General features: G+C 33.0%; 6 protein-coding genes across 7 annotated transcripts; 2 read left to right on the forward strand and 4 right to left on the reverse strand.

Moving 5' to 3' along the window:
• Positions 1-3,201: 3,201 nt before the first annotated feature.
• LOC106674341 (ribonuclease P protein subunit p40-like) lies at positions 3,202-8,765 on the reverse strand. Its single transcript, XM_014406984.2, has 7 exons — positions 8,500-8,765; positions 8,295-8,439; positions 4,876-5,046; positions 4,670-4,792; positions 4,314-4,497; positions 4,106-4,246; positions 3,202-4,048 (listed from the first exon to the last, which is right to left on the reverse strand). The coding sequence occupies exons 1-7, from the start codon at positions 8,617-8,619 to the stop codon at positions 3,859-3,861; spliced, it is 1,074 nt and encodes a 357-aa protein (XP_014262470.2). The 5' UTR covers positions 8,620-8,765; the 3' UTR covers positions 3,202-3,858.
• A 3,417-nt stretch (positions 8,766-12,182) lies between these two features.
• Positions 12,183-15,549, reverse strand: LOC106660957 (testicular acid phosphatase homolog). Its single transcript, XM_014384033.2, has 6 exons — positions 15,367-15,549; positions 14,427-14,765; positions 12,988-13,173; positions 12,783-12,906; positions 12,487-12,704; positions 12,183-12,423 (listed from the first exon to the last, which is right to left on the reverse strand). The coding sequence occupies exons 1-6, from the start codon at positions 15,475-15,477 to the stop codon at positions 12,271-12,273; spliced, it is 1,131 nt and encodes a 376-aa protein (XP_014239519.1). The 5' UTR covers positions 15,478-15,549; the 3' UTR covers positions 12,183-12,270.
• Positions 15,550-18,934: 3,385 nt separating this feature from the next.
• LOC106660847 (transmembrane GTPase Marf) lies at positions 18,935-32,738 on the reverse strand. Of its 2 annotated transcripts, XM_014383835.2 has the most exons (16): positions 32,399-32,736; positions 27,646-27,871; positions 27,439-27,568; positions 27,219-27,381; positions 27,033-27,159; positions 26,852-26,955; positions 25,586-25,693; positions 24,766-24,919; positions 24,573-24,711; positions 23,297-23,474; positions 23,021-23,228; positions 20,446-20,669; positions 20,207-20,386; positions 19,953-20,149; positions 19,697-19,890; positions 18,935-19,388 (listed from the first exon to the last, which is right to left on the reverse strand). In XM_014383835.2, the coding sequence occupies exons 2-16, from the start codon at positions 27,833-27,835 to the stop codon at positions 19,384-19,386; spliced, it is 2,301 nt and encodes a 766-aa protein (XP_014239321.1). In that variant the 5' UTR covers positions 27,836-27,871; positions 32,399-32,736; the 3' UTR covers positions 18,935-19,383. The 2 variants fall into 2 exon arrangements, with proteins under 2 accessions (XP_014239321.1, XP_014239319.1); XM_014383833.2 differs by lacking the exon at positions 18,935-19,388 and having other exon boundaries at positions 19,538-19,890; positions 32,399-32,738.
• Positions 29,637-39,292, forward strand: LOC106674348. Its single transcript, XM_014406992.2, has 3 exons — positions 29,637-29,831; positions 38,378-38,455; positions 38,517-39,292. Exons 2-3 carry the CDS (start codon positions 38,402-38,404, stop codon positions 39,231-39,233), a joined length of 771 nt encoding a protein of 256 aa, XP_014262478.1. The 5' UTR covers positions 29,637-29,831; positions 38,378-38,401; the 3' UTR covers positions 39,234-39,292.
• Positions 35,761-37,214, forward strand: LOC106674342. The gene is made up of 2 exons (XM_014406985.2): positions 35,761-35,919; positions 36,022-37,214. Exons 1-2 carry the CDS (start codon positions 35,878-35,880, stop codon positions 36,706-36,708), a joined length of 729 nt encoding a protein of 242 aa, XP_014262471.1. The 5' UTR covers positions 35,761-35,877; the 3' UTR covers positions 36,709-37,214.
• Positions 39,293-49,219: 9,927 nt separating the features above from the next.
• LOC106660952 (proline-rich extensin-like protein EPR1) lies at positions 49,220-55,669 on the reverse strand. Its single transcript, XM_014384030.2, has 3 exons — positions 55,589-55,669; positions 50,567-51,040; positions 49,220-49,480 (listed from the first exon to the last, which is right to left on the reverse strand). Exons 1-3 carry the CDS (start codon positions 55,601-55,603, stop codon positions 49,331-49,333), a joined length of 639 nt encoding a protein of 212 aa, XP_014239516.1. The 5' UTR covers positions 55,604-55,669; the 3' UTR covers positions 49,220-49,330.
• Between the last annotated feature and the right edge of the window lie 16,170 nt (positions 55,670-71,839).

The raw sequence follows: 71,839 nt of genomic DNA on the forward strand, positions 1-71,839 counted from the left end.
ATCCTTTTTTTTTATGGCAACTGAACTTTACAGAAGGGGTCCTGAACCTTTATGTTGTTAACCACCCATATTTTCAAGTTGCATGCCGTTTAAACATTCAATCTTATCGCACGTAGTTCAATCTGCTTTTCCTACAGCATCACCTCACATCGCAGGGAGTGTAAATGCCATCGAGTACGATGAAGATGGCAAATTGCCATTGTGCTTTTAAAGAAAGCATCAGTATTTTAACAACGAAGAAATTTAATATTGGTTGAAACTATTGTCAGCATGAATTATGCACCTCATGATTGGTTTTTCATGAAAGCTTTAGCTTAGCAAAATAAACTCTCAGACCAGCAATTTCTACAATGAACCAATGTGAAAAATATTCTGCTCTAAGATAATAGTGAAATATAGTTACTACAGCTAAAACGTTAGGCGCAGAAAAAAGAACAAAAGGCAAATAAATTAAAATTTTTAGCATTGCTAACTTTTTACTCACCTTGCTAACGTTACTTCAGGGCAGCCAGGATCGGCACCTTTTCTAATGCCTAAAAAAGGCAAATAATTAATGTCTAATCAATTAATTAAATAAAAATAAATAATACCTAGGTAGATTATAACTGGGATGTACCCGTATTGGAAGGAAAACTTGAAAACGGACATGAGGTCGTAAAGCCTTTTTTTCGTCTGTGGCTGCATCTTAAAAACGTCTTTTATTTTACAGATGAACTGCTTTTTTTACTTAACTTAAATCAGTCGAATCGTCCGACAAAAGATAGCAATTTAGCAAGCCACATGGGAAAACCATAGAGAAAGCTGAGAAACCGAAGTGATACAAGCGCCCTCACTTTTTCTTTTAACTTCATCAGAATAGACCTAAAACAAAAACAAAATAAAGTAATTTTAAAATAATTTGTTTTAGTTTCTTGAGTATTCAGGGTATTAATTTGGTTGGACTTGGAGGTATATTTTTTTTACAATAGTTTCTAGTCAAATTCCTAATTCCTACTGTTTCCAACTTGACAAACTTAGTAATTTGACAAGTACTACTCTTGTTACTGTTTGCAAAATAAATTTTGTATATAGCTCAATACCCAAAAATTGCTAAATTTATGAAAAAAATGAAATTAAAAGAGTAGAAAAATTTCTCAATGAATGGTCATTCTATCTACTGCTGTTTCCAACTGTCCAAAATAAATTAAACATCAATGTAATAAACATAAATAATATAACTTGTAAAATCAATTTGTGCATCACAAATCTAAATATGATGATAATCCAATCAAGAAATATATGAATTTTAAGGGAAAAGTGTAAACAAAACTAAAGCAATTACTGCCAGTATTGGAGCATCACAGCTAATAATTCTCACAAATTGTCAAAAATAAAAATAAAAAACAATTTTTTTTTATTTTCAAACAAATAAGAAGCAAAAGTACTATGATAGAGAAAACTTCTGGTGTATACTATTCTATATTAACAAAATAGCTAATTATATCGTAGAAATCATATCTATCATGCAACCACATTAAAGATCTTGGGGTTACTGTTAATTCTAAAGTTATTCAGATATCGTGAGATGCAGTCGGGTGTTAACTCTAAACTAAATTTTGTTGATCTTTTTAAATTTTGTGGCAAGCAAGGCCAAAAAGGCTGTTGGTTTCATAAATACTAATATAATAAATATAATTTTTTTTTAATGTTCCAACGCCGACTACACTATACAAACATGGTTCATCTGTGCCTGGTCTCTTTGACCAAAGGAGATTTTTTTTTATCTACTTTGATTTGGGTATTTTCGGGTGCAATTCCTTGGCTCCATATATAGAGCGTGTAGGAGTGCAGTGTGTATTTGGGTCCCTTTTTCTGATTCTTGTAGGAAACAGGGTCGATTTATCACATCTAGTACTTATAGTTTTGGGTCCCTAGTGTGTGTTGAGAGTGAATGTATTTATTGGCACGAATGTGTTGTAGTGTGTGGTGAAATGGTGCGTACGCCATTGACTCTTAATTAGGTTATATAATAGGATAAAGGAATATCAAGTACTACACTTGAGTGAATGGCATGTAAGTAGGAAAGATTGTATTTAAGAGTGAGTGAGAGTGTAAATGGGTTTGGATTTTGAAACTGATTGCGTTGGGGGCTGAAATGACCTACTTGTTGATAGCACTTAGAACTCAATCTCGGTGGCTGACGGATAAGACCGAGGACTGCTTCTGGAATTGCCAGTAGACTGTGAGAAGTGATAAGCTCAACGCTATATCTGTGTGTATGTACACGCACGTGCAGATTTGAGCTTAAATAAATCAGTTATCAATAATTCATGTCATATAGGATGGCTTAACGTCCAACTATCCATTGGGTCACATGGACAACGGGTCAAACCACTTTACATTTTTCATACTATTATCAATTAAAAAGCTAAAACAAACTCGGAACTGTGACAAGTACAAGTCGGACACTTAACCCACTGGCCTCTGTGGTCCCCAGAAGCAATAATTTTGATTAAATAAAGTTAAAAGCATTATTTATTTATTTTCTTAATGAGAGTATTTCAACTAGGAGGTTAAATGAACCCTCGATTAGCAGTGTTTGTGAAAAAATAGCCGTCAGGCACAAATTCAGGGCTGCTGAATATCAAAAGGGTGTCCATGAGGCAATGACTCAGTTGATTATTTTTTCTGATATGCGTTGTCGCTAGTCAGCTTTAAAAGGAAGAAATATTGATTTTGGATCTTAATTCTCTGCGAGCATTCTTTCCAGCCAGATCGACGAGCGTTATAATTAAGGAGGATACTCAGTATTCATCCGAAGTTCAAAATCCCTCATTTTTTGAACTCTTATCGTTAAGTTTCAACGAGTACACAACGCCAGTTCAATTATTATAAACGAATATAGATGTTATATTTTTATTTGTTGCTAATCTTGACTGATGTTGGTTACAGATGTCTTCCCATAACATCATGGACCAGCTATATCATATGAACTATCAGAAGAGGTAGATCCAGTTCCATTAACGATAAGAGTTTAAAAAATGAGAGATAGCGTTGACACCCCTTTGGTATATTAAATTGGGGGAATGTTAAAACATGTGTACTGAAAACTGACCCAATGCAAAGAAATAACTTTGTTTTATTTACTAAAAAATATCTATACAATTTTAACATTGGTACAGTCGGATATGTCAAATGTACCAAGGCAAAAAAAATAAAAACAGATATTACACATTTACATACCTAAAACAATAAAATATTTTAAATTCACTTTTATGTCCTTTTTCTTTGTATATTCGTACATGGTCATATCCCACCTAACACCAATCGTATTGCACAGGTTTATTTGATATAAGTCTGTTGAAATCATAAATCATTTACACTCACTTGAAAAATTGTTTTATATAATTCAATTAAATGTGTATACATTTTCTTTCTCAAGTAAATCAAAATGGTGAAAAACAATTGATTTAAGAAAAAAATCTTCCGATTAAAAATTAGTTCCTCTTCATTACAGCCATGAAAATATATGTATGTAGTAAAATATGTTGTTGAAGATATTAAGTCTTCAATAGAAGTGGAACTTATCTAGAAAGTTAACCTAAATTTATAAATCATTTTATTTGTTATGAATAAAGCAAAAATTATAAAAAATTGTAAAACATCAAAAAACAAATAGAAACTTTATTTTTAAATGCTAATGTTATAATAAAAGTTTTTTGATAAGCAATGCATAAATTTCTGCATTTATGTAGTCTAAGTTTCTCTTTTGCGTTGTTATAATACATTCGTTTAGCCAGTTTGGCTTTAAATATTTTGATAATCGAAAATATATAAATTGTCTTATTTCATATACTCTTATAATTATTAAATTTTTTTTTATGGATGGTGAGGAGTATGGTTCTTGCACATTCTTGTAATCCCATCATTTTGAATTATATAGGTAACATCATTATCACCATTAGTTGTATTACGATGAGCCTGATTTCCAAAGGAAATTGGGCTGTCATCAAATCCTTGGACGTGGAGGCCTATAAAAGGCACCGATGGCCTTTCAGCAAGATATTCCCTGAAAAATCGTTCATTAGTATCCCATACTAAGATTAGTTAACAATTTAACACATACTTTAACTTTTTGTAAAGCATTAAAACTCTGCTTGTTGTTATAACGCCCATCCATGCTACCAAATAAGATTGCCCGATTTGTGTCATGTCTTCAGGGCCAAAGTCAGGAATGTCAATTTGTTCCCCTTCACCTTCTTCAGGCCTAAAAAAAACAATAAATAAATAATTTTTCAATAAATATTTAATGTATATGTAATTTTTATCCTTACGCTTCTGACAGTCCAATGTGGTGAGCGGCAAACCAATTGAAAAACTCCTCGGAAGACAGAATTCGATTTTTTGGAATCTTCACATTATACTCGACTTTGTGTCTCTCTTGAATTGAATATTCAGTCACTTCTAAGCCCATTTGATAAAAATAATTTGGGAATGATGTTGAGGAGACTCCAGGAGCTGTTAAAATTATTAGTAAGCTTTTTGAAAATTTCTCATTTGTTCAGTTGATATTTATCAAAACAAATAACAAAAACTATAAAAAAATTTAATATTATATTGCACATATTTTATAAGACTTGCATTAATTAACTTATTTACAAACAACTGTAAGGAGAAACAAAAAACTTACGAGGCTCCCAAGTCGCATTAAAATCAACCATGAAGTCTTTGGCATTTTTAAGCTTTTCCAGGAGCCTGTTGTAGCTATTATTTCCCGGTACAAAAGATGGAGATTTGAGATCGATAAGAATATCTGAAAATAATAAAAATCTTAATAAAATAATTATAATAATAAAAATTAAAAATAATCCATCACACAAAGTGAAATTGACTTACAATATTTTTTGTCTTCAGTGAGCTTTTTCACTTTAACACATGGAGATTCAGAAATGCCAAGGGACATGTATGTATTATAAGTAAGAGAAAGTGCTAATATGCCATTTGGAGTTATACCACAACAGTTTTCTATTTCAACTTTAACATCAGGGGTCAGCAATGTTAGTTCACCTGGGAATTGTAACACATAATTGATCAATGTCAATAGAGTAATCAAACTCAGTATTTCAATAATTTTCCAAACTAGTAAAAATTATTAATATGATAAGATCAAGTAAATGATTATGATGCAATTTAAAATGAAATTATTTTTAATTGCACCAGAATCAATTTAAGTTGGTGGTTCATCATTTTTTTCTATGATGACAAAAATACCAAAAACTGGGCACTCATATTTTGTTGTTGTTGTTTATTTCAAACTATAGTACTTTTATCATTATATTAATTATAACATACTTACTTTAATGTAAACCAAATTAAATGGGAACAAGAGTTCAAAAATGGTATATGTACATATATATTTTTTAGGTTTTCAGGAGACTAAACAAAAAATGGTTGGTGTATTCAGCAGTATTTTGAGAAAAAAAAAGTTAAATTTGCCTTAATAAAAAAAAAGTTGGTGCAGCACATAACGTCAGTCACCCTGCATAATTCAACCAAATTTCATTATATTATTAATTTATTTGCAATATTTGCAAATATGAAGAAAAAATTAACAGACCCATTTGAGGAAAAAAAAGTTGATGTGTATATTCTGCAATACGTAGAGAAAAAATCTTTCTGTATTAGCCAAAATTAAGTATATTAGAAACCATGAAATACGTGTATTTTATTTGTTTAAATTTGCCTACATTAAAAACAAAGTTGGTGCAATCAAATCATTAGCCAAAATAAAGTACATCTGAAACCATGAAATATGTGTATTCCATGTTATGTTTTTTTAACACAACGCCAGTCACACTGTATAATTCAACCAAATTCCATTATATTATTAATTCCTTTGCAAATATAGAAAAAAGTAATAGGCACCCATTTTGTTTGTTTGTTTGTGTTTGTGTGTGTGTGTGTGTGTGTGTGTGAGAGAGAGAGAGAGAGAGAGAGAGAGAGAGAGAGAGAGAGAGAGAGAGAGAATAGAAATAGAGAAATAGAGAGAGAAAGGAAGAGAGAGAATGGTAGAAAGAATGGGAGAGAGAGAGAGAAAAAAAAATCGTTTTGTATTAGCCAAAATAAAGTACATTAGAAACCATCAAATATGTGTATTTTATTTGTTTAAATTTAAAAAAAAGTTGGTGCACCACATAACGTCAGTCATCCTTCATAATTCCACCAAACTTCATTACATTATTAATTTCTTTGCAAATATGTAGAAAAAAATAATAGGCACCCATTTGAAAAAAAAAAAATTTATGCATTCTGCAATATTTAGAGAAAAATCATTATGTATTAGTATACTTTGTATTAGCCAAAATAAAGTACATTAGAAACCATGAAATACATGTATTTTATTTGTTTAAATTTGCCCTCATTAAAAAAAAAAGTTGGTGCAGCACATAATATATTATTAGCTTCTTTGCAATGCATGCATTTGGAAAAAGAAAAGAAAAAAGTTGATGAGATAGGCTCCTATTTGGAAGAAAAATTGATGTGTGTATTCTGCAATATTTAGAGAAACAAATCAATCTGTATTAGCCAAAATAAAGTACATCAGAAACCATGAAATACGTGTATTTCATGTTATTTTTTAACAAACGTCAGCCACACTGTATAATTCAACCAAATTTCATTATATTATTAATTTCTATGCAAATATGTAGAAAAAAGTGATAGGCTCCCAACTGAAAAAGTAGTTTTAAAAATTTGTACACTTTTTATTACAGAAATACAGAATGATCAACAACACAGTTATCAACAGCTTCTTTTGCTTTTGATAAGTTTTCACTATTTTTAAAATTTGTTTTCATATTTTATTTATTAATTTCTTTTTGTTAGTAATTTAGACAAAATTTTCTTAAATTTTTTTGTTTTTCACATAACATTGAGACATTTTAAGAACATTTTTTTGAAGGTGTGAAGTTATAGGGGAGTGGCTTATTTTTCTCACGAAACAATAAATTTTGATAGGTATGTGTGGTGATTAGTGACCATTAATCGATAATTATTCAGAAATCGTGAGATGTGGTCTGGTGTGATGTAGGTTTCAGAAAAACATTTTCTTTATCGTGCCAACGTTTCGATCTTTATTGAGATCATCTTCAGGACCTGTGTTTTACAAACATTGTTTACATTTAACAAATACATTTAGGGTGTGGAAAAGTGAATTCCTTCCCCACCCCTTCAAAATCCAACATATATAAACATAAAACAGCAAAATCTCACTGGCACTCTCAACCCGACACGCAAGAATGGCACAATTACACAGAAGACAAACACTTTGAGTGAGTAGAAATACTTTGATTGAATATAAAAAATATATTTTGCATTGTATAAATTCACTTTTCCACGTCCTAAATGTATTTGTTAAATGTAAACAATGTTTGTAAATCTTAGGTCCTGGGATTTTGAGCCCTGAAGATGATCTCAATAAAGATCGAAATTTTTGCACAATAAAGAAAATGTTTTTCTGAAACCTACATCACACCAACCGCATCTCACGATTTCTGAATAATTTTTGATAGGTATGTTCGATTCAAAGAATTCTTTTTTTATGTTTTCATGAGACTAAACACTGCTTAAAAAATTTGGGAAAAAGTAATAAGATATTCTGCAATATTTAGAAAAAAATCATTCTATATTAGCAAAAATAAAGTACATCAGAAACCATGAAATATATGTATTTTATTAGTTTAAATTTGCCTTAATTTAAAAAAAAAGTTGGTGCAGCAAATAACTTCAGTCACCATGTATAATTCCACCAAATTTCATTATATTATTAATTTCTTTGAAAATATGTATAAATAAAGTAATAGGCACCCATTTGGAAGAAGAAAAAAAAGTTGGTCTGTGTATTCTGCAAAATTTAGAGAAAAATCATTCTGGATTAGCCAAAATAAAGTACATTAGAAACCATGAAGTGCATGTATTTTATTTTTTTAAATTAAAAAAAAGTTGGTGCAGCACATAACGTCAGTCGCCCTTTATAAGTGCATATAGGGTTATTATTTAACATTAGGACTTTTTGTAAGACTGACTGCCGGTCTCACTGTTTAATTGGATAAGGGTTATTTAATAGTAGGACTTTTTGCAAGGCCTTATTCTGTTCTTGGTCCTAATACTACTCAACAATTGTTTATTACGGAACGGCCCAATATTTCTATATAATCGTGTCTTTCTGAGGTTGACAATCCACAGATGTAAGCTAGATCTTTGAAAAACTAGGAAAATAATTATAATAAAATGCATGCTTAAACTTTATTCAATACCTCTTTTGATGAAGGCATCGATGAAGGGTTTCTCGATGAACTTGTAGACCGGGACATCCCATATGATGTAGTAATCGCCTTCATCCAGGATGATGTTCTTGATGTTCTGGTCAAGTTGCATCGCCTCCGGTACAAAGACAGCGACCTAGGAATAAAAAATTATTTAAAAATCCATAATCGATTCTGTTTCAAAGTCTCGGCTTACAATCATATTGAAAGGGTGTGACCTGAGGGTGTTCTCGAGAACAGGAGAGTCCGAAGGATGAGAAGAATACTGGATGACATTGGCCCCTGCCTCCCTCGCGCGAAAGGCAGGCGGCTTCATTGTCCATCAAATGGGAACGGCGTGAATTTCTCTGAAGAAAATGAGAGAATCTCAGAGGCCGAACGCCGAACGATGATTTATGTTTATATTTATAACCCCATCGGACCAACGTGAACAGTTGAACACGATTGTCAGCCTTCTGCTGCCTGCTGCAGTGCTGCTGCTGCTGTTCCTACATGAATTTCACTGTTTGACACTGATTCCCTCGGTTTTTTAATTTATTGAAGCCTCACTCATACACGTTTCTACATTTTTGTTAATTTATTTAATAGTGAAAACAACTTTCAATTCTAGACCTGAATTTGATTGAATATCAACCTATATTGATAACCAAAATTGGTATATCCTATTAGGATGTTCTCAATGACATCCTGCAGCAGCAACTAAGCTTAATTTCACTTGAATCTCGACGTATACAAACTTCTTAACAACAACATATACTCCTCTGAGAACCAATAAATTAATTAACAAATTAATAATTAATTAATGTATAATAAATTCTGCTCACTCTATATAATCATGGTTTCTGCTCTAATAGATCAACTGTTACTAACCTGCTCACATTTCAAAATTACATCTTAGATGCAATAAATTCTGGACNAAAAAAAAAAAAACTACATGCTCTCTTCTCCTCTACGCAGAATGATGATCAAGAGTACATCTGCAATAGCATTGACTTCTTCAATAGTTCTGTGCAATTTATGAAAAACCTTATCCTACAACCTTAGTTGAATGCTTTTATATTTCATATGTACAAAATTATTACAATTTATTTCATTTACTGGTTCAACTAATTCTTGCACTCTAGTCTTATATATTCAGTTTATTTTGTTTTCTCTGCCTTATTTGGTTAATAATTATGTCTTTCATTTTTGTTGTTCAGTTTTTACTCTTTAATTGTATTTTTATATTTATCATTTATATTTACCATTTATATTATTACCATGGATATACGTCCTTATTTTTTTTATATATATTATTTGTATTTTTACATATATTATTTATATTTTTTATTATTGTAAAATGTCTTTTTATAGTGGATTTCGATCCGTAAATAAATAAATAAATAAATGGCTTTCTGCACTTGACAATCCACAGATGTAAGCCAGGTCTTTGAAAAACCAGGCAAATAATTATCATAACTTAAACTACCACCAATTACCTGTACCTCCTATCAATAGACTTGGAAATAAAATTAATAATAATAATAATAATACTGACTTCTTTAACAACTCTCTCGACCAGTCTAAAAATCTTTAAAACCTATCCTCTGGTCACTAGTCACTACCTTCACTGCCTTTCCTTATATTCCAATCATTATATATTCCATAAATTCCTAGTTATATTCAAGTATTTTATTGTATTAATGTGATATCAATTGTTTATTATTATTATCATGATAAATTTTATCAAAACATGTTGATTGTTAATTACATAATAATGGGCACTCTCAACACGACGCGCAAGAGTGGCACGGTTGCACGGAGGACAGGCACTTTGGGCCCTGAAGGTGATCTCAATAAAGATTGAAACGTCGGACTGGTCAAGAGAGTTGTTAAACAATTCGATATATAGACATGTAACAGTTACAAAGTAAATTAAAATTCACACTGAAAAATATAATAGAAAAGTACATTTATAAAGATATAATAATTGTAAGTAATTTATAAAGATAAAATAAAATTTTAACATAATAATATATGAAATTTGTTTTGATAAAAGTAATCATAATAATAAGAAGAAGAAGAAAAAGAAGAAAAAACACTTTCTCTGATGATCAAGGCAGAATTCTTGCCAATTTTAAATAGCTATCCCAATAATAAAGTTTTTTATACCAATGGGCCCAAAAATTAAATTGGTGTAGGGTGTGGGATATTTGCTAATGAGTACAACCTCAGCTGGTCTCTATCGAATGAGGCTAGCATATACACAGCTGAATTTCATGCAATCAGAAGATCATTGAGCATTATAAAGCATTATAATAAAATTGCTTGCATCCTCGATTTCTTATGATTTTAAAATGTCAAATAAAAGTATAGGCTATATAAATTATACTTCTGACAGTACCACTTTCGTGAAGATTTATAGTCAAATTAGGAAATTAAATTAAGGAAAAAACAAAAAATCTATTATATGTCTATATTTTGTATATATATAAAAAAAAGGTGTGGTCTGTTAAATAAATAAAATAAAATAAACATTTTCCCTACCATGTTTATTATATGCATGAATTTTTTAAGCAGAATTTTCTGAGTTAATAGAACTTACTAGAATATAATAAGTCTGTTTTACTAAATGTAAAAAGTAAAATTGCGGGGTGATTTGGCAAACTGTGCTCTCTGAGAGCTGTCGAATCCCAAATCTGTACTTACTGCACACCATTAAGTCCTAATTCAACAAGGAATTTGATTATTTTATTTATTTTAAAGGTGCAAATAAGGCTTTAAGCCCCCTTACACGTACATATATTAGAAATAAATTTAGCTTTATAAATAAAGCCATCTGCTTATTCATTTCCCTCCTCTTCTGCGTGCCCTGGGGCACTTGAGTACCTAATCTGTTTAGTTTAGTTTTGCAATTCAGCTCCATCTTTGAACTAATAATGTTTGAGTTTGATGCTCAGCGGCCTGATATGATAGCTAGGTCCTTCTTTTTGTACCTTCTGTTTGAATCAAACTGAGCACATCTCTCAATTATATGGGTTTCAATTTGAAAAATACTGATATAATTTCCCATGGGTTCTGAGTATTTGGTTTCATGGCCAAATACACCTGCATCTGTACCTTCTTGCATTCTAAATCCATTAAAAAAAATTGTTGATGTTATTATTTTTTGTAAACTTAATTAATATTTTATTTGTTTGTTGCGTCTCTAGATACAGGCACATATTTCACCCAAATACATTTATTTAAAAAAATATTTGCATTGAAATTAACAATATTACCGATGTTATGTGCTGCACCAACTTTTTTTTAATGAATGCAAATTAAAAAATAAAATGAAATACACATATTTTATGGGTTCTAATGTACTTTATTTTAGCTAATACAGATTGATTTTTCTCTAAATATTGCAGAATACCCTATTACTTTTGCCCAAATTTTTTGTCAAATTAGTCTCATGAAAACATAATTTTTTTTTTTAATCGGATGTACCTATCAAAATTTATTGATTCATGAGAAAAATAAGCCACTCCCCTATAACTTCACTCCTTCGTAAAAATGTCCCAAAATGTTCTTAAAAATGTCTCAATGCTATGTGAAAAAAAAACTTTTAAGGAAGTTTTATGTCTAAATTACTAACAAAAATAAATTAATAAATAAAATATGAAAATAAATTTTAAAAATAGTGAAAATTTATTAAAAGCAAAAGAAGCTGTCGATAACTGCATTGTTGATCATTCTGTATTTCTGTAATAAAAGGTGTAAAAATTGAAATCCATTTCCCTCGGCTTAAAACCAAAGACATTCCTTGCCTATTTTTGTATTTATATTGACTATTTTTTATAATTTATTAATTAATTAAATACTAATTAAATATTAATTAATTAAATTAAAAAATACTATATTATTATAGTACTTTATTACCATATTAACAAAAATATATAATAATTTGTGATATAAATTGATGATTGTACATCGATAGTCATGTTTAATTGTCTTCATTACACTCTTTATCCCAATCATCAGGAGTGACAGGGGCTAAGAGTTGTTTGAATTTATCAAATGGGCATTTAATGTCACATCCAGGAACCTGAAGAACATGAGGGTCGTGATATGGGTCTGTCTGATTCTTGTATAAAACCTGAAACGGGAATATTTTTTTTTTAAAGGTGATTAAAAAACATTTAACATAACTTGGGCTTACATCGACATAGTAATTGTTTTCTAATTGTCTCAACTCAACCAGAACCATGGCCGCGAAAGGAGGTGTCAATCTGTTGAAAACTCCCAGAGTGTTTAAGAAGTTTGCTACAATATTTGCGTGAGTCGAGTATGCAGTGATATTTGTACATTTTTGCATTCTGGATTCGTCATTATTAATTTTCTCATCAAATGTTTTGATTATGGTTTTCAACAGCGGGCCTATTAGCAAAAGATTCAGTTGTAAAAAAAAATTTGTAAAGAAATTTTTTGTTAACACGATTAAAAAGCATTTAATACCTGATTTTAACCGTTTCATTTTTGTAGTGTAAGTAGGCAATAAAAAGGTAAAATCGCTTGCTTTTTTTAATAATTCAGGATAAACACCGTTACTCCACGCTGGCAATTCGAGACCAGCCATTTCCTGAAATTTTTTCCATTTTTAACTTTATACCAGGAATTCTCTCTTTATGATTGTTATTAACCCTAATAAATATATACAAACATAAATAAGCAAAGTCGAATAAACAACTCGTAGGCGATCTGTCGTGGTAATCGAAAGACCAGTACTTTCTGTAATATTTTCAACGAGGTCAACAAATTTATTTAATTTTTTTAATTCTTCCGATTCGAGAAAATTCTTAAATTCTTTGTCATAACTTCTGCATTCTATGTCTTCCATAGCTACAAGCTGAAATGAAAATAACACAATTTGATTTTGTTCCATGTTTAGTAACCAATTATTGGGCAAATAGTTATATTATTTGCCAAATTTATATTTTAATTTAGTGGTATGAGAAATACTATATGTAAATATTTGGCAAATTGGAAATCCATCTTTGATTTAAATTAAACAAACATAATATTTTCTATTTTTGTTTATTATTAGTCGAAAAGTCTGCTAGAGAAGAAGAAGAGATCAGAGAGTTGGCATTGTATTTCCAAATGTTTCAACTCTCATAGAGCCATTTCAGTGTGCACACTTTTTCTTGAGTGTATGAAGAGATGAATCATGAAATTTATAAATTTCAGCCACAGGTGTTAAAATTTGGCTGCCTAATCTCCACAAGCTAGTTTATGATATCAAATAATTTGGAGCACTAAAAGACTTTGCCTCAAATACACTTAAATGAACAAGTCCCTATTTATTCTAATTATTAAGTCCTAAATATTGTTATTATTGATAGAGTTTTTTACCGTTATTTATTTATTGCATAATTAAACATAGATTTAGGTTTAGGGTTCCAGGCGGTTTTCCTCTTCTTAGTAAGAAAATTTTTGATAATATAAATAGATAGAAAATAAAATCAAGGAAAAGTGAATATGCAAGGGGATACCAGCAAGGGAAGACCTTTTGTTTTAGGTTTTAAATTGAAAATATGGTCCCTTCAAAAACCGACTAGCGGTCTCGCCTGAAGGAAAGATCGTTGGGAGGTATTTTTATCCCATTTATTTGAAATCCCTTAGATATACAAATTCGATTAAGCTAAAGCGTTTGTCCGCCGATATGGGGTCTTCCTCAGGTACGGCGGGGTGGTGGAAAGGGTAATTTAAAAAAAAGTTGTTAAAATTTATGAGAGAATTGAAATGTTGGAAAATATAATTTCAAACGTAAAAAATGTCTTCTTCCCTGACCAACTTCTCAACTGACAATCAACACAAATTGAATCCAACTTGGTGAGATTTCCGCTTTGGGTCTGTGGGGTGATGAACCTGCAGTTTGATCATTTCCGATCATTTTAGTCGGATGAACAAAATATTTTTTGTAGTTTGATTCTTTGGATTCTGGATTATCTATTCCCACCGGCTTGGTCACCATCTCACAGGTTTGTCTCGATTCTCCAAAATGCTTCTGACAGACAAATCCGACCAGGGTGATCAGAGATGATCATTCAACAGTGTCATCGCCTTGCATAAATATAACTTCTGATATTTAAACCATACCTTATCTGTTTTAAGACTTTCTGTATAAACTGGAGTCGGCTGCCATTTAAGGTCAGTGAATTTGCCACTTTCCTCAGGCGGGAACATGCCTGCAAGGCTTGAAAGGGCACTCATGATCGTACGGTCATAAATAGAGCTCTGTGTACACATTGATCTGGTCCTCAATTTTGGATTTGGTATTAAATGCGCATACGACAGTCTGAGCCATTCTCCGAGCTTATAGTGGTGGAGCATGCCTTCTTTTGTCAGTTGTCCATATCCTTCTGGCCAATACTTAATGTCTTTATAGGCATCATCTTTTCCGAACCACGTCGGTGTCCTCTCGCCATGACGGTACACCTAAAACACTCTTGAACTCATTAGAAAACACCAAATCTTTTTTTGTTTATTATGTTGCAATCCTTCTTGACAACAAATTTATTTTTCTTTGAAATAATAGATGACAATAAATTCACAATACATTATGCATTTCTGATGAAAATTAGCCATAGGCTGAGGTGTGCTATTATACAATGTTTAATGGCTTCTTAATGTAAATTACATTCATAAACATGAACAATTTAAATTTAAAAAAGTATAATCTTTCAACAATGTAAAGCGATTAGAAGTTGATAAACCTACATAAAAGAATGAACTCATGACCTTAGGCATCAATAAAGGACTAATAGATTTCTTATCATATTTACTTATTACTCTAATAATTTATTTGCACAAGTAATTATATGAGTGATATACAAATATATTTATATATATATAATTTATATCTATATATACATGAATTTAATTATGTACCTTATCTTGTTACATTTCTGTTTGATTATTCTTTGCTAAGTTGAATTGAAAATGAGTTTACACTATTTAACTACATATTATACTAATTATAGAAACAGGTAAAACACACAAATATACTGAAATAATAAAACTTTATCACATTACATACCAAGCTGACGTGCACAACTGGACCCAAGTTTTTGTCTAAATCTTTCCACTCCAGATCGCTAGCTTTTGCAAAGGAAACAGACAAAATTAAAATGCACGTTATAATTTTCATGTTTATTCTTGTAATTCTTTAAAGCTGAATAAGTAAAAGATGGACCTCCATTGCTTCTTATACGAGGGTCCCCACTATTCAATTGGAAGTGTTTCTATTTTTTTTGTTCTCTTATCTCAAATTAAAATGAGATTTATTTTCTATTTTATTTTTCAACAGTTACAGGCAGAAAAAATTGCATTACATACACTTTTAATTATTTATACAAAACAAAAAAAGTGTGCTTAGAAATATAAATAAGAAAACTAAAAAGAAACCAGCAGAAAAATAAAACAGAAAAGACATTCAGCAATAAAAACTTAAGCTTACTCATTAATTAAATTCAATAATTTCATGGTCCGCTTGACCAATTAATATATAATTAATTAAGGTTTTTAGTTGAGATAAAAAAAAAAAAACATGAGAACAACAGAGATGAAAAATGGCAAAAAGGAGGGAAAATTCAAAAGGTGCGGTTGAGATGGGAGGTTGGTGTCCGAGTGGATTGAGATCATGATAGTTCAAGTGGTAGAGCAGTGGCGTATCAAGCCGAAGATCATGGGTTCGAATCCTGCTTGTGCCATTGAATTTTTTATCTCAACTAAAAACCTTAATTAATTGCCTTACACATTCACTTACACACCTGTTTCTGATTTTAATTGTTAAAAAGATATCTTAGGTGTGTATATATTAATTTTATTGTTGTAGTTTTCCATTTCCTTGAAACTTAAGCATTGCTTTTTAAGGATTTGTTTCTATTTTATAAGGCACGCATTAAATATCTTTTTAAGTATTATTTAAACAGCCATTCAGATTTAATGAAATATGAAAGGTTGACAGCATTATACAATATTGAGAGCTATTTAGTTTTGAGGTATGGTAATTGATATTTATTGTTCCACTCATATTCAAATATTTATATTGTTTATTGCAAAGAAAGTAATTTATTAGAGCGAAAGAAAAATGGTTGATATCATCTTTACCATCTTAGTTTATTGAATACTATGAAAGAGTGAACATATTTTATATTTTAAGTGTACTATAGTCGATAATATTAAGTATCCTGGTGTACGATGTAGCCAGTATTTCTTCTTGTAATCTCGGGAGATTTTTAGGATTTCAAGTTTCAATAGAATTTAGCACAGTATGGTGAAACCCCTCTATAACGAACACACAAGAAATAAATGTAAATATACATGTTTACAATTAAAAAAATAAATCTGTGTATACAAAACAGTTCCATGACTGACAGACAATGGACAGACCAAACTGCTGGATCCAAAGGGCTGAAATTTCGACAGTGCATTCCTATAATGACATTGATAGCCGTGAAGAAAAGATTTTTTGAAAATCCATCCCTAAGTGGATCATATGGACGATTTTTTACCATGTATAAATCGAAGTGTACTGAAGAACTGATTGGTGGAAAATGGGATTAACATCATATTTTTTGGCCTATTATTGGCCAAATGGGCACATCTTGGTTCTTAGTCTAAGTTAAGTCTCTGCTCTATTTTGTGTTAACCGATTCATGCGCCTTATGTAAAATTAAAAAAGCTATTTGTACGATTGAGTTTTATAAAGATAAGTTATACGACAAATTAATTAACATTATTTAAATTTATTTATTTACTAGCTTATACCCTCGACTTCTTCCATGCGGGACTCTGTTTTAATGTACATTTCTAATACGATGCAGAGTGCTAGTATGGCTTTCTAATAAGATGTCTCGTTTCTCAAATTCTCAGTCAATCATATTAGAGCAGAACTGTTGGTTCCTCTGTGAAGGAGAAGTTTTCAAAGGAGAAACAGAACATATAAAGCAGTGAGTAGAAAAGTATTACTGTGTGTAGTAGTCAGTGGTATAAGACAAATGTTCCCAGAAAAATATCCAAAAATTCGAACTAACCCAAAATGGTATAGAGGAAGAATGGAACTTTTGAGGAAAAAAAAAAAAAAACAGGCGCTTAGAAAAGGCAAAAGAAAAGTAGAAGTTCCTAACAGTTGTGTCAAAATACAAAATTTATACTGCACATCTAGCAGATGACAGCCCCCACCAAGACCAGCCAGGTAAGACATCCCTCCACTTAAAATGGGTAAGGCTCTCCGCGTAAAATGGGATAGTACTACCTTCTTTTCCTATCTTTTTTGCTGGGGAATTAAAAAATTGTCTGTTATAGAGGGGTTTTATTGCATTTAAGATAGTATAATATATATATATATATATATATACCTTTAAACCCCTGTCCAAATCNATAGAATATGTATATTATACTATACATATATTATTCCCGCTGACCAAATGGAATATTTCCAAGCTGTAAGTACTTGTATCTTTTTTTTTGTATTGCACCTATATTTAGGAAATAAAGTATTATTATTATTTCAATTAATTAAGGTTTTTAGTTGAGATAAATTGTAATATATTAATTGGTCAAGCGGACCACGAAATTAGTGAGTTGAATGGAATTATTATTACTATACTTTCAATTAATTAAGGTTTTTAGTTGCGATAAAAAAGTCAGTGACAAGAGTGGGATTCGAACCCACGATCTTTGGCTAGATACGTTGCTGCTCTACCGCTTGAGCTATCATGACCTTGATCTACTCGGACACTAACTTCCCATCTCAACCCCACCGTTTGAATTTTCCCTCCTTTTTGCCATTTTTCAATTTCAGTTATTATTATATATATTATTTACTGGTTGACAATCATCTAATGGTCATCGCTAATCTACAGCACATAAAACAGAAAATTTTGCATTTTCATTTTCTTTCACGTATTTCCATCTCTCAGATTTTTCTCTTATTTTCTTAACTCAACAACCTCTAAAAGAACAAGAAGACGTACAAAACAAAACACATAAGGATTTTCATGCTCCCCAACTTTCTGAAATGCTGCTAGCAATGGGAGCTTTGCCCCCAGCTGAAAACCCATACAGTGCGTTAAATGTCTGGCAAAAAGCTGGTATACAACGCCCCCAAACATACTACTCCCTCCTCCCCTAGAAGCGTATGCTTTCAAGTCATAAATGCCTGGTTGTGTTAAATACGGGTTAGGCTTTCTTTGGATCAGATTCTTTGTTTTTACAATGCAGTATGACCGTAAAAAAAGAGACTATAATGTATAAACTCAGAAAGCATCAAATGTAGAAAACTTACCCAAACATTCCACTGCCCTATAGAAAAACAAATTAAAATATAGCTTAAATTGAATTAATCCAAATAAGTTTAGTAGTCATAATTGACTGTATTACTTATTTTAATTAGTTATATTTTTAATTTAAGGTCATCGTTGAGAAGAAAAAGTTAAGTTACAATAGCTCAAGTGGTTAGAGCAACCGCACATTGAGCCAAAGGTCGTGGGTTCAAATCCTGCTCGAGACACTTTTTCATCTCAACCAAGACCTTATATAAAAAGTATATTTTCTTAAATTAAATATTGCATTATAAACTGGGAAATAAAGAAAAGCCTGTGTATGTTTAACGTGTTTATTTTCAACAAACGAAACATCAATCAAATAACTATTGACTAGGACTATGATTGAAATAGTTCCAAGAATAGCTTAATAATATGTACAGGATAACATTATATTTGATATCAGTTTTAACAAAAAATGTTACTACATATTTTATTATTCAAAATAAAACCATTTTTTGTAAATTTGAAAAAAATTACAGATTAACGTTCATCTGCATACCCTGAAAATTGATTGGAGAAATTTGAAAAAAATGATTTTTTTTTTTCTGTTAATCTCAAATGAAAAACTGTGATGTTATAACTGTTTACAATTAAAAATTTTTTTTGTGATTTTGAAAAAACAATAAAACTTTTTTTTTTTAAATATCTCATCACTATACAAGTACTAGCAAATCGCCCAGCGTTAAAACAATTTAAATCTGAAGCGAGAAGTTCCTGGGCGGGGTTTACTCTGAAAAAATCGAGACAATACCTGGTTTTTAATAAATTCTTCATTTTTCTTCTTTTTGGTAAGGAGGTAATAATGTGACATTTATTTTAAAAACATGCATAGGAATTAAAAAAAAAAAAAAGACTAAGTGATAAGAAAACATTGCAAAATAAATGGAAAATAAAACGTTTATTAACATGATGAAATTTGATCATATTCATTTTAAACGTATTTGAATCTACTCTGTGAAAACAATTATCTAAACTTTTTTATTTAAAATAATTACAATACTAATGGTTCAATTCTAGTTTGATGTTTCGCTCCTTTACCTTTTAAATATACTTCATCGAACATGTCAAGTTCTTTTGTTAGATAATTAGCCTTGTTTCTAAGCACTTTAGCAGAGTTGGCCGCCTCCTCAAGACCTCTGAGTTCCAATTCTAAATCTTTCATATCCTTACTCATGTACGTAGTCGCCTCATCCACCAGGTGACACAGACGAGCAAATGTACTCGAAAGTTCCCTGAAGTAATTAAAATCAAAAATATACATTTCTACAAACAATAAAATTAATTCAAACTTTACTGTTGGACTTGGTGGCTGCAGTTGGCAGATGTTAAATCTACGATCATCTTGAGCTTCTTTGTGGCATGGTCAACATACTGCCGCTTAAATTCCCTTTCTTTTGCTTTGTTGGTCCACGTAAGCCTTTCGTATAAATAAAGGCAACCGTACAAAGCGGAGGTAACAGCAATTACTCTCCACCCGACGGTTTTCAATGTCTAAAAGAAAAAAATCATGTCTGTTTTTCATTTCAGTGATAGTCAATGGATTCTTACCATTCCAGCCAGGAGAAAGCACCCCATTGTTCCCTGTGAGCCGATAGAGGCCAAAGCCAATTTAGACGCGATAGAAACGTCCTCCGGTCTTATAAAACTAGAAACTGGCGTGACTGGCTGAGGCTGGTAATAATTCATTTCCGCTATATCGCTGCATGGTGACAACATAGTTTGGTAGTTCTAAAACACAGTTGAAAATAATTACATTTAAAAAATTAAAATCACAAGCACAAGCTTACCGCAGGAGGATGGTGGTTTGCTATAGAAGGCTTTTGGCTCTTCGTGCAGAAACGATTTATGATAGCAGATATGCCCCATGAAAATCTAAACTCTAGATTTTCTTGGAAATCAGCACATAGGTTATCACAATTGAGCCGGTACAGTACTTCAAACGGTTCCCGTCTTGGTATGACTGAATTTGAAAGTTGGCGCGTTTTATCCGGAAGTAAGGCACACATACGGTCTAAAACAGAATAATACATCAGGTAAAAGTAGGTGGAGTGTTTATACATTCTGTTGGGTGGTTTTGACAACTGAAAATTTTCTTCTATAAGGCCCGGCCAGATAGAAAATGATGTTGCAGTAGGAAATGGTTCAGCAGTGATCATCGCAGTCTGCGATATTGTGTGTGAGTCACTTTATATCGCTTTCTTCTAGAGCATATTTAGTGCTGGTCTTTATAGACCAAACATTAATTTCGGTATGTTTTTATGTTTTGTTACTATATTTCGTCGACCGATTTATTTTGTTTTTAACCCTTTGAAGGTTTTTACAAGAATGATTGCCGGTCGGTCCTGTTGATACTGGCTGTACTGTCTGCAAAAGTTGCAATTTTTACACCAACTATTTTTAGAAAATTGCTGGTGAATAGTACATAAAGTACTTAGTAAGCTTCCTTGGGGTACTCCCTCATTTTTTTTCCATGTCTGAATATTCAGTTTAACTCTAAAATTATTTCATTTAAGAGGACGTGATAATGTAGCAACCCAATTTACTGATGAGTCCTTTATGCCAGGTTTTTTCAAAAGCCTGTGGTGCATCAAGGAATATACAAAGATACTCCAGTGAATTTGGTCCATTGCTGAGTGCTTTGATCAGAATCCAAATTGGTGGTCTGGGATAATTTTTTTTCCACTAAGGTGGCCATTCACGATCACTCCAAATGGAACCGCGCCAAGCCGTACAGCTCCATTTGGAGTGCCTGAAATTTGAGGGGCATTCACGACCGCTCCACAGCCAGTCGATCCGAACGTCAACCAGTGAATTACCTTCTCAAAATGGATGATGATCTCTTGTGCTACTCTTCTGTTTATTTACATATTAAAAGCAAAAAATCGAAGAGAAATTGGTGTAAGAAGTGGCTCCTGAACAGAAGCCGTCATACCCACATCAGTTTGATGAAAGAACTTTCCCTTGAACCTGCTGATTGGAGGAACTATTTAAGGATGGATGAAACGTCTTATTTATTCATTATATTTAGTATTTCTATTGACCAAATTACTTATTTCAATTATTTAATCTTTTTTGTAAGGTTTTGGTTGAAATGAAAAAGCTAGTGCCACGAGCGGGATCTGAATCCATGGCCTTCGGCTAAATACGCCGCTGCTCTACCACTTGAGCTATCGTGACTTCGATCCTCTCCGACACCAAAAAATGGCAAAAATAGAGAAAATTCCAAAGGTTGTAGGTTGAGATGGGGAGTTGGTGCCCGAGTGGATCGAACTATCAAAGTCAGGATAGCTCAAGAGGTTAACGCAGCGGCGTATTTAGCCGAATGTCCTGGATTCGAATCCCCTCGTGACACTATTTTTTCATTTCAACTAAAACCTTACAAAAAAAAAAAAAAAAAAAAAAAAAAAAAGATTAACGTCTTATTTATATTTACTCCAGCTTGTTACCCCCCCTTGATTAGAAAACAAAAGACAGTCATGAGAGAAATCATCACTATATGAAAGGTTGGCAACCACATTACGATTTCTCACTACAGGGATGAACTACAAAGAACTTAAGTTCTCTACTACGATTTCTGATCATTGTTAGGGGTTATCAATACCGCATCTCTCATTGCATTCGTATCCTTTGTTTTGAAAACGTCGACCAATTGGTTGAGGATCGAATTTCTTTTATTTCTATCGTGGTAATATAGTCATTGTCCACCACTTTCATAAACATGGTACACTTGCATACAATTCAATCACCTCAACAATAAAATCTCGATTGGATGTCATTACCAATAAAGAATAAACGTTTTTGACTTTTTGAGAATGTACGATGGAGATGTTTGCTCAGTGACAGAAAGATGGAGACTGCGCCAAAAAAACGAGGGTTTTCCCATTCACGACCAGGGGCCAGCGCGCCAAAATCCCCACCCTCCACGCCAGATTTTCCCATTCACGAACGCGCCATGCCGTCGTCACGCCGTAGATATTTGGAGTGGTGCGATGGAGTTTGGACCGTTCGAATATTCGGCACAGCCGGGCACGCCAGTTCAGTTTTGCCATTGACGTGGTTTTTGAAACAGCGTCGCTCCGTTTGGACTGCTTGGAGCGATCGTGAATGGCCACCTTAAGGATTTTAATCTGTTTAGTAGACTCTGTTTGAAAAGTTTAGCGATTTTTGGTAGTAACCATATGGGTCTGTATGATTTTATTTCGTTCATAAGTTCCCCGGTTTTTGTATCATGATAATTTCTACTAATCGACATATTTTTTTTTCTCAATACTTCTCCCAGTGATAAGGTCATATCCAGGAGTCTTTTTAACCGGTAGACTATTTTATTATAGATAAATTGCCTTTTTTGTTAAAAATACAAACCTGTCATTTCACGCTGACTGGCTTCAATATTCATAGCTAGAGCTGTCGAAAGTCTTGCTCTCAAGTTACTCCCCAGTCCATTTTCGACATGTAAGTGTAGTTCCTTTTTGTAAACATTCAAAACAAGTAGATCTGTATGGAATGGCAGATTGAATTCATCAACCAATGAAGACAATCTTCTTATTTCTTCACTCAGTGCTTTAGATACCTAGAAATATAATAAATTAATAATGAAATCCGCTTGAAGGGACGAGGGTATTCGAGAGATATTCTTACCCTTTGTTCTACATCTTCGACCATGTGGTGGATCTTTTCTTTCATCTCTTGTGTGATCAAAAGTAGCTGTTGTTCGGTATAATTTAATTTATCGTTGACTTCTTTTTTGATGATAGCCTTTTCTTTCTGCATTGCGAGCGCACGCTCGTAAACTGTTTCCATGACATCCCTTATATCACTTGAATAATAAATAACTTAAATGAGTAAGACAGGAAAAATAACTACAGTCGAACTTCCCATAAGTAGACACCACTCGGGAATGGTTTTTGTGCATTTATTAGAAGATTAAACATGAAGTTTTCCAAATCAAAAATTAAAGGCTGTTAAGCGGCCCTTAGACGGTCAATATTATTGTACAATACAGATTGCACAATAATTTGACGCTTGGCCCTTAACGTTCATAATATTGTACAAAATTTTGTTTGTGCAATGAACTTGAATAGTTTGAAGGCGATATTGAAGTTTGTGCAATATTTGGTTACTACTTGTACTTCACAAACTGACTGATATTGTGCAATAATGCCAACAGACAGTGCAATATTTTCCAGGTTGTACAATATATTTTCAACTTTTCGTCAATCATGCAATGTATTGCACAAACTTTCAATATCGTCTACACATGATCAATTAAATTGCACAACCCAAAATATTGTGCAATAATGGGGTCTATGGGCCGCTTTAGAGAATGTTGATCCACTGAGCTTGAAACATTTGGTATAAAAACTGCAATGCATTTTTTAAAATAATTTCCAGCTAATTTACTATTTTATTTTTAAATTGTTTATGATTATGTGAACAAAAAGGATTCTATTATGTAGGATAAGCAGATATCCTTGCCGTAATGGTAAAAGGTTGCCATGCAGACATCCTAATAGATCGTAATACAACAAGCTTTCAACCTGGTACAGAGGTAGTGTAAACGGGATGATTAACCCCCCCAAAACCTTAATGATTCCGTTATATAGTTCCATTTTCACGGTTTGTGGAATACTGAGTTTTTTTTCTGGCTGTCTGCTTTTAAGAGACTTTTTCATAGAAAAATCTAAACACGTAGTGTCAGTGTCTGTTTATTAGATGATTTTTCATTGTAAATTAAGTGGAATAATATTGGGGAAAATAAAACTATAAATTGTTCAGATATGTCCGCAAACAAGAAGTGTCTGTTTAAGGAAGTTCGGCTGTACACAAAAAATTAATTTAAAAATGTAATTATAAATTTATTATTAAATAAAATAAAGATGCTGAAAATTGAAATAATTAGATTAATTCTACTCACAGTGCGATTGATTTCCCTCGCTGCGAATGTTGTTCAAATTTCGTTTTGATGGCAGACTTTGATATACACTCTTCGAACTTTCTTTCAAAATCTTGAAATTCAAAGTATCGATTTGTAAATCCATCTGCGAGTGCTCCACCTGAATGCGTTATGATTAGACAAGTGATATATTTTAAATTGGTGTAATAATTACTTTGTGACGGAAGGCCTTTTTCTTCTTGCAGACGCGCCTGAAGAACTTCTTTGGCCGATACAAAGAAAATTCTCTCGCTTGCTTCTTTCGGTGTGCATACTTTAAGCTCTTTGACTAAAAACTCAGCCGCTCTCTCGGAGTGCTGCTGTCGCACCTGTTAAATAAGCAATGCCTTGTGATTTTCTTAAATTAAATTCAACAAAGTGTATGTACTAATGAAAAACAAAAAAGTGATTTTTCATGATTCAGTAATAAAACTTTAAAAAATAAAGTACTATACATTTACAGCATTAATTATGCTCTGTTCAATTAGTTTGCTTTATTCTCAAGAACCATATTATCAAACAAAAAATGGAATGTGAAATCTGTGTTTGTTGTTTGATACCAATAAATAAACCTTTACATGCTGCAAATAAATGGAAAAATGAAATGATTGTGACATTTCAACTAAATAATAAAACAAATAAAAAAGCTGCTCGTTCATTTAATAATATGAATGGTACCTGATTTTGCAGCAAATCTCCATTCTTCACCAGTCCAGTTTTAATTGCACCATGTTAACCATGGTTAAGAAAGAACAGATTCAATTAAAAAAAGAATTAATGAGTATATATATTTTTTCTGTCTAATGTTCTAACGTCAGATATTGAAGCAAGATTTATGTCAAGAATCTTCAACTATGAAAATAGTGCTAGATTGTTATAGCTCCAATTATAAGCCAGCATGATTCCATGTTTAAAAGATCTCACATTAGTACTTACCAAGTCCTGTGCTTTTTACGGTCAATGTTACTTAATTAAAATTTAAATTAATAGATCACCTGGTCTTGCATGTCGGCTTCAGACACTGAGGCATCCCATCGGTTGTTAAGTATGAAAATGTTCGGCTTCGAAAGTCGAGTTGAAACTTTGTGGAAAAAGTTCTTTTCCTGCAATATATGCAAAATTTATTAATATAATTCATCTTTCTACTTCTACTTTTTCGACAGTTTTGCATGAGAAGGGTGGGGCTAGCAGTTTTAGAAATTGGCTGATTATCATGGCTATTAGACTCGCTCATGCGGATTTTTCCGCTCTATTCCCTGCCAAGTGAAATCTCTAATTAAACGCTAACTTTTCTACAGATTCACCTTTTTACCATTCAATTAAACACTCTTTAATGTGTAATTAAGGTACATGTTTTAGAACTAGAATAATAAATGAGACTAAATATACCAAAAAATTACTTTCAAGAACAGGATTTTTAATTATTTAATATTGTATTAATTCATTAATAATCTGGTAGTAGTATTTCGCTAACTACTACTAAATGAATGTTTTTATTTTCATTTATATCTTTTTATCATCAGATCTAAAGAATTGTTCTTTAATTTTAGAAAATAAAAACTAATGCCATTGTTTTTTACTATTTTTATATTATGATTAAATTACTTTCAAGAACAGGATTTTTAATTATTTAATATTGTATTAATTTATTAATAATCAGCTAGTAGTATTTTGCTAACTACTACTAAATGAATGTTTTTATTTTCATTTATTTCTTTTTATCACCAGAGCTAAAGAATTGATCTTTAATTTTAAGTAAAAACCAATGCCATTGTTTTTTACTATTTTTATATTATGATGAAGTTAATTTGGTTTTAAATGTAAGTTAAAATTTAAACCAGACAATGAGGACGAGGTGATGGGAGTATAACCAGGTTTGTACCGGTTAGTGATTGTTCTCATCCATATTTCTAATTGTATCAATTTTTTTATTTCTATATATTATGTTCTTTACTGAAAAAAAGGGCTAAAATAAATATTACTTTATTTTTAATTGATGCGTTCAGAGTAACCAGAAACAATCTTCTTTCCGAGTACAATTTTTGATATTTTTCACAACTAAATCAAACTTGTTAAAAAAGAAGAGATTAAATAATAGAAGAAAGAATATTGTTTCCTTGTTTGTCTGAAATTTATAAACGCCAAAACTTAATTTTTAGCTTATAAGGAAAACAAGCGAATTTGTTTGTAACACGTAAGACTACTTTTTTGAATTCTGCTCCCTCATTTGATGTTTTGTTGTACTAATTTTTTTCCCTTACCGTGACCATAAGTGTGGATTCTGCGTTGGCAACCAAAACAAAGACATCAGCGTCAAGGCAATGTTTGTCTATCCATTCGTCTAAATTTGGTGATACATCAATGCCTTCGAAACAAAAAAAAACAAAGAATTGAAAATACAAAAAAAATCTAATATATTTACAAATCTTCGCTTTGAAATACCTGGAGAGTCAACAAAAACAACATCGTCTCTTAGCAGAAAACATTTATCTCTTGGCCAAAATATTCGGACTAGCTTGCTTTCTGATAGTTTCTCTTCACACAGTGCATGAGCAAGTTGGCCAACAGACTGTAACAAAAATTTGAAAATAAAATTTAAGCAGTCAATTAGTTTTAAATATTTTATACCTTGACATTTTGTTTTTCTTGGGAGTCCTCGGTCATTAAATAAGACTCCCCGTTTTCTGAACCTTCAACTTGAAGAAAGCAATTTGTGGTATGGCCAATACCGGAAGGTAGTATTTTATCTCTTAGCATAGCATTTATAACGCTACTTTTTCCATTGCTCGTTCTAAAAATTACATGTTTAATAACATTGTAATAAAACATAAGATGGTGTAAATATTACCTTCCGAAGAAAGCAACTTTCATGTGATCTCTTGATAAAACATCACGTATTCCTTTAACTTTCTGGACATATCCGACGACCAGGTTAACTTCCTTTTCATCGATTATATTTTTGTTTTCTTTTTTAAGCGCTGTTAATTAATCGGGTAAGGGCGCAATATGAGAAAATAGTTTGAAGCGTTTGAAATAAATAAATAAAACTACTAACTTGCGACGTAATTGCCTGAATCCAGTACATAATCTTCTATTTCATAAAATATGTCGTTGATTTTACGTTTGCCTTTGACGAATCTCTGTAGGGGAGAAGAGTTGTGCCGTGAGTCAGATGGTGAAACAGTCAGATTTTGTACGACAGAAGTAGGCATGCCACCGCCACTTCGGTTCAAATAGGCAGCCATCTTCAACTAGCATGCAACAATGTCTTCAGTCATGCACTGCCCAACAGAAATATAAAACAAGCATTAAACTACATAAACAATATTCTGATCTATCTGTTCTCATTTTTTAAAGTTTATTAATATAATAAAACCATTTTTTTTTAAACAAAACAGTACGTAATAATGCAAATTTTTGAGAAAGCTCATAAAATATTTGAAATTTATAAAATTATGTATATTCTCAGTGATTCTCATAGAATCTTCTACGTAAAAAAATCCGCTGGAAAATCAATTTATATTTTAAATTAATTATAAATTAAATATATAATTTAGTTTACTGTGTGGAAAATCTAAGATTATAAAATTAGTATAAACTGATGTTTTCTTGCAGAGTTATTTAAAGAATCAGATATACAAAATGTAATATTATATTCTATTTCCTCCTAGATTCAGCGTTTTATTTATAATTCTTTAAATCCACAAATTTTAATTTTTTGTTTTCGTATTACTGACAAAATAAAAATATAAATCAGAATGACATTAAATACACTCAAAGACAAAAATACATGGGCATTTATATTATTTGTTTATTTTCCAAACTTGGTTTTTTAAATTGTATTCTTTGATGTAACAATAAATTTGAGAAATAAATGAAAATATTTTATTTTTTCCTTAAATGAATGGTTTTGTTCAAGAAGATCTTGCCTGGGCAGATGCTTTGGCCAACAACAGATGTAGTGTCTGTTATATAGCCCAAGTCCTTTCAAAGCCTTTTCAAAGATAGCTTGGTATGAGGTGGAATCCAAACCCACGCTAATGACTGATTATGGAAGTTCTTCTGGAAGCTTTTGCCCAATTCGCTCCATTTATTTGGGACCAATTTATTAACGCATGATAATGCTTGACCGCATGTAAGTCGAATTGTCACCCATTATTTTGAGGATGTAGGGGTTACCACAATGGATTGACCAGCACGTTCTCCAGACATGAATTCAATAGAATACTTATCGGTCATGACAAAGAGACATTATTCGCCACCTCCAACAAGTGTTGAAAACCACCCTTGTTAAAGAATGCTATTCTGTTTCACAAGATGAAATCCGATCGCTTATTTTCTAGATGCCTAGGAGACTTAAGGCCCTCCGTAAGGCCAAAGGAGGTAACACGTGCTATTAAGAGCAAAACTAGGAAATAAATTGTTATTTAAATTTTAATCTATCACGAAATGATTTTCTGGTGTTTTATACACCATCTAATTAAATAATGGATTAAAACTCATGAATTTCCAATATTGTTTAATTTAGTTTACATTAAAGTAAGTATGCTGTGACTAATATAACAATAATCCCTAAACATATTTTGAAATAAACAAAAAATACAACACAGAGCCTGGTTTTTGTCTTTAAGATGTACAAAATTTCATTAGTACTGAATAACGTAGTCAAATTAAATTGAGTAACAGGTTGATCATGAATATAAAATAAAAATGTGTGGGTGCAGAGTAAAAGCCAAATTGGTGTTAGACACATCTGAACTCAACACAGATTAATTTACATATAACTATAAATAAAAGCTTAACAGAAAAACTACAACATTAGGAATATAAATAATAAGTAATTAAAAAAAAATCTCTGAGATTACATGTAATTTTCATGGATTGTATACAAATTAAAAAAAAAAAATCATCAATGAATAAATAGAATGTTAATAAAAACGAATATATTATTTTAAATCAATGTATGACTGATTTAACATGGAGAATAGACAAATATCAACTGATAGAAGAATATATGTTCCTATGACTTATTTATCTGTAGCTGAATCATCTTGGCCTGCCTAATCTAGCTGGTTTTGCCTGTGAAACCCGAATGGCAGAATGACCCAAAGATCAACCACTGAAGGTGGCAAAATGTAACGGACAGGAAGGACAGGCAACCGGGATGATCAGGGAAGATCAAGCAACAGCTCCATAACCTTGCAGTATCTCAATTTAACTTATTTATAGTACAAGTGTAATGTAAGTATTTTTAGAACAATTTTCTACATGGGAACAAGTTTTCTATACTACTTTATACCAACTGCTAAAAGCAACTTTATCCCATTTTTTTTTTTTTTTTTGTAAGGAATCAAAAACAAAACAACTGTTTTCCTTTTTGAAATTATCAAGAAAACAACATAGTTTAACAGCTTTAAAACATCTCATACTCAGTTCTATGTTCTACTTGTGTAAATATATTATTTTTATTCCTGCAATAATTTTTTTTAAATAAATAAAATGAAAATTTTAAGACTAATTTGTCTTTTTAAAGTTTTTGGTTTTTGCTTACAAAAAATTCTGCAGTTTAAATATAAAAAAGTATATTCGTTACTTCTATAAACATTTATTTGGACGTTTTGGGAATTTCCCCCCTATTATCTTCATCTATATTTTCAAATTTCTGCAATAATCCCAAGACAAAAGCCTGTGTATTTATTATGGGCCCTGCTACCACCACATCATTAGTTACTCATCATCAGTAGGGCTAATTTCATTATCACAGCTGACAATCAAATTAATTACTACTAGTTACAAATCATCAATGGATCACATTTTATGACTTGGTGATGAGAATAGACAAACTTTTAATATATATCAAATTATATGTATCAATACATGGAAATGGCTGAGATGTTTTAGTCAGTTTCATGCGCCTTTGGATTTTTTCTGATTCTTTGATGGATCTAGTAAAACACATTTTTATGTACTGTAATAATTCATCTGTGCCTGACCGACAATCCAGTGGAATAGGCTGACCAAATTACAGGTTCATTCATAGACTGTAAGGAGAAATCTCACAGAAACCGTTACTAGCAAAATATTATAGTTACGGCAGAATCGGCGTGTGCATAAAAAAAAAAACCATTATGGGTAAACAGAGTCAAACAGGTCTAACTTCTATCAGACTTTCTGAATCAGTCGATCCCACCATTATTTACATAATCTTAGGCCGTAGCATGCAGCAAAATCAGCAAGAATAGGTAGATAAAAATCTTGGCGATCAACTATATAACTGAACAATAATTTATAATTTGGTCATTACCGATCATTAATAACCAAATTGCAAGTTTATTTCCCTACAGACCAAGAAAAATCCAACAAGTGAACAATAATTGCTACAAAATATTCACTAAAACTTTAAATCAATAAAAAACAAAATCTATTACTAGTAAATTAATAAATTTACGATAGTGTCTGACATGAATATGAAAAACCTTGTGAGTGAACAGAGTTAAACAAGTCTAACTTCTATCAATCGTACTGAATCATCTGAACCCTCCATCATTTACATTATCTTAGGCCGTACTTTAAATTGGTCTGCGAATCCTAATAGGATTCTTAACGGGACACTGCAAGCTAAATGGACCCTTAAAGAAGATTGGAATAATCCAAGTCGGCACATGCAGATTCTACAAAGAGGCAGAGGAAACACCAACACACCTATTAACAAACTGTGGTTCTACACTTACTCGCAGAAGGAAGTGCTTTGGGACGTGGAATAGAAGAGATTCAACCATTGAAACCGCGCATACTAATCAAGTTCCTTTCTCAAGTTTCCTTGCTTTAGGCAGAGAACGGAGGGTACAATAGCTCTTAAGCAGCGCAGTATATTACACCCCGACTATTACATCTACATCTTAATAAATTTACGATAGTGTCTGACATGAATATGAAAAACCTTGCGGGTGAATTGAGTTAAACAAGTCTAACTTCTATCAATCGTACTGAATCATCCGAACCCTCCATCATATACATTATCTTAGGCCATACTTTAAATTGTTTCTATGTGTTCATGTATGCACATGTTGCATCATGCTGCACATCTATTTGATATTTGATCTGTCAAATGTTTCAGACAATGAGATCAAACGTAGGAATATGTGTCGACCATTCAGCTGTTAAATCATATTTGTGTGTTTATGCAAAAATACCACACACATCTGATCGGATATTGGATCTGATAAAAGGATCCAAAATAGAAAATTGGTGACAAAGTCTAGTCTTATAAATTTTGCCAGCCTTTGGTTAACCTGCTATTGAGTTATGGCAATTATTATCGATAAATCATTAAGTGTTCTTTAACTGTAAAATATGTTCAAAGATGCGAAGATTTTGCATAGTGAAATATTACCTTTAAGTGTATTTGTGTCTAGCTTTTTTTTTTTTATCTTGTACCTTAAAAATCAAGAAATAAAACCTAGGTTTATTAAATGCATACTTGTTTGACAACACTTTACAGCTAAACAAAGGTACAAATTAAACAAAACAAATAAGCCAGAAAATAAGGCAAAAGTTTGAAAACTTTTGAAATGGGGGGCTTAAACGACAAACGTGCATTCTAAAAAAAAGTTCTAAAACGTGTTCTGGTTTAAGAAATTAAAGACCTGTTGAAATGCTGACATTTCATTCCTAAATCATAGAGAGTAGTCTGAAAAAGAGAAGAAAAGCATGATCATCGATTTACACAAGAGTTCTAACACGAAAACCGTCTCTATTGCAAAAACATTAACACAGTTTGTAAAATAACACTATGAGGGTCTTCTTACCTAATTGGAGATTTCGTGAAAACGCATGATTTCTAATGAAAAATGTGTTTTCATTTGGAGAAACCTCAGGAGATTACATCTCACAGAGTGCATCTTAGGTTGTCCACTTTCAGTCCAGACTCGGTCGTCGATTCCTCCTCGGATTTTCAACCTTGCGAAGTCGGCTCTGTGATGATGGAGGAATTTATTTCTGTGATAGATTGCGAAGTAAAAAAATGCCTTCTGGATGTACCTCTTAAAACCTTGCACCAATAACCTTCGTAACACCAGTAGATGTTGTCGGCTTGCCCGTTCCAACTATGATGCATCATGTAATCGTCATGTAAAGTCAATTTGTTTATTATTATTTTTGTTTTTTCCAAATAGACAGGCAATTAATGCCTATTTAGTATAAATATACATCTGGTATAAATAATAGCTACAATGATAAAACAAATATTAGAATATTGATAAACAAAACCTAACAAAAATAATAGAAGAACAAAACTGGATCCACATTTACAAAACTAGTAAAAATGCAATCATAATCTTATCTTATATCTTAATTTTAATTAAAACAAATATATAAATTTATTTACACAATTATAAGTAAAAATGTAGTGATTGATGAGCAGTAATTGTAAAAGTGGCTCATAGATATGGTCAAATGAGTAAAACTTTTATAAGTTAGTCAAGCTTTCGGTGAATATATTTTGCCATTCTCAGATCACTACAATAGGTAAACAGCATTTCTTATTATCAACAGTATTACCACTCCAATACAAAATTACAAAATACAATTTATAAAAAAAAATATAATGGGATCTGGACTTTTTTTTGTGTAAATAATTGTTATATTATAGATTACAATTAATTAAGGTTTTTAGTTGAGACGAAAAAAAGCTAATGGCACGAGCGGGATTTGAACCCACGATCTTCGGCTAGATACCGCCTTCACTGGATCGAGGTCACGATAGCTCAAGTGGTAGAGCAGCGGCGTATCTAGCCGAAGATCGTGGGTTCAAATCCCGCTCATGCCATTAGCTTTTTTTCATCTCAACTAAAAACCTTAATTAATTGTAATCTATTAATTGGTCAAGCGGACCACGAAATTAGTGAAATTATATTATAGTTTTGTAACTAAGGACTTTTAATGGAGAGTCCATGTGAACTTCAGATCCCTTATATTTGTAATTTCTTTCATAAATAGTATGTAAATTTTGTTATTTTTTTATTGTAGGTAATACTGTTAATAATAAGATATGTTGTTTCCCAATTGTAGTGTTCTGAGGAAGGTGAAATACAAACGCCGAAAGCTTACAACTTATAAAAAGTTTTGTCCATTTGACCACATCTCTGATCCACTTCTACATATAATTTACAGGTATAATATAAGAAAATAGGATAAATAAATAAAAATATACAGAAGGAACAGTTAAATATAGCAAAGGTAATAAAATAATTATGATATAACAATTGTTAAAAGTTATTTTTGTAAACTATTCCTTGAACAAGTCAATCTCATCTGACACCATATTTACAACTCTCATAATTCTGGTTACTCTCATAGTATTGTTTATATTTCATTTTTATTTATATGTATGGTTTAATACTGTAGAAAGGGCGTGGCAGCCGATTAATAAATAAATATTGAATTTAATATCCCAGTGAAAGGATGATTGAACTTAAAGCAAGAATAGGCTATGAATTTCCATGCAATGGGTGTCTTTTTTATTTGTATTTTTTATGTTTCCATAATGTTTACAGATTTTCAGTAAGCACTAAAATTTTTACAACTTCATTTTATTGTTTAAATCTTATTAGGTATATTTTTATTGTCGGCTTTTACCACAATAAAGTCTTAAAATCCTTAGCCTTAAATGTTTTTTTTTTTTTAATTAAATTAAATTATTTTCACAATTACTATTTAATATTTATTTTATAACATTTCCAAATCAATTTGATTTATAAACTGTTCAAACTGTGTCAAATGTTCTTTTGTCAGAAGTCATGTTTCTCCCGAAGAAAGTAAAAACACAATGGAGCACTCACAGTTTATTCTCAATTGGAAAATAAATTATTGGTAAATCATCCAACCTGAGTTAAATGTAATCAAACTCATGCCTAGAAATTACTAACTAGGTATATATTGGTGAGCATGTATAATTAGTCTGGCAATGTTAAGAAAATAAATCTTTAGCTCACAGTTAGTCTGGGAGAGCCTAATGACTCAATTACTTGAAACGATTATTAAGTCCCTATAGCTAAGACATAAATGAAGTTATTAAAATAAAGTAATTATCGGAAAAAATTAATTAAGGTGCAGAACAAAGACCACAGTAAGGAGCGTCGGTGGCCACATCGGTTTAGGGATTGACACGGTGCTCATTTTGAGAGAATTTAAAACAACAGTACTACAACTCAGAATATTCTTAAAATGGAACTACTGTGAAAAATGGTGAATCCATTGACTTAAAATTTTGAATTTAAACAATTAGAAAAGGTAGAAAAGATTGAAGAAAATCACCAACAACTGCATTAGCCTTGCTAATTGAAATAATAATTTTAAAAAATAAGCAGATGAATATTTGTAAAATAAAAAGGAAAATAATTCCTCTCATACAAAATGGTTTAACATCCAAGTACTTGGGGTGTCATGGGCAAGGAGAGGCAATATCATTTTTTCAATTATTCACAAATGAAGTTCTAAGGGCTAAGCTGAGGTTCAAACCCAGGACTACTAGCCTAACTAATCCTAGAGTTGGATGCCACAGTGACCCCCTTAGATGTATACTTGTTGATTCTATTAAGAAAAATCAGGGATATGAAAATGATACTGCCACTTCAAGATGGTTTAATATTGAAAAAAAAGAAGAGAAAAATGGCATCTAAAAGTATGTTCAGTTTTTAAGAATGAAAGTTAGTTAAAGCTGGTCATTTCACTAAGTGCAAGAGGAAATGAAGTTAAATTAATTAATCATAATGGAATAATTGCTAGCATTATATTTTAACCTTATCTTAATTTATATTTTAACCTTATATCAATATTCTAGTTTGTTTTTACAAATTTTTACTTTTATTACTATTTTTATTAATATTTTAATTTATTGTATATATATTCTAATTATTATACTAAATTTTTCTAAATTGGTTGAGCTAGTATCATCATGACTTGATTGCTCATGTCACATCTAACCGAGTGTTCAAATCCCACCAGTGACACAAATTTGTAATTGCAATCTGCTTGGTTAATTATGAATACTAGTTCTTCAGTTACCGAACATTTACTGAAGCCAAATCTTGCTGATAATTTTATTATTTGCGTTTACGATCAGATTGTTTGACTTACCTTGGCATAAAAAAGAATTGAAACAGTGCAATCCATATTTTGCAGTTAATTATCTTATCTCATAATTTCACCCACATCTGTGTTAAGCTTTTAACAAATAGGGAAATAATTTCTTTAAAAACCTGTCTTACTTTACTTACCCTCAGACAATATGTTGAGCAGATGCCTAATTTTGTGTGTTCTGCTGTATACTGTAAGTAAATTATAAGCAAATATATAATGCATGTAAAATGCCTTTGAAGTATGGAATATGTTTGAAATTAAGAAATGTTATATTCTGTTGTCTTAATTCTAGGTTGAATCGAGTTATAAAGATGTCGAGTGTCCGTCTGATGGTTATTTTCCTGCGTTGGACACCTGTAGTGCATACAACATCTGCTTACGTGGAATCCCAACCAAAATGAGATGTGGCAAACTGCAGGTTTACAGCCCTGAGACTAAATCATGCGTGAAATGGAGATTAGCTCATAAATGTTTGAATTTCAAGTGCCATGTTTTAACCAAGCAATATGCCGTTTATCCTGGAGATGCATCTTTATACGCCATTTGCTTTCAACGTAAAGCTATTGCCTTACAGCAATGTTTCAATGGTTTATTTTTTGATGAGAAACAAGGCACTTGCACATTCCAGTGTCAACAGGAGGGATTTGTACCAGACCCTTATGAATGCACTAAATTTAGAGAGTGTACCAAAGTTGGACTAAAATTTAAATGGGTTCAAAGGACATGTCCTGAAGGCTCTTGGTTTAATCCAGTGAACAATAAATGTAGTTTAGAAAATACTGAAAACTGCTTTTCTTCATCTAATGGAACTTCTACACCTGATGCTACAATGTCCTCAACCCCATATCCTAGCTATAGTACTTCTGAATCTTCTCAATTACCGTCAACTAAAGATAGCCCATCATCACAACCTTCAACATCCAATGAGGCTTCTTCACCAACTCCAGTTACACTGCCTTGGGTAAAATTATTATTCTAGCTGACTATATATTACTTTAACTGTGTCATTTTCTTATGATTTATTATCCAATAGATTTTAAAATGTTTAATAATTATGTACTATATTTTTATTTGTTATTGAAGCTTGTAATTTGAACATATTTGAAACTAAATAAAATAGAACTTTTTAAATTGACATTTGTTATCATCCTTGTTTTCTTACATATATCATTTGATAGAACTTTGACATCTTTGATCAAAATGGCTTGTTAATTTAGTCTGTAAACAAATTAATGTGCAGTTGTTGTCAAACCAGAAAAATTAAAATTTTTTCTAGGTAATGGGAAAAATGTTTATTTGTGGTGTCAATTTTTGTGATTAATTGATCTGTTTTTACCAATCCGTTTGACACGATGTTGTAACCAAGTGATTGATTGTTCACAATTCCATTTTTACGAATGGAGAGGAGAGATGGTCTGAAGACACGTTGAACTAAGTGTTTTATTTATGTATTTTACTGTTTCCCAATTATAAATGTATACAATAAAAAAAAAGGTTATACTATACATAAATTTAGAAACAATTTGAAATATGAATTAAAACTATGTAATTATCAATTATTAATATAATCTAAATCAATATTACTTTAATATATTAATGATACAATATTTATTTTTCTAGCAATAAAATTTGATTAAATTTTCTTAAACTGTCATTAAATATATCTATAGTTTTGAATGAGTTTAACATTTTTGTTGTTCTTGATATAAAACTGAATTTAGTTCTATTGCAATCAACGGCCATAGAATTGTCATAGAACTAAGTTTCTCTTTTGAATTGAAGCAATGAAACATCCTTCTTTCATATGTGCTGATGATTTAATTTTCAAAACGTGGTTGTTACGAGAGGAAAAACCCAAGACTTTTGCAGAAATTAATTAAATAACAATTGTTTACAAAATCTGATGCGTATATGGGACTCAAATTGGATTTCTGGTATTATTTTTGTTTCCGATCAAATTAAAATCATCCATATAGATTTAAAAATAAAATATAATTCATATAAATAAGTATGACACTTAAAATGAAGAATATTTTGGAAATGTAATGTACAGTCTTAAACATCTATAACTTGCTATAATAATTACATATATTTGCCAATAAGGCTTTCTTTAAAACAAGTAGAAAACTAAAATAAAAATTCCACTCCAAAGAAACAAAGCAAAGGCAATATATTCTAGAAATTATTTAAATAACAATTGGTTAAAAAATCGGATGCGTATATCGAGCTCAAATTGGATTTCTGGTATTATTTTTGTTTCCGATCAAATTAAAATCATCCATATAGATTTAAAAATAAAATATAATTCGTATAAATAAGTATGACACTTAAAATGAAGAATATTTTGGAAATGTAATGTACAGTCTTAAACATCTATAACTTGCTATAATAATTACATATATTTGTTCATAAGACTTTCTTTAAAACAAGTATAAAACTAAAATAAAAATTCCACTCCAAAGAAACAAAGCAAAGGCAATAAATTCCAGTTTTTATTTGTTGCTCGTGTTGAAATATTGATAAACCTTTGAAAGTATTTAGCACCATTTTCAAATATAAGTTGGTGTGTCATGGCCAGTTTGCTATCTCTTATCTTTTTATTAATTATTTGTCTTTAGCACCCTTGCTCTTCTAATTGCAATTTTCAGTTGGCTTGGCGAACCCTTGGAAACATGTTGGCAATATTTATAGTCACGTCTGTTTTCTTTACATCGACCTTAAGTCAGGTAAGTCTTTGTCAGTAAGATTACAATAATGATATATTAAAGAATATATTCTTCTGTTTAGGATGTGAATCGTATATTGGAATTGTACAATTCTGGTTTAGGTTCGAAGAGTGATGAGATGTGTTTAGTACACGACATCGGATGCTCGGATTGTCATACCATTTCAATCTGCATGGTTGGTATGAATCGCCTGAAAATCCCATGTGCTGAGCCGAACAATTACTGCAAGGACGGTGGCTGCATGCCCACCTCAGACAATACTTGTCCCGCGGAAGCGAGCGAGTTCGACTGTGCCTCCAATGAAGGCACGTTTCCCGACCCAAAGGACTGCACGATGTACCATGTGTGCTTGAATGGCAGCGCTTATGACTATAAGTGCAAATTACCCTTCACGGTCTACAGCCCTGAGACAAAGACCTGCGTGAGGAAGTCGTTGAAGCACAAATGTTCGACAGTCTTGTGCACACAAGATGGCCAAAAAGTCGCATACCCGTCCGACCCGTCGATTTTTTTCGTCTGCCAAAATGGGGAACCAGCTGTACTTCAAACCTGTCCAAAATTTAGCGTACTGAATGAAAAAACTCAACAGTGCAAAGAGCATTGTGCCGAAGAAGGCCCCATTCCGGATTTAAATGATGAAAAATCATTCTACGAATGCGTATGGAAATTAGGGACCATATATGTCATGGAGCATAGGTTGTGCCCCCAGATTGCAAATGTTGTCAAATCAGTTTTTGATCCAGAAAAAAGAGAATGCGTGCTTGTAACTGCAGATTAATCAAAAAATACTTAAAATGTAATGTAATACTATCAATTAAATTTTTTTTAATAAATTTATAGTTTATATTTAATACTCCTCATTCCTTCAAATTTTTTAGTAATAATTAAACCGGTTTTTGACAGGTATTGTTATGAAAAATTCCCATTAAATTGAAATGAACAAAAGCTAAGTTAAGTTATTGCGTAAAAACAGTGGATTCCTAATCAAGGTTCACTCAGACATGTTCACGATGCATTTTGTTCACTGAGCGACAGAGTTATTAAGATAAAAAGAGAGACTAGAAGGATCTAGAGAGGTAAGTAACAGTTGATTATTTAGGAAGAGGTCAGATCAACCAACACTACTTGTTAAAGAAAAACAACTTTAATGAAATAAAACATTTATATAAAAACTATATAAAACAAAAGATAAATTAAATTTTATTATGATTTTTTTAAGGATCAGATGGATAAAATATTAATTATAGTTTTATCAATTTTTTCCCTCAAATTAACCCTTTTAAAATTTGTATTAACCTTTTTTTAATTTTTAAATTAACTATTTATTTAAAGTGTTAACAACTTAGATGGTGTGAATATAAACATGTAAAGCAAAATTCATATTTATTTGAGAATAAAAAAATAAAAAAAATAAATGGCTTTATATCTAAAATACCACATGAAAATTAATTACAATTAAAATAATTTTTTTAATAAAATTAAATATAAAAACAAATTACTCTTTTATTAAGATTTTTTTGAATATAAAGTAATTAGCCTATAAAGGGGGCGTCGGATGCCACAGCTTTGTGTTGACATGGCGACACTCATCATTGTAAGGTAAAGGCCCCAGGTTCGAAACCAGCTCCCCCAATGTACTTACAAAGGTTTTTTCCAAAGTCGCTGGTACCCCTCTGCTATTTCTAACCCCGTTAAAAAAGTCTATAAAATTTTATATCTAAAAATATCTAGAATTAATAAAAGTACGATTTGTCTTAAAATTTAATTTTATACCACTTTTAATTTTAAGTGAAATTAATTTTTATTTGGTTTTTAAGAGAATAATTATTTTATATTAAAAAAATCGAATTAATAGAAAAATCATTTGGTTTTATATTTAATTGTATATTACAAAAGTGTTTTTGTCAAAATATAGTTAAAGAATCTTGAGTTTTTTACATTATTGGACATTTCGGGATTTACACCCAACATCAGCAACTAACTGTGTTTGTAATTAAAGATTTAAGACCATTTTTCATCATAAGCCGCATTGTTGAAGATTGGAAGAAGGCAACCTACATGGAAATCTTCTTTTTTTTTCCTAAAAAAATTTAAGTGTATAAAACTTTTAATTTTAATTAATTTTCACATGGTTTTTGAGATACTACTCCAAAGTACTACGGATCGCTATGGATGCAGAGTGGTTTGCCTGGAATGCCCACTTTCGCCGCAAGTATCAACTGGATAGCATTGAGGAACACATCAGGACGAGGTTCACAATGTTTCACACAAAGCTTCCCCAGGTGCAGAGAGCAGTCCACTTCAACCAAGGCAGCAAGGTGGCCTCCCATCTAAGACCAAGAACATTGCAAGACGTCTTGTGGTGATATGTGAAAATGTCTGTGATATGTGATATTTCCTGTTATATTTAAATTTACAATGTAAATAGTAGCATAAGTGTTTAAGCTATTTAAGTTTGAGATACTAATTATTTTATATTTAAAAATATCTCTAATTAAAAATAAATGAATAATTTGTTTTTATCTTTAATTATATATCATTTTTATTTTTTATTGTAATTATGAATAATTATCACTTGGTCTTATAAGAGTTCAATTATTTTATATATATTTTAAAACATCTCAATTCAGGGATTTCACTAAATGTGCTTATTTTTTTACCTCCTAAGTTTTTTCTTTGCTTTAAAGAAAGGTTAATTAGAAATTAAAAAGGGTTCATTTGAAGTTTAAACGGGTTAATTTGAAATTAAAAAACATTGAAAAAGTTGAATTAAAAATGAGTTAATCTGATGGAAAAACTATATTTCATCATCATCATGGTCTAAGTTAACAAATTAGTAACGTAGAATAATTGGAAAGTTTGGCGAAACTTCTTTAATTTTAGACCTCCTTCTGGTCCTTCAAACAAAATTATAAATTGAAGGTCGATCCAAATTAATTGGTTAATTAAAAAATTTGGTAAAAAAATTGCTTAATTCGATATGAAAAAATGTATATTTGAAAAACAGTGAAAAGCGTTCATAGGGGGATTCATTTTTCATTAAAAGACTGTTTAATACTGATAAAATATTTAATTAAATTATTAATACCATCTTAGGTCTAGCTTTTTATCGTTAAGTTCGTCTGGCCTTTATTTTACATTTCAACAATCATATCCACTCTGACATGCTTTATTTTACCCTGTATATCATAGAACAAAATAATTTCCTTGCTGTCGGAGCTGTAACATTGATTTGTCTTAAAAGGTGTTGTTTACAAGTTGAAGAAATGTGTTTGCTTCAGCTACTAGAAACTTTTGTCATCTGTTTTAAGAAGTATTATGTTTTACTCGCAAAAAAATCGTCAAACTTATAGTCAACAAATGTTTGCTCCAAGTTTAAGCTTTTCTTCAACAAATTACTTCATGATAAAATCTATATTTTTAAGTTTTTGTGTGTTCTATTTCTTAATATTAAGAACGTATATTGTTGACTATCACTAGTCACACTTATTTTTATATTATTATAAATAATATTAACAAAATCTTCTCGGCCTTGCTCCTGTCCAGCATTGAGTCCTTTGCAGTAAAAATTCTCTGTTGAGCGAGTTTCAGATGGGTTTTCGAAAGAGTTATTCGACAATAGATAACATTTTTATACTGTCAAACATAATTAATAACAAGTTGGCCACCCCTAAACAAAAAATTCATTGCTTCTTTGTAGATCAAAAAGCGGTCTTTGATAGCGTTGATCGTCGAGGTCTCCTTTTGAAACTTAACATCTTGGGTTTTTCATCCAAAATATTATCTATATTGAAATCGCTTTTATCTGAGTCGGCGTCGGGGGTTCGTGGAAGAGAAGGACTCTCGGAATACTTTGAAGTTCGTTGTGGGGTTAGGCAAGGGTGCCTGCTAAGTCCGATTCTGTTCACCCTGTTCCTCGACGACCTTCCATCCGTTCTTGAGTGTGACGTGAGAATAGGCAATATTACAATAAAAATTCTACTTTACGAAGACGATATAGTTATAATGGCTGACTCTATGCATGATCTACAAAAGAATATAAAACTATTATAAGCTTATGACCAATGGAATTTAACGGTGAACCTCAAAAAGTCTAAGGTTATGGTGTTCAGAAGAGGTGGTATACTTAAGTTTTCGGATCGTTGGTAGAAAGAGGGGAAAATAATAGAGGTGGTTAATGAGTATAAATATCTCGGTGTTCTTCTCTCCCCCAGATTGCAGTGGTCGAATCATTTGAAGAAAAAAGTATCACAAAGTTTACAATTAACCAGACCTAGTCCTTCTTAATCACGCAAGAGGTCATTCCATTAAAAGTCAAGCATCGAGTATTCAACTCAGTGTGCCGTTCGATTCTATGTTACGATTGCCAGGTATCAACAATTTGATTTAATAGAAAAAGTTCTAAGATATTTTGTCCGTAAATTATTTGCATTACCAACTCCAACCCCTAATTACATGGTTTACTTAGAAACATCGCCAGACCCATTATACATATACATCTTACAGCTTCACTTCTCATTCATTTTAAAACCTTACACTTTTCAGATTTCAAGCTTGTAAAAATAACAGCTTTTAATTATATATTTCACGATGTGCTCAAAAGTGTAAAATAGTAAAAAGTATTTCTATCTATAATTATCATCCAATTTTAGTATATGTACCGCCGAAGAGAGTACTATAACTACCATAACCTTTATAATATATAACATTTGAAAATGTCAGAAATTGTGAAACTTACTCGCTTTTGTGTACTCTTTATTTTATGAAAGAAATTATTATTATTACTAATTGGCTACCAGAGCATTTAATTCATGAAGATTTACATTCCTCTCATAATGATCATACTTTACGCAGCAGCTAGAGCGGCTAGGTTAATATCTCTTTGAAATAGGTCAAACAAAAAGTTATTTTTTGAGTGAAGCTAAAAATAAAGTTCCATTTTGTCGTTTTACCGATTTCAGTGATTGATGAATGGTTGGCGTTTGACGTTACGTTGTGAGTGATGACCTTTCGGATTCATTCCGTCCCAGTGTTTCTCCCCATTCCTATCTGAGCATCGCCTATAAAATCTACAATCGCGATAGTGTCGAAAACAGAGGTATATTTAAATATCGGCGCGTTTTTGCTGGTGGAAATTCAACTGTACACTTTTTCGGCATTTAGAAAGTCGGCAGTTGTAGAAAGAAACGCTGGACCATTTCGACATTTGTTAGATTTTCAGTCCCGCCCCCTTCGGCTTCCTTACCAAAGCAAAACACATTTTCAAACACAAAGCTTATCTCCCTTAGGTATAAATAATTTTATCCCTAGTGCCATTTTTTTTCTTCAAATCAGTCTTAAAACAAGCTCCATACTTTGGTACTACAATTCCGTCTGCTTAGACTTCTAACACAAGTGACCTTCAAATTTTACAGGATCAAATCGCCATGCTCACTAATATTGATTTTTACGTTTGTTAAAAGTTTATAACAATATTTTCCATTAAAAGTCTCTTTAATTAATTCGATCTGATTCTTTCGCCAGATAATTTAATTTATTAGTTTCAGTTTCTTCAGTCGTTTCAGAATTTTCTTTTTTTGGTGGATCGATGCCTGTTCTACTCCTGGATATTTTTCCAAATCTTTAAAATTCTTTAAGGAAAGAGAAATGTTGTAGTGCGTTTAAGTATGTCGGGCTCGAATACATGGCCGCTGGATTCGAACCCGGGACCTTTACCTTACAGTGATGAGCGCCGTGTCAACGCAACCGTTGCGGCCAACATCATTGTTTATTTGTTTTATTTTTTAATTTAATTGATTTATTACAATCTGTAACGTTATTTACATTATGTAATGAAAAATGGCAAAAAGGAGGGAAAATAAGAATGGTTGTAGGTTGGGATGGGAAGATGGTGTCCGAGTGGATCGACCAAGATAGCTCAAGTGGTAGAGCAGCGACGTATTTAGCCGAAGGTCGTGGGTTCGAATCCCGCTCATGGCACTAGCTTTTTCATTTCGACCTCACATAAAAAGATTAATTAATTATGTAATGAGTTGAATTTACAAATGAAATGTGTCATGTGTAGTGAGGAAGTTAACAACCATCGTTGTTCTCCGAACTATACGCGAGGACTAATCCTCGTTTAGTAGGTCGCAAGTATATCTCCTCTTTATTCGTCTGATGGGATAATAAGGATGGTTTGTATTGGTTAGGATTGGGCAACTCGATTGGGGTGAGAGGAGGGTTTATTGAGTAACGTGGAAATTGTTTGTGGATGCACGAGAGGGATTTTGAGGTCGTTGTGAAGGGTTTTTTCATTGAAAAAAGCCCGTTTGAAGTATGTCGGGTACGAATGCAGGGCCGCTGGATTCGAACCCGGGACCTTTACCTTACAGTGATGAGCGCCGTGTCAACGCCTAAACCGTCGCGGCCACCGCCGCCCCCTGAAGGGTGTTGTTGGGGTATTGACTATGGTTTTGAGGACTTTGGATGGGAAGGACTGTATTCCTTGGTTGTTGGAAAGTTAAGCGATGCCACACAGTTCTAGTCCGTACGTACCGACGGCTATCCAAGCAGACATGCAAACATTATACTCAAACATCAGCTCAAGTATGGTGCTAAATTGAAAAATAAACGGATAAGTTGCTTAAAAAAGAATCACTGGGACCCTGGACACGCAAGGACAGAGGGGCTCCTACACTTGATAGGTCCTGAATCTTTTTGGGTATAGGATACATATTATCAACGGGTATCTTTGGTAAAAATACACGTGAAAGAGAGAAAACAATGGAAATCACAAACTGGACACAAATAATCCAAAACTCGCCTTGCGTGAGTTGGATTATTGAGAAAGAAATAGACTACGGAATGCATCAAAAGAAGCAGGAAGAGACTTCGGGTCCTAAGAGGATACTTCACGGGGCATTTCCTATATTTTTTACGTTTGTTATTTATTATTTAAATTCTAAGTTTAAGTTTAAAATATTTACAAATCCTTTAGATTGCTAGGGTTTTGCCCCCAGAAATTTATTTGATCAGTAAAAAAAGGTTTGGGGGTTGACACCTAAACTATAGAAACGTATTTCGACTTTAAGCCACCTTGCAGCTTTTATTTTTTTTAAAATCACATCATAAAGGCTAAAACTGCAAGCTCATGCGGTGTAATTTATAACCTATTTTGCCAGGACAAGCAAACTTCAAAGTTGAAATCCTGCCAAGTATAAAGAAACATTTGTACAACTATTGCGTTTATTTTCATCAGAATCCGTTGTGTAGTAATGAAGGTCTTATTTGGATCAATAAATTATATGTTATTTTCATTAATTTTGATTTTAACCAATTATAGACAAAAACGGTGGCAAACTTTCTCCAAATTATTGTTATTACCTATCCAAATTCATAGAGCTATTTTAGTGTTTCATAAAAAAATAAAGATTATTATTAAGAAGAAAATCTTTTAAGTCAAAATTCATTAATTGAAAATAGGCAAAAATTGAAACGCGATGATACTTGTGAGATGACGAACCTGTAGCTTGATCACCCCAATTATCTTGGTTCTGCCTTTCTAGCTGGATTTGTTCATCATGTATCGACATTCCACCATGTTCAGTCTGTTATTTTGTCATTCTTGTCCTTTTTACTTGAAATTAGTTGGTTTGACTCTGCTGTATGTCAAAGGGAAGGGAATTCGAGTAAAATAAATTTTGGTTAAAGATAGAAGTAAATTGTTAATTAACAAGGAGAAGCTACGGACATAGGATCATTGATTTTAATGAAACAACTTTTATGCATACTAGAAGGAGAAATATTAGAAAAGTGTTTAACATAAGCCCTAGGAGCCGAGAAAAATATTTTAAATAGAGTACATAATTTCTTTAAAAATATGTATGTTTTTCTGCTTTTCTTGTGTTGTATTTCAATTTTATTATATATCGATCGGTTTGATTTTTTTTTCTTAGGATAAGAAAGCAGTATAAGGGATAATGAACACCACTGGGTCCCAAATTATGTATTTCAATATCAACGATACCCTAGGCTAGCTGCCAAATACAATTTTGTCGTAGCGACCGAGCAACGAAGTAGCAAAATATGTAAAAACATTTTTTTAACAAGAAACAAAATTCATTAAAAAAACAACTGAAAACAAACATTCGGGAAAATCAAATGTGTTGTCAAATGTTCAAATTTTTTGAAATCCGACTGACTGGATTTTTCTCAAATATCACAAAATCTTTGAAACGACTCTATCAATGTACAGGAAACTTTACAGGTATTTAGAACTACATAAACTAGTAATGGCATATATGTGGCCTCCGTAAATAAATTTAGATTATAAAAACAAACGTTTGAAGTTTTTTTTATTGATTTCATTTTTTTTCCATTTTGTTACGAGGGTTCGCAACATCAGAGGTCATATAAACCCTCAGGGTGCCGGTGTTTTTTGCAAGAAAGCCCATTTTTCTCCATCGAACCCCATGTCGGGTTCGAATGCAGGGCCGCTGGATTCGAACCCGGGACCTTTACCTTACAGTGATGAGCGCGGTGTCAACTCCTAAACCGTTGCGGCCACCCACACCCCCTGATTTCATCCTTGATTTTCTTACTTTTAACGGCTTAAAATTTAAACTTTGAAAATACAGGGAAAAGTCGAAGAAATGAAACTTTCCAAAGGTTGTAATAACTTGAATTTGTAAAATCCGAAGAGCTGTGAGTTTTTTAAATGGAACATGTATTCAGTTCGTAGGCTCTAAAGCCTTGTAAATCCTATATATCAGTTGTTTTTTCCAATTTTTTATTTTTTCCCCAAAAAAATCTGATGCGTTTGGATATCAATTTGAGAAATAAATTGGATTTTCCCAAAAAATTGATTTGAGGTTTTTTTGCGGTGAAGAAAAGGAATATCGACTTCCTTTTAAATTTATATGTTTCTTGGTAAAACAAATAATGTAACCTACTTTGCTAAAACAAAAGAATCAATTTGCGGGGGAGATAATCTAAGATATGTATTAAAATATGTATCATATTAATTGTTATTATTTCTTAAAAATTTCCCCTTACAAATGGTTCCGATGGTTTTAGAAAACCACCTAATTAGTGATTAATTTCCAACTACTCCACCGGGCCTTAGCCTCATGCGAGGCGAAGGCAAAGAGTGTTTGGAACTGCATGGAGGCCCTGACGGAAGTCAGCGACACTAATGACCAGTCCCTGGCATGGGTCCCTGGACATTCGGGGCATAGAGGCAACTAAAAGGTTGTCATGTTGGCCAAAAAGGAAGCCAACGTGGACTCTCTGGGCCCAGAACCCTACTGCGGCCTAGCAGCCTGCCACAAAAGAAGATACATCTCAAAATGGAACCTTAATGAGTCCAAATTGGAACAATACCACAGGCATCAGGCACGCGAAGAGATTCATAGAAGGACCATCCTCAAAACTTTCAACAGAATTACTGGAAAGCAACCGCAACCGAACCAGAATTCTGGTTGGACTCGTGACAGGGCACTGCCACTTAAGAAAGCACCGGATAGGAGTACAGACAGAAGAAATACTGTACAGATACTGTCAGTTAGAGGAGGAGACAGCAGAACACATTTTATGTTCCTGTGGAGGTCTATGTAGGTGCAGGTCCTTGCAACTAGGACAAGAAAAACCACAAGCAAGATCCTACACCAAGGAACCGCTGGCAAAGCTGTGAAGACTGATTAATAGCCTGAAGCTGTCAGTGAGTTATAATTAACAGAGGAGCACAATATATCTATTTAGGTCGAGGTGCAGTAGGCCTTGTGGCCGCTGCTCTTATCCCTATCCCTAACTACTCCACCGATCCATTGGAAACTTTTCAGGCTTTTGTATCCTTATAAACTACAATGAGTACCTTAAATTTAGAACCCGTAAATAAATTTGGAACTAGCGTTTTTCTGCTCCTTTTGACGCAATTTCTATTTTTCCCCTCCCGAAACTCGCTATGAGATCCTTGGATTATCTGTGCCCAGTGAATGAATTCCACTGTTTCCTCACTTTTACCTCACTGTCTTTTTAGATACTCGTTGATAGTGAGAATCCTTATGTGTCAGTAAGGCTCAGGTCCTATCAGCGGTTTCCTGATTCCACCTTTTCTTGCAAGGGCGTCCGCTTTCTTGTTTTCCACTACTTCTACATGTCCTGGGATACAGCAGAGATTTACTTCAAGTTGCATACCTTTGGAATTCAGCACCAATCTTGACCGAATGTTAGAGCTTATACTTTAATGACTGCCTGGCTATCCGGCCTATGATATTATGATATCATTCTATGATATTATGATGATGATGGCCTATGATATTATTCTTGAACCCTTTGCTCAGCTTGCACTTCAGCCTGGAAGACATTACTTTTCCAAAGGGTCTGAGTATTTGGTTCCAGGGCCGCTGGATTCGAACCCGGGACCTTTACCTTACAGTGATGAGCGTGTCAACGCTTAAACCGTTGCGGCCACCGACGCCCCCGTTACTTAATTGCTGTCTTTTTTATCCATTCTCGTCTTTTTAGACTTCAGATATTTTTTTTAAGTATGTAATATGTGAATGGTGTTAGAATTATGTCGGCTTTTGATTGTTTGTGATCTAACAAAGTTTGTGCAGGGTCGGGGTTACTGAAAAATTAATCGTATTATAAAGGAAACAAGGAAAACAAAGTTATTTAAAAAAAGTTTTTTTTTTAATATAAAAACAGCTTACAAAAAAGCGATTTAAAAAAATAATAAAATCTGTACAAGTATTTATAAGGTACGTTTGTTAAAATAATAAAATTATGTTGGTTTTTTTATAAGGATCGTGACGCGCAACACAACACTAACGTGGTCTCGAATTTTTGACGGCCGGGTCGATAAATCGGTGGGTCTGGACAACGTCGATGTTGTTAGTAGGGTCCGCTTCCTCCAGAAGGTGCTCCATAGCTGCCGGAAGGAGCCGAAGGCGCAGGAGCTCCGTAGTTGTCGCCGGGTGCTGAGCCGCTGGGTGCTCCGTATTCCGATTGGGGAACTCCTGATGGCGCGTATCCTTCTTGTTTCTGTTGGGGGGAGAAAGAGAGAGAGAGAGAGAGAAACAAAAAAAACACAAGAATAATTGGGTTGGAAAAGCTGCATGATCTCTTTTGTGGTGTTTTCACCCCGAGACATAATCGAGCTAAGGTAGCATGTCGTTATGCAACATCCCGTTCTTTAAATTCTCAGTCGCACTAGTTCCTCCCTATTCTTCCTGACCTATTTCTTGGTTGAGCAAATCAGGAAGAATACAAATAAAACAAAACAATAAGACTAAAGCAGACCGATACTGTGAAATCAGACACACTATAAAACCCAGTCATTCTTGAAATTAAAACAAAATTCAATAATCTTTCTAAAAATCCGAGTTAGGCAAGATTTTCTCTCTGATTAAATCTCATCACGTGCAAAATAATTTTCCAAAGGAGACCCTAGATAATTGAGCCTAATTTATACCATGACCGACTTGTAATTCTTCGTGTTTTATCGACAATAAGGAGCGAAACTCGAGTTTTATAATGATATAAAATTATATAAGAGAAAAAATATTAATAAAAAACACTGTAGAGGGAAAACTTATTTAAACAAATTTCACAATGAAAATTATGGGTGCACTTTTCCGTCAACACTATCCAGAGGGATGGCTAATTTTCTCCAGAAATGATATTGTCAAAAATTAAGCAAATAGAAAGAATCTTGATCACACAGAATATTAAGTGAATTGAATAATTTTAAATGTTTAAATTGGCTCTCTCTAATTAAAAAAGTAAAAAAAATATGAACAAAATATTCACAATACCGAAACTACCATCCTTGGACATAGCCAAGACACATCTTACCATTTTTGTCTTGGAAAGTGAAATCTTAAAAGAAAACGGTTTTGCGTTTTTTAAATGTACAGTTAAAAAGATTTGACGGTTGGAAAGAGGTTAAAATTACTTAATTGGATTATAGTCTATCAGCTTTATCATCCTGATAAAGAATGTTGAATAATGACATGCCTCAACGAGAAATCTTATTGAAATTTTGACTGATAGGATTAAAATTTTTTGAAGTATCTCCTTTCAATAATAAGCTAGTTATAGTTAAGAAAATAAGTCTTTATTATTTACCTGGGTCTTATATCTGATGAAGTATACTTCGGGTTTGCTTGGCTGTGTAGGTGCAGGTGTAGGGATGTGGATTTCAGGAGCTTCTTCAGGTTTCTTTACCAGGACGTAGATCAGGGTCTTCTGCTCTGCTGGCGGAGCGATGGCCGGGAGGTCTGGGACGGTCGGTGGCGGCGGTGTCGGCGCCTTGATGAACACGATTTTGTAGTGTTTCTGCGGGGGCGGCGGCGGCTGGTGCGGCCTCCTTGGGGCGTGGTACGTCGGCTCTGGGGGTGGTACATGTACGTAGACGTGTTTGTGCACTACTGGTGCTTGGGCGGGGACGCCGTATTGGGGAGCAGGGCCTCCAGAAGGATAACTACCGCCGCCTCCAGAAGGAAGAGGAGCCGCGTAACTGTCTAATTGGAGTCCTCCGAATCCGCCTCCTCCTCCAACATTCCCCGGCCTGGCTAAGGCAACGCCGACTGTTGCCAATAACTAATCAAACAATAAATTTACATTAGAAACAATTTATATACTAGTAAGGAGCAGTAATTCATATAAAGTTGTCAAACGATAAAGTAATATGTTGGAATGATCAAAACTTGATGGTTTTATTGAGTCCGTCTATCTCGCTCGTTTATGTTCCTTTTTTATAGTATTTCGGCTTAACATCATCTTCAGTAAGAAACGATCTGTTGTCCATGTAGGTTCTTGTATTTCGTAAACCAAGGGGAAAAGATGTACCCAATGAAGTCATCAATTACTAGCGGTTTGATGTCAAGTTAGGTTTAGGCATTAAGTATTTAGCTGATAGTAAATACTTCAAAATTCACTGGTCACTTTGATAACTCACGTTAGAAAAAATATAATATACTGCTTAATTCAATTAAAGTATTATCGTGTTTAGCCTTTAGCTTTGGGGTAATCCTTTTTTGTCAATCTGTTTCAATTTATCGCACAATGTCAGGAGAACAAAAAGTCAAGGAAGTGATCAGTGATATTCCTTCATCCCGAGACATTGTCGGGGAAGGTTTGTACGATACGGAACATGGGCAACAATGGTATTACAGTTTTGCCGTTATGCAATTCCCCCAAATCCGATTCACGTATCGTACAGCACTTTCCCCCCGACGATGCTAAGCCCTCATCTCATGAGTGCGTTCCGTCCTACGGTCTCGACGCTATCAAGGATGGGTTAACCGAGAGAAAAGTTGTTTTTTTATTGTGATAGGAGCCAATCGAGGAAAATGAATCGTAAATCCGATCCTATTCACAGGATCAGTGGAAAAGAGGGGATTTACGACCTTTTCTCTCCGTGACTTGAGTTTAGAAGTGAGATTTAATACCACTCTACTTTTATGGAACTTTTGTCAGAATCTACTGATAGATTATTACTGCGGCTTTAGGGAAATAGTTTATATGTTTATGTAACAAACAATATTTTGTTTTTATGAAATACCCAATTTTTGTTATTCTATTGCATATTTCAACAAAAAAGTTCCTTTCCTTCAAATATAGATTACGATTCACATTATGTAACCTTTAATTGATATCTCAATCAAAAAGCTGAAAACTTTAACAGAACGTCAGTAAGTGACTTCATAAAACGGCAAGGCAAAGACCAGTTTCGAGATTTTATTACTTGACTTCTTAAGTCATTAAATACGGATTTAATCAAAAATATAAAGAAATATAAAACCAAGAGAACTAAAACGAGCCAATTTTCGTCGTAAGAGTTAAAACGAAATTTTCTTTTGCATTGTAGAATCCACGCAAGTGTATTCTGATGCATATCACAGCTTAGTGGTTTCCGACTTGAAAAGAAATGCAACGCGTAATGAATTCTATTTAAAGACAATCCCTTCATAATTAGCTATCGTTAAACAAGTGAAAAACTATTATTCAGCGTAAAACCAGTCCTGTTGCAAATTGGCTCGGAACTACATTGTAAAAAGATGCAAAGAGCGTTGCGACTTTTCACGTCTTGTATGTCAATGAACTTCCTGAATTTCACTTTCCATTTAGTCCACTTGGTCAATTATTCCTGACCCTGTATGCAACGGATAACAAAACAAAATTTACAATTTTACCTGAGTCTGTATAATAAATATTTTAGGCATGTGGAAAACCAGGCTGTAATCGGAATTGGCGAGAACTCGAGGGAGAAGATAATTTTGATTTTTTTATTTCTTATCTGTCTACTACTTATTAGTTATATACTCTAAGATTGTCATAAAGTACAATAAAATAGTAGACTCATTCTTTGTCGGTTTGACATGTAATAAAGCTAGACTTCATTAATTTTTTTAGGTAAAATTTCAATAGTTTATTCTAAAAGTGTCAGTTTTTTAAAAATTTTAACCCTTGCCTTATGGATGTCACCGTGTCGTCTTTTTTTATTTATTATTATTATTTTTTTTTAATGAGGGTTCGCAACAGCAGAGGTCATATAAACCCTCAGGGTGCCGGTGTTTTTGAAAAAAAAGCCCATTTGTATGTCGGGTACGAATGCAGGGCCGCTGGATTCGAACCAGGGACCTTTACCTTACAATGAAGAATGCCGTGTCAACGCCTAAACCGTTGGCGTTGACCACCGACGCCCCCTGGTGGTCTTATTAGCAAAAGAAATAGCCATAATGGAAATTATGAAAACACTATGCTGATGAATTTTAAAGAATAATACTGGTACTGGGAATAGATCTAAGAAATGCCATTTTTGAGTTTGCTATCTGGATGAGACAGGATCTTTCCCTTGGTGAAGAATTTTGAGTCAAATTAGTCCAATTTTGTGGATGATTTGACCAATTGTGTAAACAGTTTGTTCTCTCTCCAGCAGAGCGTTTTTGTACACTTTCTTTACTCGGGTTTTCAACGAGGCTCCGTAACGGTGCAGCCGGATAGGTGATGATGCAGAAGTCAGCAATTACCGCAGGACCCCGATTCCGTCTCGTAAGACGAGACAATACTGCAATTACGTTAATGTTCGACAGGCAGTGGGAGAGAAGCCGGCATTGTTGCCCTGAGCAGCATCCGGAACCTTCCAATTAAACGCTTCCTCTCACACCTGCTAGGTCCAGGTTTCACCCCGGAGACGGTGAAAGTGTCCGCCCGGGACAGCGATACCTGTCAAAACGGCTCGTCTACTGGAAAAACGGATCTTCCCAGGAACGACGCTTTTCAAGCCAATTTTCGCTTTCTACAAGTATGATTCAATTGTATGCCGTATGACATAGTCCTTATCCATTGAATCCCGCTTCGATTTGACTTTCTTCTATTCTACATGTCACAAAGACACAACGCATGATTCATCAATGCAATGAACGAAAGTTTAGAAGTTAAAAATACATTGTCAAACTCTGTGGACGTATTTTTCCTTCAGTTTTTCTATTTTTCCACCTGATCACATCTATAATTCAATAAAATTGTATATTTAATAAAATCCACAGATATCGTGAAGATTGAAAATCTGCTGCATCTAATAAAGAATTTACAATTTTCTCTAAAAGTTATAGATGTTTAAAACTTCTGCTTTTACTATAGAGAGAAAATCCTCAGTACCCGGTAGTAGTTTCGGTATCCCTTATACAAGCCATGGTAATTGATTTAATTTTTTTATATCTTGACTTCACTTCAGAACAAGCGAAGCGCGACAACTTAACAAACAGAATTACAGAACACAAAGATTTCATACATAAATTAAACTTTAATATTTTTCCGAGAAAATTTGTTCACGCCTTGAAATTAGCCAACAATCAGGGTGTTATTTATTATAAACTGAAAGCCTCTTACTAAAATAAAATCTACCCCTAAATTTTTTTCAAGCAATTTCTTTAGTTATTGAAGATTGACAGAGGTCAAATTTCAACTTTAATATCAAAAATTGTTAAGCTGTAGAGTAGACTTATTGGAAAATTCTTCATTTATTCATTCAACAAAAGGAGCAAAGTAGCATCAAAATCTACTCCTAAATTATTTTTAGATTTGTTGATATAGAAATGTAGCGTAAAGCTCAATTCGTAAAAGTAATTTCTTTAGTTCATTGAATATTGACAAAGTTTAAATTTTAATATAAAAAATTGTTAAGCTGTAGAGTAGACTTATTGGAAAATTCTTCATTTATTCATTAAAAAAAAGGAGGAAAATAGCATCAAAATCTACTACTAAATTTTTTTTTTGATTTGTCGAAATAGAAAGGTAGCATAAAGCTCAATTTGTAAAAGCGATTTGGTTAGTCCATTGAATATTGACAACGTTCAAAATTAAATTTTAATATAAAAAAATTGTTAAGCTTTAGAGTAGACTTATTGGAAAATTCTTCATTTATTCATTCAACAAAAAGAGCAAAGTAGCATCAAAATCCACCCCTAATTTTTTTTTGATTTGTCGAAATAGAAAGGTAGCATAAAGCTCAATTTCTAAAAGCGATTTATTTAGTTCATTGAAGATTGACAGCGTTAAAATTTAAATTTTAATATCAAATATTATTAAGCTGAAGAGCAGACTTATTGAAAAATCGTGTGATAAACAAGAAATAGCAAAAATATACAAATTGCTCACAGTAAAAGTAATAAAACGCTAATGAGTTAAACGTACAATCAAATTTTAAATTCAATAATTAAATTATCCACAATTTATATTGTTTAAACAATTTCCTTTCTTTTTGTAGAAGAAATTTGCAAGGAATAGAATTTAATTAACTTATGATGGTTTTTAAAGATAATTTTCAAAAAATAATCGTTTTTATAACATTAATTGCCCACTAAAAATGCTGAACTGTTTTTTGCACTGCCTCTTGGTGAAAAATTGAAGATCTGATTTATTTTCCACTTTTATGTTAGGAAACGTTTAATTTGTATTGTTTACAATGTTAAGTAATCCAAATTTGTTACGGTGTTGGTAATCATGAATGTAACCTGTTGTACCCTGTGATGAAGCCAGCGTGTTTGTAAATTTAAAAAAAAACTCCTTCGTTTCGGTCGATCTAAAATGTGCCTTCCCATTTTTCCCAGAATCCGTTTTCCTTTTTATTTGAGATATACTTACGAAATAGATCCTCATCGTAATATCCCTGTACCTTCGTGCACTGGTTGATTTGACTTCTGCCAGGAGGAGGACTGTCTACAGCTTATATACGAGGTAGCATGGAGGGGAGCGACCGAAGGGAAGGGTATGACCCCGATGGGAAGATCCCCAGGAGGAACGATCACAAGAATTGTGTAATCAAATGAGTCTTTGGAGGCGAGGATAGGATTTTCCTTAAAATTTTCGCGGATAACCTAGATAGCAGCAGCTCTTTCTCTTAACCGCATCGTCGACAACTCTTGTCCAACCCTTGAGAAATGGATAAAAACAAAGATTAATATTATGTTTTGTATGTAAAAAAGATTCTTGTTAAGAGGAAAAATGAAATACTGGTTGTAACATTATGGTTTTATAAACACACAAGCAAACAACCATATATTTACTATGTTAAACTTAACATAAATGATCTTTAAATCAAAAATAGAGAAATTGTTTAAAACTTACTTGAAACTAAATAGCTTCAAGGAGGTATAAGCCCAGTTTACTCTTGAAAAATATCGAAATGATATCAAATTAAAACCCTGATAAGGCTTCATGTGTACTTTAAAAAGTAGTGGTAGATCTAGGGCAAAAAATGGTCATCTACGTTCAGATGCACTTGAAAGAGATACAAGGCTATGACGAAGTTCATTTATGGAAAGTTACATCTTCTTGGTCCCTTCTCTGAAAAAAATTTCGAACTTGGATCTGGTGGTTGCTATTCTGAAGGATGACGTCCTAATGAATTAATTTAAAAAATTAATCAAATTTTTTTAAATGAAATAAATATATCAATGTAGATATTCAAATTAACATACAGGGAAATGGAAAAAAATATTGGTAGTACAAATAAAAATTTCATTCCTTGTCATATTTAGGAAGCAATGATCCGAATTGGCATCTTTTCAAATAAAGCAAGAGCCTCTTTAGGATTTTAATTTTTTTTTCTGTCTAGAATTTTTTTGGGGAATAGCTCATACACACTGTGATAAAGAGTTTCTTGTATCTTTTTTTTAATCTTGTGCAAAGAAATATTGTTAATTAGTAAATCCATTACAGTTCGTGGTCCGATTGACTAATTAACTTTTTGCAATTAATTAATTTTTAAGAATGGTATTGGCCGAAGGTCGTGTGTTCGAATCCCGCTCGTGGCACTGACTTTTCTATCTCAACCAATACTTTTAGAAAGATTAATTAATTGTCAATTAGATTATTATGCCAGAAAAATGCTTGGAATAGCACCAAGAAATTCCAAATGCCACCAAAACCGTATGCACTTTAAAAAAATAAATCATATAAAAACAATTGCGGATTTCTCAAAAATGTTGTACATATGTTTTTATATCATGGGAAAAATGTCTCTACTAGTTTCAAATATTTCTAAAAAAGTGGAAAGATTAATTCATTAGGCTAGTACTTAAAGGTTATATATGATTTTATATATAACTTGTTTCAGTTAATTAATTTTTATTTAAGGTATTGGTTGAGATAAAAAGTCTGTGTCACGAGCGGGATGCGAACACCAACTCGGACACCAACTTCATGAGTCGCTCGAAGTCACGAAAGCTCAAGTGGTAAAGCAGCGGCGTATTTAGCCGAAGGTCGTGGGTTCGAATCCCGCTCGTGACACTGACTTTTTTATCTCAACCAAAAGAAAAGAAGTTGAAAGAAGTTAGTCAATCGGACCACGAAATATGATGGATTTATCTATAATATTTTTCGATCTAAGTTATGAGCTGTGATAGACGGACCGAACCTTCCATAAACTCATAGACTCTTCAGAATTAGTTTTTAACTAAATAAAATGAAAAAATGTCCTCTGTCTTTTTTTAAATTTTAATTTTATGCAAATATATATTGTTAATTAGGTTATTAGGCTAAAAATAGCATCAATTATTTACATCTCAAAGTTATAAAACTATTTTCAATACCGTACATATCAAAATCCCAAATGCGACCAAGACCAAACGTAATTTAAAAATAATTATTCAGAAATCGTGAGATGCGGTCTGGTGTGATGTAGGTTTCAGAAAAATATTTTCTTTATCGTGCCAACGTTTCGATCTTTATTGAGATCATCTTCAGTGCCCAAAGTGTTTGTTGCCCTCAATACGACAGCAAGATTGACACGTCTACACGGAAAACAAATACTTTGGGCACTGAAGATGATCTCAATAAAGATCGAAACGTTGGCACGATAAAGAAAATGTTTTTCTGAAATCTATATCACACTAGACCGCAACTCATGATTTCTGAATAAGTACTTTAAAAAGTCAATCTTATCAAAGCAATTGCGTTTTAAAAAAAATATTCAATATATATTTTTTATACCATGGCAAAAATTAAATAAAAAAGAGGCAAAGATTTGTTGAAATTCATTAGACGCCAAAAATTTATAGGTTATGGGATTATATTAAAATGTACAAAAGTACATAAAAGTATAAGATAGTATCTTGCTGGAAGTAAGTCATGTATATAACTGTGCCGTTGAAATAAGAAATATTTTTTCGATATGAATCAATCTAATTTAGCACATGTCGAAATACCAAATGCCATCAAGACCTTACGTACAATAAAAAGTCAATCATATCGAAACAATTGTATCATTTCTAAAAAATAAACCCATGTATTTTTCTTTCTATATGCCACTATTTCTTCGTTATGTATTTCTTATTTATTAAGTTAAAATAAAAATTTTAATTTGTGGTACTTTGTGGCTTTTAAATTTATCGAAAATCATGGATATACTACAACATTACATAAAAGTTATGTATAAAGGAATTATATTAGTTTACAATTTGTACTTTGCTTTTTAAAAATAATTTCTTACATGTTAAAGTCGTGAGGAGCAGTCAAGAATGAGGTAGTTTAGAAAAACTCCTTTTTCATTTTTTCGCCGACGTTTCGACCTTTATTCGGGTCATCTTCAGGGCATAAATTGTGGTGTCTTATTAGTTTTGTGTATCAACACTTTCACACCAAACCAATATGACACCACAAAAATAGCACCACACTTTATGCCCTGAAGATGACCCTAATAAAGGTCGAAACGTCGGCAAAAAAAATGAAAAAGGTGTTTTTCTAAACTACCTCATTCTTGAGCGCTCCTCACGGCTTGAATAAATTATGAAACACACATAATTTATTATATTTTTTAAAATAATTATTTTGGGCTATTTTAGCTGAAGGTCTACTGACCCTGAAACCCTGAAACAAATCATATTAATAAAAACAATAAAATAACACAAAAAAGAGTTGTTTTTTATGCAAAAATGTGTAGTATTTCTTTGGCTGGAAAAACCTTCTGAAATATTGAGGTAATTGAAATTTCAACGCCACAGACAAAACATCAACCACAATAAATGTAGTGTAGTTAACTTCCAGTTGTTTTTGAAGCTTTAACAAGTAAGGGCACTCTGGTTCTCTCTATTTTTAAATTTTAGTTTTATATCATGTCAAAAACAAAAATATTCCTACCTCTTTTAGAGAAGAAATTTTTTCTGTTATCAGACACTTTATGGAATCATGTTTGGTAAGAAGCACTTAAAGGGGATGAACATCTTGACGTCCGTATTTGGTCGGTTCAGCTTGGAATTTTGTAATTTTTCCATATTAGAACAAAATGCGACAGTAACGCGGTTAACGTACGCAATATTTTTGGCAGATTTACAATACGACTGTCGCTTTGACGAATTTTACTCCAATATTATTAGGTGTTCTGTCAACTGCTGCCTTGGATAAAAAAAAATAAAATAAAAAATTGACGAGGAACTATGGTTGCGGGATAAATTCGATAAAAGGGATAATGACTTATTTCCAATGTTTGTAAGAAATATTGACCCAGTCCGTGCATCATTTACATAATTGTCGGGCCCTGATACACAACATGACGTAAGTCCTGTGCTTTCAACAGAGGAGATACTCGAGACGGTTTAAAAAAAAGGGTAAAAAGACTCCCTCAAAAAAGAAAGAAGAAAAAAAAGAGAACAGAATATCCGACATCCGCCCCGTGGAATCCGGTTATGTAACATAATTTATTTCGATGTAATTGGTAATTCATGCAGCTGGCCGTTTAATGAGGATGAAAGTGAAAAGGTGGAAGCGGTGCAGTGCCGGTAGAGTATCGACAGCGCCGTACTTTCTCAACCCGTTGTGAGAGGATTTCATTCGTAACAATGAACTGTATCAATAAAAGTTGAAATGAAAATTTACTTCGCCGGAAATGCCATTCCTACAAAGTTCATGATTAAAGAAGTACGAACTGAGAAAAAAAGGAGAAACTTAAAATTAGTTCAACTAGATATATGTAATTATATTCTAACATGAAGATCTAATCAATCTGATGTGGCAAGAATTAGATAGTTAAACCTAAATCAACCACGATTTTTTCCTTTCCTTCATCAATTTCATTTAACAACACTACAAGCTACGCTTATTTCACCAACGTTTACAAATATTTATCACATCTTATTGGAAATTTAACGTAGTTTTCAATGGTATCAACGGATTTGTCAAAAACCTTTAGTTTTGGGGTTATCATTGTCTATTTGAAGCAATATCGTGAAATCTTTAAAAATCAGAAAAACTGAAGTAACTTCGAAACTGTTGATATTCGAATTAGGAATTTTTGATTCCATTTTGAATGTACTGGCAAACTTTGTAACACGAGTAGCCGAACACCCTGCATACAGTAAAGACGACGGCAGTGCGTCGAAAATATATTGCGGAGGGTCGAGAGCATTTCGAATCAAAAGTAAAAAAGTTCAATGAATTCATTGAAAATTTCCTTAAGTTTTTTATTTTTTATTGTTATTAATCTTTCAACCTTACCAATCCTTCAATTAATAAAGCAATTTCACCAGCAAAAAGGATATTAAATGGACGTTACGTTTTCCGAAATTTTCTGGTCTCTAGGTTTGGAAATAGTAGTTTAGAATTATCACAGTAAGATTTTTCAACTTTGAAAATTTTTTTTTTTTAAGTTCTCGCTCCTAAAACGCTGATTCCCAAAACCTTTACAAGTTTAGTGTTGATCACATCTTATTGGAGATCTAAAGTGATTTTCAATGATATCAATAGATTTCTCGAAAAACTTTTAGTTTTGTAGTTATTATTGTTTATTTGAAGCCAGGTCGTGAAATCTTAAAAAATCAGAAAACGGGGAATAACTCCGAAACTGTTGACATTCCGACCATAGTTAATTTTTGGCTCCGTTTTGAATGTAGAATCTATTGGCAAAGTTTGTAACCCGACCAGCCGAACACCCTGTATACAGCAGAGTTTTAGTTGAATTTTGTCACAGAACAAAATTTAGGCATGTAAGCATGAGTTTTATTAACATTTTGGAGAAAATACACATATCGCATACCAATAAGGAAAGTGACACAAGTTGAAAAATTATAAAGCCAGAATTATTTAGTTTTTTTGAAGTATTCGGGTGTGTGTTACTGCAGGAAAAATAACACAACTGTAGGTGGACTATTATCTTCTAGGCAGCACTATGTACACTTTTGGCGGAAACGCAGTCTCCATTCTCGAAAAGTGGCTTATTTTAGTCTTCTATGTCGAGCTTCAAAGCATCGGTGTGAGTATTTAAGGAAAAGTGGCCTAATTCGAGTTACGTCAGTTTTTTCTTGTTTCATGAAGGATTTTATGCTGTTCCGGAGTCACATCTTTAGTTGTGTCACTGTTATTTATAACTTACTGTTGTTATAATAACACCTACATCTTTATATAAATATTCCCCTACACCACATGATAATAAGGACAGCAGAAAACTTTTAGTCACATTAAGGAGAAACCTCCAACAGGAATAAAACTAAAGTTGAGAGATAGCAACAAAATAATGAAAGACCATCCGATATTCAATGGCTCCAAGGGACGACATGAACAGGCTGTTTGAATTTAATCAAAAGTTCCAAATAAACTTAGGTACCAAAAAAGAATGGGAACGAGAGGAAAACACTTCCTTTAAGAACGGCACCATCTTTTGGTACACAGATAGATCTAGAAGATGTAGAGGTAGAAGTCCTGGAACTAAATACTCAGAACCCATGGGAAAATACACCAGTATGCTCTAAGCTGAGGTCTACGCAATCTACTTGTACAAAAGGTACAAAAACAAGAACATAACTATCAATCCTTTTTAAAAAGATCCTACACAGTAAGTTGTTTTGCAACGATCCGGATTTCGAACCTTTTAGCTCATCATCAGGTTGAAGGACTTCTACAACCATTCTCTCGACATGAATTGCCAAAGTGAACCCGCTGATACCTCCGCCAACGCGACGTTCTAATTAGAAGCTGATTTTTTTAATGGCGCTCAATTTGAACGTGCGAAACGCGGAATTTATAACACAAATAAATATTATGCTAGTAAATACTTAATATTATTAAATTACTATAAAAATAATAACAATTGAAATAATTAGTTTAATAATTATTTGGTTGTTTGATATTATTTATATACATATTTAAAATGGGAGGTAGATCAAAATATGTTATATTATTAATGCATTTATCACCATGTTCAATTTTACATTTTTTAATTTCAAATTTCTCAAACCAATCTAATTCTTTCCCTTTGTTGAAACAATGTAACACTCTTGTATTTAGATTTGAATTGAAATTATGTTTTGTTTCTTTTAGATGGTCTTTAAATTCCGAAAATTTGCTCGATTGAGGCAAATGTCCTTTTATTATTGTTTTTATTTCTCTACCGCTTTGTCCTATATATTTAATATCACAATCATTACAATTGAGTTGGTAAACCCCGCTTTTTGCCAAATTGTCTACTTTGTCTTTAGGTTTTGAAAGGATGTTTTTAAGTGAACCCGTACTTCTAAACGCTATTCTAAAACCTTCTTGTTTAAAAATTTTACTAACTTTTTCCGATAATTCACCAATTTATGGCAAACAACGGAAACCTAATGATTCATTTGTGATGGGGTGGCTGAGTCCTATTGTTGATTCGTTTAAAGTTAATTTTTTTATTCTTTTAACTAGCAACCTATCAATAAATATTTCTTGATACCCATTGTTTTTTGCTAAGGTTTTATTTCTTTTTTATAGTTATCAGGTGTTAGCGGAAGTTTTAACATCCGGTCTATGAATGGAACCAGCAGCCTTTTGGGACCATGGGTGGGAAGAATCCGCTGGTATCATAGTGTCTGTAGTTGTGGGTTTTCTATATACGTCTATTTCTATTAAGTTGTTTATTATGGACAGTTTTAGGTCTAAAAACTTCAAACATGATGATGATGAGCTAAGAGGCTCGAAATCCGGATCGTTGCAAAACAATTTACTGTGAGTAGGAACTATCTTTTTAAAAAGGATTAAACACCACACTCACTCCATCATTTATCATTTCTACATAACTATCATGTCAGATAGCCAAGCAGCCATCAAAGCACTAAGCTCAAATATCATTAGTTCAAAGATGGTGTTGAACTGCAAAACCCAATTAAATTTATTAGGTACGCAGAACAAAATCAGCCTCTGCTGGGTACATATGGGAGTAGAAGGCAACGAGAAAGCGGACACCCTTGCAAGAAAAGGGGCTGCTATACCGCTGATATGACCTCTGTGGCATAGAAACCCACACTATCAATGAGTACCTCAGACAGAAGGATAAAAAGAAAATGTGGGAACAATGGAACCACTCAATGGGCACAAACAATCCAAGAACCTCCGAACAAATTTCGGAAGGAAAGAATTAATAGAATGTATCAAAGGAACAGGAAAAAACTACAAAACCTGACAGGATTCTTAACAGGGCACTGCAAACTAAATGGACATTTAAAGAAGATTGGAATAATCGATCACAGCACATGCAGATTCTGCAAAGAAGCAGAGGAGACACCAACACACCTATTAACAAACTGTGGTGCTACACTACACGGACGTTCAAAGAACGTAGAAGAAATTCAACCACTGAATACGGGCCTACTAATCAAATTCTTTGATGAAATAGGACTCACCGGTATGCTATAGGTACAAAACGGGGAATACAGTAGCTCTTAAAAGACGCAGTATATTAAACCTCAACTAATACATGTACATCTACATCTAATATAACTGCGTGCCAAGGGATCAATAATCGCAACTTAGGAGCATTAATAATTCATGATTTAGATTCACTATTTCGTGGTCCGCTTGAGATAAAAAAGTCAATGGCACGAGGGGGATTCGAACCCACGATCTTCGGCTTGATACGCCGCTGCTATACCACTTGAGCTATCGTGACCTCGATCCACTCGACACCAACTTCCCATCTCAACCACACCTTTTAAATTTTCCCTCCTTTTTGCCATTTTTCAATGTCGTTTAATCAATTTGATTCTCGGCGATAAATGAAATGGCCCCGGAGAGCTTTAGTGAAGTATATTTCATTTTAAACTTATTAAATTCACTAGTTTCGTGGTCCGCTTGAGCAATTAATATCTTACAATTAATTAAGGTTTACAGTTGAGATAAAAAAGTCAATGGCACGAGCGGGATTCGAACCCATGATCTTCGGCTAGATACGCCGCTGCTCTACCACTTGAGCTATCGTGACCTCGATCCACTCGGCAACCAACTTCCCATCTCAACCACACCTTTTGAATTTTCCCTCCTTTTTGCCATTTTTCAATTCATATTTGTACAAATATGTTTTTCGCAATGGGAAATTAATGTAGGCCCTGATGATGACGTTAAAATAGGTCGAAAGCCTGGCAGTAATAATTGAATTTGCTTTTTTCTTCAAGATCATACCTTGAACTAGAGTGTTCGTGAATTATTTTAGTTTCATTTCTTTTATTTTAATTACATTCTTAAATACAATATTGTTTTTCAAAATTTTTTAAAAAGTTTTCTTTTAACTTTTACATTATTTTATATTTTCAACAATTTTTTGAGAGAACGGATTTTTATGCAGTTGCATATTTTGTTTTTTACCACATACGACCGAGGAAATCAATTATCTATCCGAATCATGAATCTAGGAAGCTGTAGGTTAAATTTTATAGAGCATATTTTATGAGTATCTCATAAAATTGCGTATTTGAACAATACGTAAAATCGTATTTATCGCGCAAAATATTTAAAATATTATATTGATTTTCGGAGGAAGCATAAAAAAAAAAATCCGTAAAAAAAATAAAATAAAAATAAAACAATTTGTCGAAAAGAAAACTGAAACCGCAACGACAATTTAGAGAAGTACTTGTTTATTAACATTAATTATACTCAATTAGTATAAATTATATAATTTAATTATGTAAGTGAGAAAACATTTGTGTTAAATGTAAATAAACACTAGGAGGTGTCGGTGGCTCCAACGGTTTAGGCGACCGTCACTGTAAGGTAAATGTCCTGGGTTCGAATCCAGAGGCCCTCCATTCGAACCCCGATATATTTACAAATGGGCTTTTTTTCAAAAACACCGGCACCCCGAGGATAAAAAAGCACAAAAACTCTTAAGTTTTAACATGTTAATACTGCATATTTCAGAGCTATCAACTGCATATTTTATGGCATATTTAGGCAATTTTTACTGCATAAAAATCCGGTCTCTCGGCTTATAATAATCAATAAAAACCTTTATTTGAATAATTATTTTTGTATTTGAAATAACTAATTAGCCTTGACTCCAGGAGGAAAACACTTTTGGGTCAAAAATAATCTTAGTAATACTTACTGCATGGATATTTGTGCTCGTTTTTTAGGTTTGTGTGTTGTTTGTTATTATAAAAAAATAATAACAATAATACCCCTGTCTTCATTCATTGATCACCATTGTCGTTAGAGCAAACAAACTAACTTAAATTACTAAGAGCCAATATGTGCAAGAAAATGGGATAGTTTTTTAGGGTTAGTACAGCTTGATTTTTAAAGTGCTGTGTTTTCGCTTACTTCTTCGAGAAACGAAAGTCAATATTGATGGATCATGACAGTTTTTATTACCAACAACCGAAATGGCATGTACTTAAAACATGAATCAAGAAAAGTAAACTTCCATTTGTCTCTCTTGTAAAATTTTCTTTTTGTTGAGTTGTGTCACTTTTCTTGTGGGTGTGCGATATATCAATACTAAACACCCTAGCATAAACATTAACTTTAAAAAAGCATGGTTTAATTTTTTTTGAAAGCCTAAGGGTTGTCAGGGTTGGCGGTAATTTGTTCATTCTATCAAGGTGGTAGAAGTATGCCACGCATTATAGTCGTAGGGACAGATTAAATGGCTAGTTTGTCAATTATTGTTCTAAGGCAAGGTTCACTTATCACGGATTATTTTGAATATATTAAGTTGCGATAATTCAAAATTATCCTTTCATCTTCCAGAAGACAAATTTCTTGAACTGCTTTTCGCCCTTTCTCGTTTTTATTGAATGCCTCATAAAACAACAAATTACGACTAGTTCCTTCGCGTAACCTTGTTTACTTACTATTCGTTTCATATAATAAAACGCAATGCTTGATTAAAAAAAAAGTTTAATTTAAAAATTAGTACTCTTCTTGATGAGATATGTTAATCATAAGTTGAAGAAAAAGTCAAGAAGATTAAGGAAACAATAGTATTATGGGGGAGACGTGGGATATATAAATCAACCTAATACATAAATATATGGGTGTATTTATCTATGTTTTGCGTTATCCTTCAACAAATATACCATAATGTCTTATATCATATTGATATTCTACAAGCCATTGGGAAAGAAAACACTCATAACAACTATAATTACTGATTTGAAAGGCCAATAAATTTGAAAAACACTTTGCTGATATGTACAATTGAAATTAAAAATTAAAACTATATTAAACCAAATTATCTGAATATTTTATAATCATACATGGTGTGTCAACTTATTTCCTAGTTTTCTCAAAAACGTTACAACGTAGAAAAAAATAAACAAGTGTTTTTCAGTATAAACACTACTTTCCATTACAATTATACAGTTTCGTTCTCAATTTCTTTATAAGTTTAAAATTAAAATTAACATTCAGGCTTATGGCAAAATGAAACGGTGGACGCACTTGCAAAGGAGGCTGCAACATCAGGTCCAACCCTTGACGTTAAAATTCCTAAAGATGACGGGAAAAACTTTTTGGAAAAGTTTTGTAGAAATCTGTGGCAAGAAAAATACAACTCATCAAATGTTGGCAATTGTTACAGGTCACTGTTCCCTGAACTCAAGAAAAAACCATGGTTTTTGGAAGGCGATAGCCCAGAAGGAATGTCAAAGGAGTTCTATTCTACTGTTTTTAGACTGAAGACAAATCATGGCCTATGGGGTAGCTACAAGAAGAGAATCGGCTTGGCATCGTCTCCGAACTGTCCCACTTGCGATTGCCCTTCAAATCCTTCCCACATAATTTTTGAATGTCCCGAATATGAAAATGAAAGAGACAAACTGCTAAAAAATCCGAGCAAAGTCCCAAACATTTCAAAACCAATAAACTTAGAATCTGTCCTAATAAGCAACAATCCATCAGCTTTCAACATAATCTATGGATTTCTAAAGTCGATAAACGTTTCTTTTTGATTATCTTCAAGCATGAAAATTTAGAAGATGAGAAGATGATGGAGCTGAATGAGTGGTGCGGGCGCGCGGCGGGGACCTGGCCCTGGTCGGCCGATCACGCTCGACAGTAAAAGAAAACTTCATGGGTAATATGCCAGCGTAACCCCCCCCCAAAAAAAAAAAACCCAAGTTGAAAATTTGTCAAGCTCATTTGATTTTATGAAAAGGGGCAAAAATCATCTGAAAACAGGCTAAAAACATTTAACATATCGAAATATTTACAAGCAAATTAAATTTAAAGTACTCCATAATAAGCATAAAAATAGATAATATTAGGAATTGAGCTCATCATATGTAAACTGTCTCTAGTATCACAGTTTTTTATCTATTTATTTATTTATTAATGTAGTCGCTGAGCTGTGTGTGTTATTAAATACTTTCAAATACTTTCTTCTGCCTAGCCTAAATTTTTGATTCTATGTAAACTCTACATTCATACCAAAGCCTTATGCTTAGCGATGAGCTTAGACGATGTTGGTCGATAATACTGATCTGCTACTATATACCAACATTGGCCGCGGTGCGCAAGGTCTTAAAGAGACCGACTCCCTCTTTAATATTTCAACATTGTTGTCAATGTTATGTTCACTCACGCCATGTAAGGTGGTGGACTTGTACAAAGCTAGTAAAGTGCTACAAAAGACTTTTTATATTAGGTATCAAAACATGTGTTCATAATAAAACTGGAGAAACAAGAACCGGTTTAATCAATCACCCCAGAGGAGGACATACAGACAGAGATGAAACGTGAAGGCCAATAAATTGGAAAGTTCGATCGATTTGGAGACTAACGCATTTGTAACTTTTCGCGTCATACTAAATTAACATAAACGTTGACCCATCAGGTCCAGGATAGAAGTTTGCAAAATAGTTCCTAATTCAGAAACCAACAATAGAACTAATAAACTTAGGACATGTTATAACTAGAATGATAGACTTATGATTAGCCATATCGAAGTCGAAGGATATGCTTTCAGTATAGAAACAAGTTTGTGCAGATACCTCACAGGTAAAACTCTCTACTCCTAGCGGAGACAAAGCCAAGGCTTTTAGGATATACCCGACAAACAAAATTACTCTTATTCTGATGAAGAGCATGAAGAGGAGAGGGGCAACAAGGAGCCCGATGAATAGTCCAAGGGAAGTTCAATCGGCCTTCAACCCTTTTGAACTACCTTCATCCAATTCAAATTGCTAAAAGAATGCTTCTTGCATGATCGTTACAAGAATTCACACAAAATAACTAAACGCGCAGGAGTTCCCTACTTTCGGCCCAGACGTCGCACTATCTAAGAAGGTCTTTTCTGATCGCGGAGATTTTTCTAAGTACACCGCTTTGACGGCTGTAAAGTCGTAGAAATTAGGGTGCAACAATAAAACTAATACACTTAGGACGTCCTAGAACTAGAATGATAGAATAGAATGATTTGCCACTGCGAAATCGAGGCATATGGTTTCAGTAGTAGAAACAAGTTTGTGCAGATACCTCATCGGTAAACTCTCTACTCCGAGAGAGATAAGCCAAGGCCTGAAGGATACTCCGACACACAAAATTACTCTTGTTCGGATGAAGAGCATGAAGAGCAGAGGGTAGGAGCCCGATGATTAGTCCAAGGGAAGTTCAATCGGTCTTCAACCCTTTTGAACAACCTTCAACCAATTCAAATTGCCAAATGAATGCTTCTTGCATGATCGTTTCAAGAATTCACACAAAATAATTAAACGCGCAGGAGTTCCCTACTTTCGGCCCTGACGCCGCACCATCAAAGAAGGTCTTTTCTGATCTCGGAGATTTTTCAAAGTACACCGCTTTGACGTCTGTAAAGTAGTGGAAATTAGGGTGCAACAATAAAACTAATACACTTAGGATGTCCTAGAACTAGAATGATGGAATAGAATGATTTGCCACTGCGAACTCGAGGCATATGGTTTCAGTAGTAGAAACAAGTTTGTGCAGATACCTCATCCTAGCAGAGATAAGCCAAGGCCTGAAGGATACTCCGACACACAAAATTACTCTTGTTCGGATACCAGGCCATTAAGAGCAGAGGTGTGACCATTGGACCGATGAATAGCCCAAGGGAAGTTCAATCGGCCTTTAACCCTTTTGAGGCATACCAATTCAAATTGCCAAAAAGGTAGATCCATCAGACAAAAACAATAAGCCATCCGTTCAATGGGAATGCTTTCCAGGGCACAAGGAAGCCCTTAAAAAAGTTTTGGGATCAGGTAAAAAGCTTACCGAAGAGTCTAGACAATGTTGGTCTAGAATACTGATCTGATATTACAGACCAATATTGGCCGCAGTGCACAAGGCGGTGAGACCGACTCCTTTAATATTTCAACATTGCTGCCGCTTACATACATCGTCTGCACGATTGTTACAGGAATTCACAAAAAATAACTAATAGTATAGCCGTTCCCTGTTTATATCCCTGATGTCGCACCATCACTCATCTAAAGTCTTTTCTGATCAATGGGAGATTTCTTAAAGTACACCATTTTTACATCTGTGTAAAGACGTAAAATTAGGATGCTAGGAGTATGATGTCTAGAAGTAGGGGCACTAAAATCAAATGCTAGTTGCATTATTGGTTAAAGTTAAGGAAAATTATGACTTTACGTCAGTGTTTTACATTTTAAAAATAAAACTGTTTTTTTAATATTTATTGAGCTGACTTTCATAACAAACTGATAAGCTCGAACTATCGACCGGTATGTTGAAACGGTTTCGAAACCGTCGAAATGTTAAGAACAAAATGTTTCAGATATACCATATTAGTTTGTTAAAACCTGAAAAATGTTGTTTTGTGAGATCATTGAACACGAGGCATTTTACTTTGTAAATATACTCTCTCCACAGAGGATTAATATATTTTAATTGCATGAATAAATTCAACAGAAATGTGCATCTCCCGTTAAATTTTTTTAGATACTTACTATACTAAGCGCATCATACTTTCCTTTCCCGTGAGTTTGCCTTTTATTGATTATTTGTTCGTTTTTCCTTTTTTCACTTATGAAACGGAAAATGATTGAGTTTCAAACTATCTCAGGATGGGTGACAGATTCGAACTGAGGAAAATTAAAAGTGATTGTAACGCGAGTTCTCATATGTGTTGCATCTTGTTTTTTTCCCTGATTGATTTCCATTTCACTTCTATTGTCCGTGGTCTTCCTAAGAACCACTGGCGGTTTCCACGGTCTCCCAGTCCTCTTTTTTCGATTAAACCTTTTAGCAACTCAATTACATCCGAACAGGCTTTTTGTAACTTTTAAATTGACATGCCTTTGATAATTATAAACGCTTGAGAACACGATTGTTTTTTTCTTCTGGCCAACCGAACTCTCATTCTCCGAAGATAATTTTCCCATTGTGTCAATAATAGTTTTGTAATTGTTACGGAATTGAATGATAAACCTTTGGCCTTAAGTACATTTTTTTTTTTAATTTGGTTTTAATATGGTATGATTTTTTTTTATAAATATAAATTGTATTTTGTCGTATTCTTTTTGTTGAACATTTGTGCTCAGTTTGATGGTTTTTGATTATGCTGTTCCTATTTTGTGTTGGTCAAACGCGATTCGCCGTTTTTTACTTAATCAGTGGCGTCCATATAACAAAGAAACTAACAGATGCTAAGTAAAAAACAACATACAAATACGAATGTTAATTTTTACATGTTAAAAAAATATTTTGCAAATATACAGATCAGCTTAAAAAAAAAAAATCTACGTATGCGTAATATTTTTAAGAGGTTATAAATTCATCTCGAGATATTCCAAGACGCAATAGAATTTCCAGGCGCCACAAGTTATAGATCATAAAGTGGGCGTTTTCCTAAGGAAATCAACATCTTAACGTCCTGGATGTGGTCCTAGCGCGGAAGGGGTGCCCTATTTGACGTCACTGACATCGATCCCAGAGGGACCAACGAAATTCGTCGTTTGTATGTTTTATTGTCTTCTTGTTGTGCAATAGCCCCCGTTTTAAAATATTTCAGCCAAAAGTTTGATACAAAAGAGTTCACATTAAAGAAAATTTACATGAGAAACCTCACAGGATGTAGTATGATAATTGTAAAAAGAAATCTTTACTGTATAAGCATCTATATAATTTTTAACTAATTCTAACAATTAAAACAGTTAAGAATAAATAAATTGTAAAAGTGGAGAGTTAAATTATTAGCTATGAATCGTACTAAAAGGATTACCACTTAGGTAATTTCCTAAAACCATTATCATCAAGCAGGTTAGGTAATTCGCCTGAGGACGCCGAGTACCTTATTGGCGAACTGGTAATCTTATGATTTATAGTCTTCTCGTTTTAACCCGGTGAGGATGAGGGACTTCCGCACTTAAAACCCAACCGTTCGTGCTTATTAAACGTGATGACTTCGACAGGAGTCCACCTTTAATAAGGAACCGTTCCGATTGTGACATTGCACACCTTTCTCCCTTTAGCTATCGATAGCGCGTTGCGCAACGGATCCCTTTGAGGATCTTCAGGCCGATCCGCCTACGTATGTCCTTAATTAAAATCACCTTTTGAAGAAAAGCGAAGGACGCTGCAGATCATCCAAGGGTTCTTTTCGCAAGAATAGATTAAACACCTACACAAATACCAAAAAACCTCGGGCTCAAACAAAGAAATAAAGATTTTAAAACA

This window comes from Cimex lectularius, unplaced genomic scaffold (genome assembly GCF_000648675.2).
Source record: "Cimex lectularius strain Harlan isolate CLEC.00 unplaced genomic scaffold, Clec_2.1 scaffold269, whole genome shotgun sequence".
Taxonomy (NCBI): domain Eukaryota; kingdom Metazoa; phylum Arthropoda; class Insecta; order Hemiptera; family Cimicidae; genus Cimex; species Cimex lectularius.

Excerpts from the sequence above, each read along its gene's own strand:
- LOC106660847 (XM_014383833.2), bottom strand. The coding sequence starts at position 27,835 with ATGGCTGCCTATTTGAACCGAAGTGGCGGTGGCATGCCTACTTCTGTC. Across the intron at positions 27,569-27,645 it reads TTCAGGCAATTACGTCGCAA|CGCTTAAAAAAGAAAACAAA; the intron begins GTTAGTAGTTTT and ends ATTAATTAACAG. Across the intron at positions 19,891-19,952 it reads TGCAGCCACCAAGTCCAACA|GGAACTTTCGAGTACATTTG; the intron begins GTAAAGTTTGAA and ends TAATTACTTCAG.
- LOC106674348 (XM_014406992.2), top strand. The coding sequence starts at position 38,402 with ATGTTGGCAATATTTATAGTCACGTCTGTTTTCTTTACATCGACCTTA. Across the intron at positions 38,456-38,516 it reads TTACATCGACCTTAAGTCAG|GATGTGAATCGTATATTGGA; the intron begins GTAAGTCTTTGT and ends TCTTCTGTTTAG.
- LOC106660952 (XM_014384030.2), bottom strand. Across the intron at positions 49,481-50,566 it reads TCATCAGATATAAGACCCAG|AAACAAGAAGGATACGCGCC; the intron begins GTAAATAATAAA and ends TCCCCCCAACAG.
- LOC106674342 (XM_014406985.2), top strand. The coding sequence starts at position 35,878 with ATGTTGAGCAGATGCCTAATTTTGTGTGTTCTGCTGTATACT. Across the intron at positions 35,920-36,021 it reads TGTGTGTTCTGCTGTATACT|GTTGAATCGAGTTATAAAGA; the intron begins GTAAGTAAATTA and ends TCTTAATTCTAG.
- LOC106674341 (XM_014406984.2), bottom strand. The coding sequence starts at position 8,619 with ATGAAGCCGCCTGCCTTTCGCGCGAGGGAGGCAGGGGCCAATGTCATC. Across the intron at positions 4,793-4,875 it reads CACTGAAGACAAAAAATATT|ATATTCTTATCGATCTCAAA; the intron begins GTAAGTCAATTT and ends TATTATTTTCAG. Across the intron at positions 4,247-4,313 it reads CACATTGGACTGTCAGAAGC|GCCTGAAGAAGGTGAAGGGG; the intron begins GTAAGGATAAAA and ends TGTTTTTTTTAG.
- LOC106660957 (XM_014384033.2), bottom strand. The coding sequence starts at position 15,477 with ATGAAAATTATAACGTGCATTTTAATTTTGTCTGTTTCCTTTGCAAAA. Across the intron at positions 13,174-14,426 it reads AAAGTCTTAAAACAGATAAG|CTTGTAGCTATGGAAGACAT; the intron begins GTATGGTTTAAA and ends TTTTCATTTCAG. Across the intron at positions 12,705-12,782 it reads AATGAAACGGTTAAAATCAG|GCCCGCTGTTGAAAACCATA; the intron begins GTATTAAATGCT and ends TTTTGCTAATAG.